Source organism: Aotus nancymaae, unplaced genomic scaffold (genome assembly GCF_030222135.1).
Source record: "Aotus nancymaae isolate 86718 unplaced genomic scaffold, 86718_ANA_hifiasm-v0.15.2.pri h1tg000036l, whole genome shotgun sequence".
In the NCBI taxonomy this organism is placed as follows: Eukaryota; Metazoa; Chordata; class Mammalia; order Primates; family Aotidae; genus Aotus; species Aotus nancymaae.
Window position 1 is genome coordinate 31,203,744 of NW_026988450.1, and position 72,017 is coordinate 31,275,760.

General features: G+C 41.3%; 3 pseudogenes; 2 read left to right on the plus strand and 1 right to left on the minus strand.

Moving 5' to 3' along the window:
- The first annotated feature begins 7,350 nt into the window (after positions 1-7,350).
- LOC135277924 (mitochondrial mRNA pseudouridine synthase RPUSD3-like) lies at positions 7,351-26,523 on the plus strand (annotated as a pseudogene).
- Positions 26,524-27,968: 1,445 nt separating this feature from the next.
- On the minus strand, positions 27,969-47,315 carry LOC105732637 (inositol monophosphatase 1-like; annotated as a pseudogene).
- On the plus strand, positions 31,401-32,316 carry LOC105732639 (calponin-2-like; annotated as a pseudogene).
- Positions 47,316-72,017: the final 24,702 nt, after the last annotated feature.

The window sequence follows — 72,017 nt, forward strand, 5'->3', positions numbered from 1 at the left end:
TTGAAACAATACAGTATATGGACAAAAAATTCTCCAGAGAATTAGATATCATAAGGAAAAAATAATTACAACTTCTGGAAATGAAAAACACATTTAGAGATATATGAAATGCACTGAAAGTTTCAACAATAGGCTAGAACAAATGGAAGAAAGAATTTCAGAGCTTGAAGACAAAGCTTTCAAACTAACCTAATCCAACAAAGACAAAGAAAAAAAAGAATTAAAAAAAAATGAACAAAGCTTCCAAGAAATTTGAGATTACATTAAATGATTAATCCTAAAGACATTTGGTGTTCCTGAGGAAAAAGAGAAATCTAAAAATTTGGAAAATTTATTTGAGGATATAATTGAGGAAAACTTCCTGGCCTTGTTAGAGATCTAGACATCCAAATAAAAGAAGCTCAAAAACAACTGGGAAATTCATCACAAAAAGACTGTCACCTAGCCACAGTCATCAGGTTAACTAAAGTCAAGTCAAATGAAAAAATATTAAAAGCTATGAGGCAAAAGCATTCAGGCAACCTATAAAGGAAAACCTATCAGATTAGCAGCAGACTTCTCAGTAGAAACCATATAAGCCAGAAGGGATTGGGGTTCTATCTTTAGCCTACTCAAACAAGACAATTGTCAGCCAAGAATTTTGCATCCAGCAAAACTAAGCTTCATAAATGAAGGAGAAAAAAGTCTTTTTCAGACAAACAAATGCTGAGCGAATTCACCACTACCAAGCCATGCTAAAAGGAGTTCTAAATCTTGAGGGAAAAAAAAAAACCTTGAAACACACCAAAATAGGTTTGTTTGTTTTTTTTCTTTGAGAGTCTCACTCTGTCACCTAGGCTGGAGTGCAGTGGTGTGATCTCGGCTCACTGCAACCTCCACCTCCTGGGATCAAGCACTTCTCATGCCTCAGCCTCCTGAGTAGCTGGAACTACAGGCGCTTGCCACCGCACCCAGCTGATTTTTTGTGTGTTTTTAGTAGAGATGGGGTTTCACCATGTTGGCCAGGCTGGTCTCAAACTCCTGACCTCAGTTGATCTGCCTGCCCTGGCCTCCCAGAGTGCTGAGATTTCAGGCATGAGCCACTGCACCTGGCCTAGAGTCTTCTTAAAGCATAAATATCACAGAGTCTATAAAACAATAACACTATGAAGAAAGGCATTCAGGCAATCAGGCAACAACTAGCATGATAAATAGAATAGTACCTCACATCTCAATACTAACATTAAATATAAATGGCCTAAATCCTCCACTTAAAAGATACATAATGGATTAAAATCCACAAACCAAGTATCTGCTATCTTTAAGAGACTCAAGTAACACAAAAGGGCTCACATAAACTTAAGGTGAGGAGGTGGAAAAAGATATTCCATACAAATGGATACCAAAAGCCAGCAAGAGTAGCTATTCTTATATCAAACAAAATAGATTTTAAAGCAACAGCAGTTTAAAATGGAAAAGAGGGACATTATATAATAATAAAAGGACTAGTCTAACAGGAAAATATCACAATCTTAAATATATATGCACCTAAAACTGGAGCTTCCAAATTTATAAAAAAATTACTACTGGAGCTAAGAAATGACATAGATGTCAACATAATAATAGTGGGGACATCAATAGTCCACAGACAGCACTGAACAGATCATAAAGACAGAAAGTCAACAAAGAAACAGTGGAGTTAACTATACCCTACAACAAATGGACTTAACAGATATTTACAGAATATTCTACTCAAGAACTATAGAATACATGTATTTTTCATCAGCACATGAAACATTCTTCAAGATAGACCATATGATAGGCCACAAAACAAGTCTCAATAAGTTTCAGAAAATCAAAATATATCAAGTACCCTCTCTGACCACAGTGGATTAAAACCGAAAATTAACTCCAAAAAGAACCTTCAAAACTATACAAATACATGGAAATTAAATAGTCTTCTCTTGAAATATCTTCAGGTCAAAAATGAAATCAAGATGAAAATTTAAAAATTCTTTGAACTGAATGATAGTAGTAACATAACTTATCAAAACCTCTGGGATATGGCAAAAGTGATGTTAAGAGGAAAGTTCATTACATTAAATGAATACATCAAAAAATCTAATAAAGCACAAATAGACAATCTAAGGTCACACCTTAGTCCTCAATACTCAGGAGGCTGAGGACAGAGGATCACTTTAGCCTGGAAGGCCGAGGCTGCAATGAGCTGAGATTGTGCCACTGCACTCCAGCCTGGGTGACACAGTGAAACCGGTCTCCAAATAAAAAAAAAAAAAAAAAAAAAAAAAAAAGCAGGTACTCATATTCAAGAATATTGAAAATGACAGCTTCATTCCATGGTCTAGAGAAAAAGCAAAAGTAAATAGTCCATTGCAGTGCAATTCCATCTAAGGGGATGGAAGCCACATATAAGCACACACCAGCACACATGCGGCCATGAGCAAAGTCTGGCACCACCTCCACACCCGTATTCCCCCAAGTAAGTCACCCTTTGTGACTATGTCCATAATATGTTTAGTTCCATACTTTCCACTCGTCACTATCACCCAATGATCTATTTCAGAATAAAATCAATACCAGCCATCCTGCCTAAAGTTAATAGCTGTAGTTCACGACAGTTCTATTAGGTTGGTGTGAAAGTAGCAGCGAGGGACAAAGATGAGAGAAGCCAAACCGGTGTATTTGAATCCAGAAGGTACATTTTGAAACCCAGTGCATTGCTACAGTTCCCTCAGGTATGTCTTCCTTTACAACAAAAAGACGCAGCTCATCCTTGAGTGGTGCCGCAGAACTATGCACTGGCCAATAGCACTTTTACAAATAGTAAACTGTGATACAACAATGGTCTGTGAACTTGCTATTTGAAACATGGTTCCTCTCTCCAAACAGCTTCAGCATCACCTGAGGGCTCGTTAGAAATGAAGAATCAATCTCAGGCCCACTGCAGAATGACTGAATTGAAATTCCAGTTTTAACAGGCTCTCCGGGTGATTTTTAAGTTCATCAAATCTGGGAAGCACTGTTCTATAGGGTTCTGGGTCTTCGATGTTACCGTCTCATTTCCTATTGATTTCTTAACACAATCATCATGTGATTCTCAATTGGATTTTGTTGCTATCTCTTTATTAGTCTGTCTATGAGGAAGAAGTCAGCCATCATGAAATCCAATTTAATTAAATGGGCCTGTTAATTAGGACACAAATGCTTCATCTTGGATTAATCCAGTTGATTACTTGGGTGGAGAAAATTTACTGAGTTTACAAAGGATAATACGATGAAGTGGAGGAACAGAGCCACTAATCCTGATTTTCTTCAAAATCTACTTATACTAAATGCATACAAGTTTCTCTGTTAATTTCAATAAATAAATTTGAAAAAATCTATTTATAAATCTTTTCAAATCTTTTACAATAATCATAGAAAATGAAATTGTATCTTGTTGCTCAAAATTCACACTCAGTTATTAAAGTTATGAAAGCAAAATTATAAACAATTACAGCATGTGCATTTATTTATTGAATTGCCAAATCCTACAGCATGCATAGGAAATATCATTTTCAAAAGGAATTAATAGAAACTCTACCAAGTCTGTATGCAATTATTCAAGCCCATTTATTAATGTCAAAGATTATCAAAATACATTTGCAATGGTTTTATTTTTTATTGTGCCATTTTATAGAGAGCATTATTCAAAAATTATTGACATACTTTAACTGGCAAAGGGTACAAGTGAAACTCTTATCTTGAGAGTTCTTTTATACTCTAGAAATACAAGCCTAAGGCAATACTACAATTAGTATAAGTGGACTGTACTCTTTAAAAAATGTGAGACCAATTATTCTCATGACTGATGAAATCCCATATGACCTTAAGTATTCCCACAATATATCAAGGACATTTTTTCTGTGCAAAGTGCCGAGAACTTATTCGAGAATGCCTTATGAAAAAGAGAATTTTCCCACAGTGGAACAGAGGAAATGCATGTTGAAAGGCAAACACTAATATGTAATAGGAAGCATGTGACATATTTAATTATGTGCCCTTGGGACATGCAATGTGTTTGCAAAGTAACGAAGGCCTTAAAGGTCATATTTGAGGAGCACAAATCAGATGTAAGAAGGAAGACGAAGGAATCCCGGCTGCATGGCATCTTAATGAGATGAAGCATCCTGTCACATCTTCACAGTTTACGGCTATTGACAGCGATCACGAACCCCCAAGAGAAGCAGCAGCAGAAATGCTTATTAAAATGGTGGGAAGCACACTGCATTTACACATGAAATATGATGCAATTGAAGGATATTAACAAAGAATTGGATTGGTCTTTTTTTCCTATAGATTATAAAATTTGTAAGTAAAATAAAATTCTGTTTTTCAAATCTAATGGTTTTCCTATTACAGTCTTCAGGCCTCTTTATAGAATCAGAGACAACGATGATAGTTCCTTGCCAAATTATATCCTCAAAAGAGCTGTCCGCAAAGTGAAATTCTCAAAAATCTCTCTCATGTAAATAATTCATAGAGAGTTGCTGAGACCCTATTTTGAAACAGAAGACATCGTGCCAAGAGCTCCAGTTGGGACTGGCCCTCTCTATGCCCTCAGATGGCACTGAGTAATTTAGGCAAAGTAGCTGCCTTCTCACAACTTCAATGCCCCTATCTCTGAAAGGGCATTTCCCAAAATGAGTGTGTGCTTTTAATAAATTACAAATGCACATATGAAAGATGCACTTTATGGAAGCCATCCCAGCATATTATAAATGGAACAACTATAATGACTGTCAAAGTAAGCCCCAAGCTCATGAAATAATAATAATACCCTGTACTTAGCATTTTTCTCTGAGGAGCTTAGAGCACTTTAGAGGCTTGAAAATGTTTCTCTTTCTAGTAAAAAAAGTCCTTTAAAAGTCTATTCCTGAATGTTGAGTGAGATAAATTATACTCATTTCAGCACACTATTGTGTAATTCTCAATATAGTATTCACTGTGCATCAAACTGTTTATCCGAGTGCTTTTTTTCCAAGAGGATGATGTGAGAACATTTCCTGCTTTTCTTTCAGGTTATCTTATTTCATCTCTGGGTTCTTATATTTAATTAAAATATCCTTTTTTAACTTTTACATTTACTCCACAGACCAGACAAGAAAATGTACACTACAGCTGAATTTTAATGCATGAGCAGTAATTGTAAAGCTTTGAATGTGTATGAGTTTTCTGCTCTTATGTATTTAAGAAGCCGCAGTTTCTTGAGAGGGATTATATTTGGGAAGTTGGTCAATTCTTTGTTTAAACCATGTGCTCTATTTTCTTTTCTTTTCTTTTTCTTTTTTCTTTTCTTTTCTTTTTTTTTTTTTTGCTTGTTTTGTTTGAGATGGAGTTTCACTCTTGTCACCCAAGCTGGAGTGTAATGGTGCAATCTCGGCGCACTGCAACCTCCACCTCCCAGGTTCAAGAGATTCTCCTGCCTCAGCCTCCTGAATAGCTGGGATTACAAGAGTGTGCCACCATGCCCAGCTGATTTTTGTATTTTTAGTAGAGATGGGGTTTCACCACGCTGGCCAGGCTGGTTTCAAACTCCTGACCTCAGGTGATCCACCTGCCTCAGCCTCCCGAAGAGCTGGAATTACAGGTATGAGCCACTGTGCCCAGCCCACATGGGGAGGAAGGAGTTTAAATCAAGTTTACTGAAGTGTAATTTACATACAAAAAAATTCTTCCTTTAAGTATACCGATGAATGAATATGTATAAATATATATAGTTATGTAACCACCACCACAAACAAGATATGTAATATTTTTATCATCCCCCAAAGTTCCCTCAAGCCCCCATCCCCAGCCCCTGTAAACCACTGATCTATGTTCCATCACTACAGTTTGCCTTTCCTAGGATGCCTTATGGACTCATACAATAGGTGGTCATTTGTATTTAGGTTCTTTCACTTAGCAGAGTGTTTGTAAGACTCATTCATATTGTTGTGTGTGCTCATAGCTTCTTTCTTTTTATTCGTGAGTGATATTCCACTCTGTGTGTACCACAGCTTGTTATCCACTTATCAGTTGATGGGTTGTTTCCAGTTTGGTTGATTATGAATAAAATTGCAGTAAACATTCACATCTGGATCTCAGTTTGGACGTGTATATTTATATCTCTTGAATAAATACTAGGAGGTGGGTTTCTGGGCCTGTGGTAAGTGTGTCTTTAACTTAACACTAAACCATCAGCTCTGGGATTCCAGCCAAATGCAGCTCTTAGGACTTTCACCTGAGGTGAAAGTGAATCCAGGTAAGCAGCTCCATAGCCTAATTTATAATCACCCGATGGGTTCTTCCTGCCCACTGCACAAAACCAATCCACTAAGACCATGGCATTGCAGTAAATAAACAATTTAATTGACACGAGGCTAGCCTTACCACTGTGCCACCGGGAGATGGAGTTATTACTCAAATCAGTTTCCTCGAAAATTCCCAGGCTAGGATTTCTCAAGGGTAGTGTGGCGGGCAGGGGCTAGGGGAATGGGTGCTGCTGACCGGTCGGGATGCAGCTACAGGGGTGTGGGAAATGGTCCTCGAGCACTGAGTCTGCTTCTGGGTGGGGACCACAGGGCTAGTAGAGTCAAGAGTTGAGGGTCCGGGTGGGGTGATCTGGCCATCAGAAATGCAAAAGCCTGAAAAGACATCTCCAGAGGCCAATCTTAGCTTGGACAATCATGAACTGGGGAAGCTGCAAACACTGTGGCCTCAGGAATAACCGCTGGTAATCAGTTACATGTACCCCTTAGCAGAATTCAGGCCCCTCTCCTCCTCCTAACCTGGTGGCCTTTCATTAACTCTATAAAGCCGATTTACTTTTGGGGGGAAGGGCTATTATCATTTAGACTACGAACTACCATTTCTCCCAAAGTTAGCTTGACCCAAGCCCAGGAGTGACCAAGGACGGTTTGGAGATTAAAGACAAGCTGCGGGTTGGTTAGATCAGATTTCTTTCGCTGTCATAATTTTCTATTATAACTTTTGCAAAGGCGGTTTCAGGTTTTGTACTAAGACAGGTCTTCTAAACAGATCAAATACGTGTGCCCCCGCGCGTTCCCCAAAAGCACAGGGACTCATTTCTGCATTTCCTCCCTGGGCGGAGGCAAGGCCCCGCCTCCTCTGGCTCACCATTCCCATTGACATTCAAGCTGACCAGTCAACTGGTAATCATTCCGATTGATACTCACGCTGAGCAATCAGCACGCTATCGGGAGCGTAGGGCTGCCTCTCTGGACGCACATACGCGTTGTCCTTGCTCTGGAGATGGGCGGCCGCCGTGTTAGGGGCAGTGTTTTGGGCTGGGTCTGGCGGCGGCGGCGCATGGCTGTCCGCGCAGCGCTGGAGGACGCAGGCTTTGGCACCGAAGCCCGGTGATTAAGGACCCCCTCCCCCTTGCGGGACGAAGGCTGCGGCAGGGGGAGGGCACGTGTTGGATCTGGATCAGTTAGATATTACCTGAAAACAGCCCCCTTGGCCTCTCTGAGCCTCAGTGCCCTTGGCTATAGTGTGGGACCGGTCGTACCTGAATTTTCGAGGTGGTCAGCCCAGACATCTGAGGCATTTGTCAGAGGCCGCAGGATTTGGGAAGAGGCGTGCGGACACAGGAATGGGCGGCACCTCGGGACCGAAAGATTCCCGTTGCTTCTCCCGCCTTTTCCAGAAATCAGAACCAACCCAAAGACTCCCGCCAACGGTCGGGGCCCCTCGGGGACCAGCCCTTCTCGGGGCTGCTGTCAAAGAACCTCAGTCGGGAGGCGTTGGTTGATGGGCTGTGGGCAGCCGTGGTGGACCGGAAAGGTGAGGGGTGAGAGGGACTCCCGCGGGTGCGATCGAGCTCTCCAAGGAAGCCACGGGATCAGCCCTGCTTCTGCCTCCCGCTAGCAGCATGAGCTGGGACGAGCCACCTAATTTGCACCCTCTCCCCGCTTCTAACCCAATTGCCCTGACGAAGTGGGGTTAAGAGCAGGGAGAGGATGCTGATTACTAAGGAGCCTTGCACCTAGCAGGCGCTCAGTAATGGGAGTTGCTATACTAGATTATTGTTTATCGGCCGCTGTGGCTCACACCTGTAATCCCAGCACTTTGGGAGGCCGACGCGGGCGGATCACCTGAGGTCAGGAGTTCGAGATCAGCCTGGCCAACATGGTGAAACCCCACCTCTACTAAAAATATAAAAAATTAGCCGGGTGTGGCGGCGTCCTCTTATACTCCCAGCTACTCGGGAGGCTGAGTCAGGACAATCACTTCAACCTGGATGGCAGAGGTTGCAGTGAGCCGAGATCATGCCACTGCACTCCAGCTTGGGTAACAAGAGCAAAACTCCATCTAAAAAAACTATTGTTTATTGATAAACAAAACACAGGCTTTGGAGTCAGACATATCTAGGCTCTGTGATCAGCTTGCTGTGTGGCTTTAGGAAAAGAACTGAATTTCTCCGAACCTCAGTCTCCGTTCAGTGATTTATTTCTTTTCTCCCCTATTTCTTGAACATCTGCTGTGTTCCAGGCACTGTTCTAGGCAGGCTATACAGTGCTGAAAAAGATAGATGTGGTTCCTGCTCCCAGGGGAGAAATGTCAGAAAATAAATGAACAAGTTACTAGTGATCAGTGCTATGCATAAACTAAAACACGGTTTTATGATTATGAGGAACAGTAGGAGGAGGGCAGACATTAGATTGGAGATTCGGATTTCTCCATGATGTGACTTTTGAGCCAGGATGATGGGGAGCCAGACCTGGGAAATTTGGGGGTGGGAAAAGTGAAGGGGTGAAGCTTTGGCCTCCTGTATTTTTTCTTTCCTATTTCCCAGGAAAACCAGGAGAGCTGACATTGCTCTCAGTGCTACCAGAGCTGAGCCAGTCCCTGAGACTTGGGGAGCAGGAGCTCCAGGTTGTCCTAGCATCTGGGAAGTAAGTGGTGGGGGTGACAGGAAGCTGGGAGTACAGGCATCCGTCTGTGTTGGGGAAACAGTTGCTTGGGGATAAGCTGAGACATTTTCCTTGGGAAGGTTTGAGATCATAGAGGTGGATACAAGTACAGTGAAGAGGAGGAAGCTGATGGCTCTGGGTTCAAATCCTCAAGTGCAAATGGTGTGATACCAGGCCAAGCATGACACCTCCCTGAAGCTGGGCACAGTGACTTATGCCTGTAATCCCAGCACTCTAGGAGGCCAAGGCATGAGGATCACTTGAGCCCAGGAGTTCAAGACCAGCCTGGGCAAAATAGACCCCATCTCTGGAAAAGCAATAGCAAGAACAAAACCTTCCCTGAGGCCAGGCACAGTGGTTCATGCCTGTAATCGCTGGGAATTTGGGAGGCCGAGGTGAGAGGATCGTTTGAGTCCAGGAGTTCAAGACCAGCCTGGGCAATGTGTGAAAACCCTGTCTGCTAAAAAACAAAAACAAAAACAAAAAACTAGCTGGGCATAGTGGCACATGCCTGTAGTCCCAGCTACTCATACAGCTGAGGTGGGAGAATCACCTGAGCTTAGAAGATGATGGCTGCAGTGAGCTGAGATCCCGCCACTGTACTCCAGCCTGAGCAACCGGAGTGAGACCCTGTCTCAAAAAACAAAAAAACACCCTCCCTGAGCCTCAGTTTTCCTAATCATGAAATCAAGAAAATAATACCCACGCTCAATGTGCAGCCACTTCTCCATGACTGTACTTGTGGCAGGCATTGCTAGTGGATCCATGATATCCTTTCCTCTAACTGCCATCAATTAAAGATGGTACTTGAGGTGAAACATTTCTGTAGTTCCACAAACTCCTGAGCTTTTTTTGTGGGGAACTTAAGAGCTAATATATGCAGAATTTCTAGAAGTTCTGGCACATGGTGGACAATCGTTATGATATTGGCTCTGAGCTCCCTGGGGCCTGGGGCAAAATGAGAACCACATTAAGCTACATAGTCTTGTTATCATATCAAACAAGGGGAAACCTTCCTTGTTTCTCAGGAGGTGGTCTAGGTGATAGTCCTGGTGTTAGTGTTTGGCCTGAAGCAGGTCAGTGTTGCTTCCTAAGAGCCTCCTTTTTAGTGGGTGAGTCTAAGGGACTTTACTTGTGTGATTTGTCTCCTTACTCCAGGGAGACCTCTGGGCTTGTACTCCTCTCCAGCTGTCCCCAGGTGACTAGTCGCCTCCGGAAGTTCTTCATTCATGCACGGAGAGCCCAGAGGCCCACAGCCACCTACTGGTGAGAGGTGCTGGGAGGTTCCTAGGGTGGTGGGGAGGTCCCAGCAAACCATGATGTGATCTCTTCCTGCCCCTTTCTCAGTGCTGTCACTAATGGGATCCCAGCTACTTGTGAGGGCAAGATCCAGACCGCCCTGAAACTGGAACACATCGATGGGGTCAATCTTGTGAGTCCGGGTCTGGGCAGGGAAGAGGAGGGATGCTTCTAGATAGAGTACTCCTACGGAGAGGAGTCAGGGGTATGGATTTGGGATGGCTGGCTCTCCTGTCCCCTAAAACAGGCAAGTGACCGCTGCCTATACTGTGGCCCTGCCCAGAGTCTGTTGGGAGCAGGGAGGGTCTGGGTATAGCTGCCAGGCCTCTGTAATGCTTGTTCCCTCTTGGCTGGCACCACAGTCAGTTCCGGTGAAGGCCCCATCCTGAAAGGACATCATAGAAGGCGTCAAGAAGACTCTCAGCCACTTTCCTGTGTTGGCCACAGGCTCTGGCCGTGCCCTGGTCCAGCTGCAGCCGCTGACAGGTAAGTCTGTCACCTCGGCCTAAGTGGGTGGATTACAATGTCAGGAGTTCAAGACTAACCTGGCCAAGATGGTGAAACCCCATCTCTACTAAAAGCTACAAAAACTAGCTGGGCATGGTGGTAGGCCCCTGTAATCCCAGCTCCTTAGGAGGCTGAGGCAGGAGAATCGCTTGAACCTTGTAAGTGGAGGTTGCAGTGAGCCAAGATCATGCCATAATACTCCAGACTGGGCAACAGAGTGAGACTCTATGTCAAGAAAAAAAAAAAAAAAAGGCCAGGTGTGGTGGCTCACGCCTGTAATCCCAGCACTTTGGGAGGCTAAGGCAGGCAGATCACCTGAGGTCAGGAGTTTGAGACCAGCCTGGCTAACATAATGAAACCTCATCTCTGCTAAAAATACAAAAATTAGCTGGGGGTGGTGGCACACACCTGTAATCCCAGCTACTCAGGAGGCTGAGACAGGAGGATTCATTGAACCCAGGAGGTGGAGTTTGTGGAGAGCTGAGATTACACCATTGCACTCCAGCCTGGGCAACAAGAGTGAAACTCCGTCTCAAAAAAAAAAAAAAAGTGTAGCGATAGGGGCTAGGCTTAGTGGGTCATGCCAGTAATCCCAGCACTTTGGGAGGCTGAGGTGGGTGGGTCACGTGAACCCAGGATTTTAAGACCAGCCTGGGTAAAATGGCAAAACTCTGTCTCTACAAAATATGCACACACAAAAAAATGAGTTATGTGTGGTGGCACGTGCCTGTAGTCCCAGCTACTTGGGAGGCTGAGGTAGGAGGATCATCAGCTCAGGAGGCAGATGTTGTAATGAGCCAAGATCTTGCCACTGCACTCCAGCCTGGGTGACAGAGTGACACACTGTCTCAAAAAAGGAAAAATTGAGATGGGGTCTTGCTATGTTGCCTAGGCTGGTCTTGAACTCCTAGCCTCTCCCCCAACATGCTGGGATTACAGGCATGAGCCACTGTGCCCAGCCTTCTTACTCTTTTATTTTTTAAAGCGGGGTCTCAGTATGTTGCCCAGGCAGACTAGTCTCCAACTCCTGGCCTCAAGCAACTCTCCCACCTCAGCCTCCTTATCCGTGTGTGTGTGTGTGTGTGTGTGTGTGTGTGTGTGTGTGTGAGAGTGTGTGTGTGAGAGAGAGAGAGAGAGACAGAGTCTCTCTTGTCTCTGTTATGAAGGCTGGAGTGCAGTTTTATGATCTCCAGTCACTGCAACCTCTGCCTCCTGGGTTCAAGCAGTTCTTCTGCTACGATTACAGGCACGTGCCACAACACCCAGCTAATTATTATTATTATTATTTTTGAGTCTCACTCTGTCGCTGAGGCTCTAGTGAAGTGACGAGATCTCAGCTCACTGCAACCTCCACCCCACTGGGTTCTAGCAGTTCTGCCTCAGCCAAGGAGGCAGAGGTTGCAGTGACTGGAGACCCTATCACTGCACTCCAGCCTTGGTAACAGAGACAAGAGAGACTCTGTCTCACACACACACACGCACACACACACACACACACGGATAAGGAGGCTGAGGTGGGAGAGTTGCTTGAGGCCAGGAGTTGGAGACTAGTCTGCCTGGGCAACATACTGAGACCCCGCTTTAAAAAATAAAAGAGCAAGAAGGCTGGGCACAGTGGCTCATGCCTGTAATCCCAGCATGTTGGGGGAGAGGCTAGGAGTTCAAGACCAGCCTAGGCAACATAGCAAGACCCCATCTCAATTTTTTTTTTGAGACGGGGTGTCACTCTGTCACCCAGGTTGGAGTGCAGTGGCAAGATCTTGGCTCATTACATCTGCCTCCTGAGCTGATGATCCTCCCACCTCAGCCTCCCAAGTAGCTGGGACTACAGGCGCGTGCCACCACACATGGCTCATTTTTTTTTTTGCATATTTTCTAGAGACAGGGTTTTGCCATTTTACCCAGGCTGGTCTTAAAATCCTGAGTTCATGTGACCCACCCACCTCAGCCTCCCAAGGTACTGGGATTACTGGCATGACCCACTAAGCCCGGCCCCCATCTCTACACTTTTTTTTTTTTTGAGACGGAGTTTCACTCTTGTTGCCCAGGCTGGAGTGCAATGGCGCAATCTCAGCTCTCCACAAACTCCGCCTCCTGGGTTCAAGGAATCCTCCTGCCTCAGCCTCCTGAGTAGCTCTGGATTACAGGTATATGCCACCATGTGCAGCTAATTTTTGTATTTTCAGTAAAGACAGGGTTTCTCCAGGTTGGTCAGGCTGGTCTCGAACTCCCTACCTCAGGTGATCCACCTGCCTCAGCCTCCCAAAGTGCTGGGATTACAGGCGTGAGCTACCACGCCTGGCCTTTTTTTTTCTTGAGACAGAATCTCACTCTCTTGCCCAGGCTGGAGTTCTATGGCGTGATCTTGGCTCACTGCAACCTCCACCTCCCGGGTTCAAGCAATTCTCCTGCCTCAGCCTCCTGAGTAGATGGGACTACAGGTGTGCACCACCATGCCTGGCTAATTTTTGTACTTGTAGTAGAGAAGGGGTTTCATCATGTTGGCCAGGCTGGTCTTGAACTCCTGACCTCAAGATCCACCCTCCTTGGCCTCCCAAAGTGTTGGGATTACAGGTGTGAGCCACCATGCCCGGCCTACAATTTTTAAAAGGATTAGCTGGGTGTGGTGTGTGTGCTTGTAGTCCCAGCTACTCAGGTGAGGCAGGAGTTCAAGGCTGCAGTGAGGTATGCTTGTACCACTACATTCCAGCCTGGGTGACAGAGTGAGACTCTATCTCAAAAAAAAAAAAAAAAAAAAAAGAAGAGCAGACAGACATGAGGAGAAAGCCATGTGCAGATGGAAGCAGGTAGGGCACAGTGGTTTAGGTCTCTAATCCTAGTATTTTGGGAGGTGAAAGTACGTGGATCTCTTGGGGTCGGGAGTTCAAGACCAGCCTGGCCAACATGGTGAAAACCCATCTCTACTAAAAATACAAAAATTAACCAGAGCTGGTGGTGCACACCTGTAATCCCAGCTACTTGGGAGGCTGAGGCAGGAGAATCACTTGAACCTGGGAGGCGGAGGTTGCAATGAGCTGAGATTGTGCCACTGTACTCCAACCTGAGCAACAAGAGATTTTTGTCTCAAAACAAACAAACAAACAAACAAAAAACTTAAAAAAGAAAAAATGGAAGCAGAGATTGGTGTGATTCAGCCATAAGCCAAGGGACACCTGGAGCCATCTGAGAATCTGGAAAGGATTCTCACCTTCAAGCCTTCAGAGTGATGTTGTGCTGGGACTTCTGGCCTTTGGAACCAAGAGACTATTAACACGTTTGTTGTTTTAAGCCACTCAGGCTGTGTTAATGTGTTAATGGCAGCTCTAGCAAACGAACACACCAGGCCAGACACTCTAATCTGGAAATCCTTGTGTAACCGCACCAGGAGCAGCATTGTGGTAACAGCCAAATGACCTAACTGGTCTATGCCAACTCTGGAATTCAAACCACATGCCATGCAACACAGATGCCCTTTACAATTAGGAGCAAGAGCAAATCATGAAAGAATATATACAGTGTGGTTTCAGAAACTTCAAAACCAGGCAAAATGAAATACATTGGTTAGGGATGCATGTATAACACTGGTTGTTATATACAAATGTATACAATGTATACAAATGCATTGTGATATACAATGCATTTGTATACATTATTATATACAACGTAATACAATAATATACAACGTAATATAATAATTACATTATTATATACAATGTATACAAATGCATTGCTTAGGGATGCAAGGTAAACTTGAAAAGCAAGTAATTCTCCCAAACCAGGGCAGTCATTGCCAACCTCAACTGAGCAGAAGAACCCCTTCAGGTAGTGTTTTTTTTTTTTTTTTTTTTTTTTTTTTTTTTTTGAGACAGAGTCTCACTCTGTCACTCAGGCTGGAGTGCAGTAGTGCGATCTTGGCTCACTGCAACCTCCATCTTCCAGATTTAAGCAATTCTCCTGCCTCAGCCTCCTTAGTAGCTGGGACTACAGGTGCGTGCCACCACACCCAGCTAATTTTTTGTATTTTTAGTAGAGACGGGTTTTCACCGTGTTAGCCAGGATGGTCTCAATCTCCTGACCTTGTGATCCACCCACCTCAGCCTCACAAAGTGCTGGGATTATAGGTGCGAGCCACCGTACCTGGCCCTATTTCACAATTTTTTAAAGAAAAAGATGTGACATCTCCACTTATGAGGTTCCTAGAATAGTCAGTTTCATAGAGACAGAAGCAGAATGGTGGTTAACAGGGGCTGGGGGCAGGGGGAATTAGTGTTTAATGGGGACAAAGTTTTATTTTTTGAGGCGGAGTCTCATTCTTTCGCCCAGGCTGGAGTGCAGCGGCACTATCTGGGTTCACTGTAACCTCTGCCTCCTGGATTCTTGCAATTCCCCTGCCTCAGCCTCCCAAGTACCTGGGACTACAGGTGCACATTGCCATACCCAGCTAATTTTTTGTATTTTACGAGAGACGAGGTTTCACCATGTTGCCCAGGCTGGTCTTGAACTCCTGTGCTCAGGCAATCCACCCACCTCAGCCTCCCAAAGTGCTGGGATTACAGACATGAGCCACAGCACCCGGCCAAAGTTTCAGTTTTATAAGATTAAAAAGTTCTGGGCCAGGCATGGTGGCTCGCGCCTGTAATCCCAGTATTTGGGAAGCCAAGGCAGGTGTTGCCAGAGCGTAGGAGTTCGAGACCAGCCTGAGCAATATGGTGAAACCCTATCTCTACTAAAATACAAAAAAAAATTAGCGGGGTGTGACAGTGTGCACCTGTAGTCTCAGCTACTCGGGAGGCTGAGGCTGGAGAATTGCAAGAACCCAGGAGGTGGAGGTTGCAGTGAGCTGAGATTGTGCCACTGCACTGCAGGCTGGGCAACAGAGCAAGACTCCATCTCAAAAAAGAAAAATGTTCTGGAGATGGATGGTGGTACTGGTTGCACAACAATGTGAGTACACTAATGCCACAGAACTGTATGCTTAAAATGGCTAAAATGGTAAATTTTATTTTGAGACAGGGTCTTCCTCTGTGGCCCAGGTTGGAGTGAGGTGGCATGGTGTGATCGCAGCTCACTGCAACTTCCGCATCCCTGGCTCAGGTGATCCTCCCAAGTAGCTGGAACTACAGGCATGCGCCACCATGCCCAGCTCATTTTTCTATTTTTAGTAGAGAGAGGGTTTCTCCACATTGCCCAAGCTGGTCTCAAACTCCTGGGCTCAAGTGATCTGCCCTCCCTGGCCTTCCAAAGTGCTGGGATTACAGGTGTGAGCCACTGCCCCTGGCCAAGATGGTAAGTTTTAGATGTATTTTAACACACACACACACACACACACACACACACACACACACACACACACACAATCTAACATCTCCCAGCCACAATCAGGATGGAAACCACCAAATAAAAAGACTATGTAGTCAACTCAGCAGAAAGCAAGGTCCGTAATAAACATTTACTTTCTTAGCAAATCCTCAGAATCATAACACGAGGTAGGAACTTTTATTATCACAAGTCCAAAGAGGTCAAGTTACTTTCCCAATGCCACACAGCAAGCAAGTGGCCTGTCCAGGATGAGCCCAGGATTAAACCTGACTGCATGTTGAGCACTGACCTCATTCTCCTTGGGCCTGGCCGGAGGACCCACCCTTACTTTGTATGTGTGTGAGGGGTCAGGGACAGAGGAGGACTATTGTAAGTGGAGCCCTAAGCACTGTAGGGTCCTGGAGAAATAAGGGGGCAGGGGCGCCAGAAGCTCGATGGGGGTGTCCCTGGCCCTGGTGCCTGGGAGGAGGAGCCGATGTAGGTGGAGGTGCAAGGGCAGCTGGGCAGTCTGGAGGGGGTCAGCTGGAGGCATCTGAGGAGGGCTTCATCCAGGACCTGGAATGGGAGAGGCATGTTGTGTTCAGCCCCACATGTTCCAAGCAGCTGAGTACCCAGCTCTAAGGGAAATGGGAGTAAGGCGAGCGCTTCCTCCATTCCTCCCTGCTCTGCAGCTGTTAATCATTTCCTCTTTGCACACAGGTCTGCACATTCACAAGGCACTCACACTGCAGCAGAGACTGGCTAAGAGGTCACCCGATCAGTTTCTTCCTAGGCACAGCTCAACTGCGTTTCCCAGCCCTCTCACAGCTTGGTGAGACATGAGTGAGCTCTAGACAATGGCAGTATGTATGCCATGAATCTGGAAACCATCATTCTCAGCAAACTGACACAAGAACAGAAAACCAAACGTCGCATGTTCTCACTCATAAGTGGGTGTTGAACAATGAGAACACATGGACACAGGAACATCACACACTGGGGTCTGTTGGGGGGTGGGGGGCTAGGGGAGGGACAGCAGGGGGTGGGGAAATAGGGGAGCTATAACATTAGGAGACATATCTAATGTAGGTGACAGGGGGATGGAGGCAGCAAAGCACCATGGCATGTGTATACCTATGTAAGAATCCTGTAAGATCTGCACATGTACCCCAGAATTTAAAGTAAAAGCAACCCACCATTACAGAGCAAGTCTGTCATTACAGAGATGGGCGACCATTCCTGAGGCAGTTCTAACTACACCCATATAAACAGGACTGCAGGGAAGTTCACATGGCAGCTGGGCAGAGCCCACAGCAGCTCAGCGAAGCCTCTGCAGGCTGAGAGTGACTAGGCTGCCTCCTTGTGGGCAGGGCAGCACTGAAGAAAAAAAAAAACAGGCAGCAGCACAGCGGAAACTCATAAAGCCCTAACTCCCCAGGACAGAACACCTGGGAAAAAAAAAGGGGTTTATGAGTTCTGCTGCTACAGACTTAAACTTACCTGCTGAGCAGCTCTGAATGAACAACAGGGCTCACAGCTCAGCACTTGAGCTACTATAAAGAACAGACTGTTTCCTCAAGCAGCTCCCTGACCCCTGTATATACAGAGTCACCTCATAAAGGAGAGCTCAGACTGACATTTGGCAGGTATCCTTCAGGGACAAAGCAGAAGAAACTGGTAGCAACCTTTACTGTTCAGCAGCTGCTGCAAGTGATCCCCAGGCAAGCAGAGCCTGGAGTGGACCTCAGCAGTCCTACAGCAGAGAGGCCAGACAGTTAAAAGGAAAGCTAAGAAACAGAAATAACTTCATCATCAACAAACAAGATGGCCACTCAGAGACCCAATCAGAAAGTCAACAACTACAAAGTCAATAGGCAGATAAATCCACAAAGATGGGAAGAAACCAGCGCAAAAAGGATGAAAACACCCAAAAACAGAACACCTCTCCCCCTACAAGGCAGCATAACTCCTCACCAGCACGGGAACAAGACTGGACGGAGAATGAGTGTGATGAAATGACAGAATCAGCTTTCAGAAAATGGATAATAAGAAACTTCTGTGAGCTAAAAGAACATGTTCTAACCCGATGCAAAGAAACTAAGAACCTTGAAAAAAGATTTGATGAAATGCTAATGAGACTAGGCAACTTAGAGAGGAATATAAGTGAATTGATGGAGCTGAAAAACACAACACGAGAACTTCACAAAGCATGCACAAGTTTCAACAGCCGAATTGACCAAGCAGAAGAAAGGATATCAGAGGTCGAAGATCAACTCAATGAAATAAAACAAGAAGGCAAGATTAGAGAAAACAGGGTAAAAAGGAATGAACAAAGTCTCCAAGAAATATGGGACTATGTGAAAAGACCTAATCTACGTTTGATAGGTGTACCTGAATGTGACGAAGAGAATGAATCCAAGCTGGAAAATACTTTTCAGGATATTATCCAGGAAAACTTCCCCAACATAGCAAGGCAGGCCAATATTCAAGTCCAGGAAATACAGAGAACACCACAAAGATATTCCTCAAGAAGAGCAACCCCAAGGCACATAATCATCAGATTCACCAGGGTTGAAATGAAGGAGAAAATGCTAAGAGCAGCCAGAGAGAAAGGTCAGGTTACCCACAAAGAGAAGCCCATCAGACTCACAGCAGATCTCTCAGCAGAAACCCTACAAGCCAGAAGAGAGTGGGGGCCGATATTCAACATCCTTAAAGAAAAGAACTTTCAACCGAGAATTTCATATCCAGCCAAACTAAGCTTCATAAGTGAAGGAAAAATAAAACCCTTTGTGAACAAGCAAGTATTCAGAGATTTCATCACCACCAGACCTGCTTTACAAGAGCTCCTGAAAGAGGCACTACACATAGAAAAGAACAACCAGTACCAGCCACTCCAAAAACATACCAAATGGTAAAGAGCATCAACACAATGAAGAATCTGCATCAACCAATGGGCAAAACAGCCAGCTAGCATCAAAATGGCAGCATCAAATTCACACATAACAATATTAACCCAAAACATAAATGGACTAAATGCCCCAATCAAAAGACACAGACTAGCAAATTGGATAAAAATCCAAAACCCATCAGTGTGCTGTATCCAGGAAACCCATCTCGCATGCAAGGATACACAAAGGCTCAAAATAAAGGGATGGAGGAAGATTTACCAAGCAAATGGAGAGCAAAAAAAAGCAGGAGTTGCAATTCTCATCTCTGATAAAATAGACTTTAAAGCAACAAAGATCAAAAGAGACAAAGAAGGATATTACATAATGGTAAAAGGATCAATGCAACAAGAAGAGCTAACGATCCTAAATATATATGCACCTAATACAGGAGCACCCAGATACATAAGGCAAGTTCTTAATGACTTACAAAGAGACTTAGACTCCCACACAATAATAGTGGGAGACTTTAACACACCATTGTCAATATTAGACAGATCAACAAGACAGAAAATTAACAAGGATATTCAGGACTTGAACTCAGACCTGGAACAAGCAAACCTAATAGACATTTGCAGAACTCTCCAGCCCAAATCCACAGAATATACATTCTTCTCAGCACCACATCACACCTACTATAAAATTGACCACATAATTGGAAGTAAATCACTCCTCAGCAAATGCAAAAGAATGGAAACCATAACAAACAGTCTCTCAGACCACAGTGCAATCAAGTTAGAACTCAGAATTCAGAAACCAACCCAGAACCACACAGCTTCATGGAAACTGAACAACTTTCTCTTGAATGTTGACTGGATAAACAATGAAATGAAGGCAGAAATAAAGATGTTCTTCGAAACCAATGAGAACGAAGACACCATATACCAGAATCTCTGGGACACATTTAAAGCAGTCTCTAGAGGAAAATATTAGCAATAAGTGCCCACATGAGAAGCAAGGAGAAATCTAAAATTGACACCCTATCGTCAAAATTGAAAGAGCTAGAGGAGCAAGATCAAGAAAACTCAAAACCTAGCAGAAGACAAGAAATAACTAAGATCAGAGCAGAACTGAAGGAGATAGAGACACGAAAAACCCTTCAAAAAATCAATAAATCCAGCAGCTGTTTTTTTGAAAAGATCAACAAAATAGACCACTAGCCAGATGAATAAAAAAGAAAAGAGAGAATAACCAAATAGATGCAATAAAAAATGATAAAGGGGATATCACCACAGATTCCACAGAAATTCAAACCATCATCAGAGATTATTACAAACAACTCTATGCACATAAACTAGAAAACCTGGAAGAAATGGATAAATTCCTGGACAGTTGCCTCCTCCCAAGCCTAAATCAAGAAGTAGTCGAAACCCTGAATAGACCAATAACAAGGTCTGAAGTTAAGGCAGCAATTAAGAGCCTACCACCCAAAAACAGCCCAGGTCCACATGGGTTCACAGCTGAATTCTACCAGACATACAAAGAAGAACTGGTACCATTCCTTCTGAAACTATTCCAAATAATCCAAAAAGAGAGAATCCTTCCCAAATCATTTTATGAGACCAACATCATCCTGATACCAAAACTCGGCAGAGACTCAACAAGAAAAGAAAATTACAGGCCAATATCCATGATGAACATAGATGCAAATATCTTCAATAAAATACTGGCAAGCTGACTGCAACAGCACATCAAAAAGCTTATCCACCATGATCAGGTAGGATTCATCCCGGGGATGCAAGGCTGGTTCAGCATACACAAGTCTATAAATGTAATTTACCACATAAACAGAACCAAAGACAAAAACCACATGATTATCTCAATTGATATAGAGAAGGCCTTCAACAAAATTCAACAGCCCTTTATGCTAAAAAACCTCAATAAACTAGGTATCGATGGAACGTATCTCAAAATAATAAAAGCTATTTACGACAAACCAACAGCCAATATCATACTAAATGGGCAAAAACTGGAAGCATTCCCTTTGAAATCTGGCACTAGACAAGGATGCCCTCTCTCACCATTCCTATTCAATATAGTACTGGAAGTTCTAGCCAGAGCAATCGGGCAAGAAAAAGAAATAAAGGGTATTCAATTAGGAGAAGAGGAAGTCAAATTGTCTCTATTTGCAGACGACATGATTGTATATCTAGAAGACCCCATCATCTCAGCCCAAAATCTCCTGAAACTAATAAGCAACTTCAGCAAAGTCTCATGATACAAAATCAGTGTGCAAAAATCACAAGCATTCCTATACACAAATAACAGACTTAAAGAGAGCCAAATCAAGAATGAACTGCCATTCACAATTTCTACAAAGAGAATAAAATACCTAGGAATACAACTAACAAGGAATGTAAAGGATCTCTTCAAGGAGAACTACAAACCACTGCTCAACAAAATAAGAGAGGACACAAACAGATGGAGAAACATTCCATGTTCATGGTTAGGAAGAATCAATATCATGAAAATGGCCATACTGCCCAAAGTAATTTACAGGTTCAACGCTATCCCCATCAAGCTACCAATGACCTTCTTCACAGAACTAGAAAAAAACACCTTAAACTTCATATGGAACCAAAAGAGAGCCTGCATAGCCAAGTCAATTCTAAGCAAAAAGAACAAGGCGGGAGGTATCACACTACCAGACATCAAACTCTACTACAAGGCTACAGTAATCAAAACAGCATGGTACTGGTACCAAAACAGAGATATAGACCAATGGAACAGAACAGAGCCCTCGGAGGCAACACAACATATCTACAACCATCCAATCTTTGACAAACCTGAAAAAAACAAGCAATGGGGAAAGGATTCCCTGTTTAATAAGTGGTGTTGGGAAAACTGGCTAGCCATATGCAGAAAGCAGAAACTGGACCCCTTCCTGACACCTTACACTAAAATTAACTCCAGATGGATTAAAGACTTAAACATAAGACCTAACACCATAAAAACCCTAGAAGAAAACCTAGGCAAAACCATTCAGGACATAGGTGTAGGCAAGGACTTCATGACCAAAATACCAAAAGCATTGGCAACAAAAGCCAAACTAGACAAATGGGACCTAATCAAACTCCACAGCTTCTGCATGGCAAAAGAAACAGTCATTAGAGTGAATCGGCAACCAACAGAATGGGAAAAAATTTTTGCAGCTTACCCATCTGACAAAGGGCTGATATCCAGAATTTACAACGAACTAAAACAGATTTACAAGAAAAAAACAAACAAGCCCATTCAAAAGTGGGCGAAGGATATGAACAGATACTTTACAAAAGTACATGAGGCCAACAAACATATGAAACAATGCTCATCATCACTGGTCATTAGAGAAATGCAAATCAAAACTACATTGAGATACCATCTCACACCAGTTAGAACGGCGATCATTAAAAAATCTGGAGACAACAGATGCTGGAGAAGATGTGGAGAAATAGGAACACTTTTACACTGTTGGTGGGAGTGTAAATTAGTTCAACCATTGTGGAAGACAGTGTGGCGATTCCTCAAGGATCTAGAAATAGAAATTCCATTTGACCCAGCAATCCCATTACTGGGTATATATCCAAAGGATTATAAATCGTTCTACTATAAGGACACATGCACATGAATGTTCATTGCAGCACAGTTTACAATAGCAAAGACCTGGAACCAACCCAAATGCCTATCAATGATAGACTGGACAGGGAAAATGTGGCACATATACACCATGGAATATTATGCAGCCATCAAAAACGATGAGTTCGTGTCCTTTGTAGGGACATGGATGAACCTGAAAACCATCATTCTCAGCAAACTGACACAAGAACACAAAATCAAACACCGCATGTTCTCACTCATAGGCGGGTGTTGAACAATGAGAACACATGGACACAGGGAGGGGAGCACTATACACTAGGGTCTGTTGGGTTCAAATAGGGGAGGAACAGCGGGGGGTGGGGAGTTGGGGAGAGGTAGCATGGGGAGAAATGCCACATATAGGTGAAGGGGAGGAAGGAAGCAAATCATACTGCCACGTATGCACCTATGCAACAATCTTGCATGGTCTTCACATGTACCCCAAAACCTAAAATGCAATAAAGAAAAATAAATAAGTTAAATAAAATAAAAAGTAAACATAGAAGTAAAGATAAATATTTGCTTTTAATTTCTTCATTTATGAAACTATGATTACAGAAGGACTCTGAGGTATGGAGAGTAATAGTGGCATGCTGATTTTGAAACTCCCCATTATGCACATGAAAAATAAAATCATAAGGAGGACAAATGAAACCCACAAGACCTATTCTTTCAGCGTTTCTAGGAATCAGAAAATGCAAATCTCAAAGTACCTGTAAGTACAAGAGCAAACAAATTAATTCTAAAGAATAGAGGAGAAGAGGGAGAAAAGACTGTGAGGGAGAGCAGGGAGGAGCTGAGGACCCAAAGGGAACATAGGAAAAACCACCCTCAGAAAAGAGTAAGTGAGACAATAAAGACAAAAACACTGAGCACAGATCAGCACTTGGTAATGCACAGTCCAGCTGCCTCAGAGAAACTGTGATTCTGGAGGAGAATCAGGTAAGACAGAAGAGGTGGTACCTCTTGGAGACCAAGAAGTGAAGGAAAAGTTGAAACTAAGAGTGAAAAATTAAGGATCCCGCAGAAATCGTAATAAACAAAACAAGCCAACCCTGCCTACCACCGCCACTCAACAGATACTATAAAGGAAACTGCACAGAAGGGCAGGACTGACAAAATACAGAGCTGAACCGAGGAGCCCTGATAATCAAATGAATCAAAACAGGAAAAAGTAGAATCATCCACACAAACCTACTGCAAAGCATCAGACATTGCTAATAAAAATGAGTTTCTTTTTGTTCTGAAGTCTCTCAAAAAAACCAACAATGTGAACCATGAGAATACATGGATGCAGGGAGGGGAATATCACACACCGCGGCCTATGAGAGGATGGAGGGCAAGGGGAGGGAAATCATTAGGACAAACACCTAATACATGCAGGGCTTAAAACCTAGATGATGGGTTGATAGGTGCAGCAAACCACCATGGCACATATATACCTATGTGACAAAACTGCACGTTCAGCACGTGTCACCCAGAACTTAAAGTAAAATAAAAATGTTTACAAACTGCTGCTATAACACATCAATAGGAAATAAAAAACAGCATTCTATCTTTTACAACAACAACACAAAAACAATGAAGCAGAAGAAATCTGAAACATCAATTCAGTCTGAGTTAAATATCCTCAAACAAATACTTGTGGTTGTGAATATGAAAAAAAATTGTTAAATCAGAAATAGAGACTAAAAGCAGAAATGAACCTAAAAATTAAATTAAAAAAAAAAGATAAGTGAACTCAGGAAAGAAATGGGAAGAAAATGAAGAATAAATTACAAGGTTCCCAAAGGGGAACAGATGCAAAAAAAAACTTAAAGGAAATCAGGAAGACACAAGGAGATGGAATATTTTTACTGGTGTCTCTGAAGAAGAAAATGATAACTGAAGTACAGTAATGTTTAAAACTATATCTCAATAAAATTTTCCATAAGTAAAGAAGATATGTATCTACACGTTAAATAGAAAATTGATACAGAATAAGCAATTCTAAGATATCCTTGTAAAACTATTAGTTAAGACTTTATGATGATGGTAATGGAATGAATGAATTTGTATGTGAGAAAACATGAGTTCTGGGGTCAGGGGTGAATGCTATGGTTTGAGTGTTTATATCCTCCAAAGTTTATGTTGAAACTTAATCTCCAGTAGCAGTATTGAGAGGTGGGGCCTTTAAGAGAAGATTGGGTTACATGGGCTCTGCCTTTGTGAATGGATTAAACCATTCATGAATTAGTAGTTCATTGAGTTATCACAGGAATATGACGTATGATGTTATCATGGGAATACAGCTTTATAAGAACAGGAAGAGAGACCTGAGCACCCACACTCTGCCCTCCTGCCATGTGATGCCCGGTGCTACCTCGGAACTCTACAAAGAGTCCTCACCAGCAAGAAGGTCCTTACCTAATGCAGCCCCTTGACCTTCAACTTCTCAGAAATAAATTATTTTTCTTTACACATTACCCAGTTTCAGGTATTCTGTTATAAGAATCAGAAAACAGACTAAGACCACCTCTTTTTGTGAAAATTTAAGAATTCAACTCTTGGGTGATAGAGGAACTACAACAAATTATAGAAGTCATGAAATATACTTATTATAATGAAAACAATAAATATCTGAATGTATGGAAGACATTAAAAGCAGTGATCAGATAAAATTTCATAGCCTAAAACCTAAAATTTTCTACAAAAGGGAAAAAAGAAAACAAAATGAACAAAAAGAAAGCACAAGGATGAAAATAATAAGGCAGAAAAGAGAAAAACAGTACATTAATCAAAATCCCGGATCTTTGAAAAAATAAAACCGATGAATTACTAGATAACAAGACTAAAAACATGAACAAAGAAAAAAAGCACAAATACACTAAATAAGAAGTGGCAAGGGGGAAATAATTATTGATAGGGAGAAGCCAGAAATTGTTTATAAAATTCTACCTTGCAGACCTCTATGCAAACAATTTGAAAACTTAAAGAAAATGAGTAATTTCTTAGGCTATGGAAATGTTCCAGATTAAAGGAGACTAAAGAGACATGACATCTAAATGTAATGTTGACCCTAAACTGAATCCTGCACCGGTGGAAGGCAAATGTTATAAAAGACATTATTAGATCTACTGACAAAACTGACAAGACTGAATATGGATGGCAGATTAGACAAAAGGTTAGTTTGTGAAGTCAATTGTACTGTTGTTATAGAAAAAAAAAATATCTTGAACCGAAGAGGCAGGGGTTGCAGTGAGCCAAGATCACGTAATTGCACTCCAGCCTGGGCAACAAGAGCAAAACTCCGTCTCACAAATAAATAAATAAATAAATAAATTCCTATTCTTAAAAAGCCATGGTATGTATACCATACTCTAAAAATGATTAGGAGAAAAAATGTCTGTGTACACTCACTCACACACTTATAAAGAGAGGACAAGAAAGAATAAATGATAAAGCAAATGGAGTAAAATATTCACAATAGGCAAATCAAGAAAAAAAGGCAATTATTCTTTGTACTATTTTATTTCTACAACTTTTTTTTATGTTTGAAATTATTTTCAAAGAAAACATTTCAAAACTACATTACGAAATTAGAATTATGGTACTAATCTCATTTCTATTAATAAATATTTCATTTCTAAAAGAATATGTATTACTGAGAGAAGGAGAAATGAAAGCTTTGTTCCTCTGTAAAACAGGGCAGCAACTGTGCAAGAAAGGCTTCTTCCCTCCCTCCAGTCCACTGTGTGTCTCCATCATGTGTGCAAAGGACAGATCAGTACCAGCAAAATGAAGCAGAAAATGAGACAATTCCCTGGACACCAACAGACCGTCACCTGACTAGGATTGCTGAAGATGGCCGCTTAGGAGGAAGTCGGAATTGCAGCTCCGAGAGACGGCGCAGACGGTGAGTGGACACCGCATTTCCAGACGGATTTTTACTGCCCACAGACCAGGAGATTCACAGGAGGACAAGCCCCACGGGTCGCCAGCACCGCTGGTTTGAAGCAATGGGGAAAGGATTCCCTGTTCAATAAGTGGTGTTGGGAAAACTGGCTAGCCATATGCAGAAAGCAGAAACTGGACCCCTTCCTGACACCTTACACTAAAATTGACTCCAGATGGATTAAAGACTTAAACATAAGACGTAACACCATAAAAACCCTAGAAGGAAACCTAGGCAAAACCATTCAGGACATAGGCGTAGGCAAGGACTTTATGACCAAAACACCAAAAGCATTGGCAACAAAAGCCAAAATAGACAAATGGGACCTAATCAAACTCCACAGCTTTTGCACGGCAAAAGAAACAGTCAATAGAGTGAATCGGCAACCAACAGAATGGGAAAAAATTTTTGCAGCCTACCTGTCTGACAAAGGGCTGATATCCAGAATTTACAATGAACTAAAAAAGATTTACAAGAAAAAAACAAACAAGCCCATTCAAAAATGGGCGAAGGATATGAACAGATACTTTACAAAAGAAGACATACATCAGGCCAACAAACATATGAAAAAATGCTCATTATCACTGGTCATTAGAGAAATGCAAATCAAAACTACATTGAGATACCATCTCACGCCAGTTAGAATGGCGATCATTAAAAAATCTGGAGAAAACAGATGCTGGAGAGGATGTGGAGAAATAGGAACACTTTTACACTGTTGGTGGGAGTGTAAATTAGTTCAACCATTGTGGAAGACAGTGTGGCGATTCCTCAAGGATCTAGAAATAGAAATCCCATTTGATCCAGCAATCCCATTACTGGGCATATATCCAAAGGATTATAAATCGTTCTACTATAAGGACACATGCACACGAATGTTCATTGCAGCACAGTTTACAATAGCAAAGACCTGGAACCAGCCCAAATGCCCATCGATGATAGACTGGACAGGAAAAATGTGGCACATATACACCATGGAATATTATGCAGCCATTAAAAACGAGGAGTTCACATCCTTCGTAGGGACATGGATGAACCTGGAAAACATCATTCTCAGCAAACTGACACAAGAACACAAAATCAAACACCACATGTTCTCACTCATAGGCGGGTGTTGAACAAGGAGAACACATGGACACAGGGAGGGGAGCACTATACACGGGGGTCTGTTGGGGGGAGGGGGGATAGCGGGGGGGTGGGGAGTTGGGGAGGGATAGCATGGGGAGAAATGCCAGATATAGGTGAAGGGGAGGGAGGCAGCAAATCATACTGCCACGTATGCACCTATGCAACAACCTTGCATGTTTTTCACATGTACCCCAAAACCTAAAATGCAATAAAAAAAAAAAGAATATGTATTATTTTAAAATGTTAAATGATCTAGAACTTTAGGTGAAAAATGAAAAGAGCTTACCCATGGATGGAAATGCAAGAAAGTTTTTCCATAATGGAAAGAATAGTTCTTATAATTTCTGGGGTTCTGCAGTAGTCCATCTTGGTCACCAAGAGCAATTTGGTAATATCTAAAAAGGAAATATTTTAAATAATCACTAGATTTTAATAATTAGAATTCTAAAAAAAAATGACACTTTTATTCAGAAGAAAATATAACATTTTTATCCCTCTTCCTACTTTTATCAAATTCATTTCTAAGTTTTTAAATATTAAAACTGATATACTTTTTATTTCCAAGTCAGAGCTTTATAAGCATCAAAAAGAGTTCAGTTCCTTAGACCATTCCCCCAAAGGTACAGAATATAACCAATTTACCTGCAGGCATGATACATATAGTGAGAAACAGGCAAATATCTTAAACACAAAAAAAGTAGAAGTTAGAAACTAAATTCAATAGGAAATTTATATGTAGATTTGAAAGAAAACAAAAGTCGAAATTACATGGTAGCTCTCCTCTGATATCCGTTTACAAGGCAGACATATTATCCAGGGCTTTTCGATTTTCCTCTGAAACATCCTGGCTGAAGCTCAGGACACACTCAACACCCCACGCTTCACCTTCTCCCATCAGACAAGATGTATGTTCACCAGGTGTGTTTGTCCTGAGCATCTTGTAACTGTTATACTACTTTTTAAAATTAAACTTAATTTTAAGCTCCAGAGTACATGTGCAGGATGTGAAGGTTTGTTACGTAGGTAAATGTGAGCCATGGTGGTTTGCTGCACCTATCAACCCATCATCTAGGTTATTAAGCCCAGCATGCATTAACTATTTTTCCTGATGCTCTTCCTCCCCCAACCTCACCCCCCGACAGTGTGTGTTGTTCCCCTCCCTATGTCCTTGTGTTCTCATTGTTCAGCTCCCATTTACAAGTGAGAACATGCCATGTCTGGTTTTCTGTTCCTGCACAAGTTTGCTGAGGATAATGGCTTCCAGCTCTATCCATGTCCCTACAAAGGACATGATCTCATTCATTTTTATGCCTGCATAGTATTCCATAGTGTATATGTACCACATTTTCTTTAGTCAGTCTATCATTGAAGGGCATTTGAGTTGATTCCATGTCTTGGCTATGGTGAATAGTGCTGCAGTGAACATAGATGTGCATGCATCTTTGTAATAGAATAATTTATATTCCTTTGAGTATATACTCAGTAATGAGATTGTAGGGTCAAATGGTATTTCTGGTTCTAGATCACTGAGGAATCATCACACTGTCTTCCACAATGGTTGAACTAATTTACATTCCCACCAACAATGTAAAAGCGTTCCTATTTCTTCACAACCTTGCCAGCATCTGTTCTTTCTTGACTTTTTAATAATTGCCATTCTGACTAATATGAATGGTATCTCATTGTGGTTTTGATTTGCATTTCTTTAATAGTGATGTTGTGATTTTTTCACGTTTATAGGCCTCATGAATGTCTTTTTTTTGAGAAGTGTCTATGTCCTTTTCCCACTTTTTCATGGAGTTGTTTTTTTCTTGTAAATTTGTTTAAGTTCCTTGTAGATGCTGAATATTAGACCTTTTTCAGATGGATAGATTGCAAAAATTTTCTCCTACTCTGTAGGTTGCCTGTTCACTTTGATGATAGTTTCTTTTGCTGTGCAGAAGCTCTTTAGTTTAATTAGATCCCATTTTGCTTCTGCTGCAATTGGTTTTGACGATTTTGTCAAGAAATCTTTGCTTGTGCCTTGTCCTGACTGGTATTGCCTAGATTTTCTTCTAGGATTTTTACAGTTTTGGGTTTTACATTTGTCTTTAATCCATCTGGAGTTAATTTTTGTATAAGGTGTAAGGGGTCTAGCTTCAATTTTCTACATATGGCTAGCCAGTTTGCCCAGCTTTTATTAAATAGGGAATCCTTTCCCCGTTGCTTGTTTTTGTCAGGGTTGTTGAAGATCGGCTGGTTGTAGATGTGCAGTCTTAGTTCTGAGTTCTCTATTCTGTTCCATTGGTCTATGTGTCTGTTTTTGTACCAGTACCAAATCGTTTTGGTTATTGTAGACTTGTAGTATATAATTTGAAGTCCAGCAGCATGATGCCTCTAGCTTTATTCTTTTTGCTTAGGATTGTCTTGGCTATATGAGCCCTTTTGTGGTTCCATGTGAATTCTAAAATAGTTTCTTCCAAATCTGTGAAGAATGTCAATGGTAGTTTAGTGGGAATAGCATTGAATCTATAAATTACTTTGGGCAGTATGGTCATTTTAATGATATTGATTCTTCCTATCCATGAGCATATAATGTTTTTCCATTTGTTTGTGTCCTCTCTGATTTCCTTGAGCAGTGGTTTGTAGTTCTCCCTGAAGAGGTCCTTCACTTCCCTTGACAGCTGTATTCCTATGTATTTTATTCTTTTTGTTGTACTACTTTTAATAGTTATACAATTTAATACTTTGTAAAGTGAAGAATGATTATGCAAAGGAAAAGAGTTGTTTCTATGAAAACTATCAGATTCCTTTGGTTCATATATATTTCTATTATCTTGTGATTTACCTTACCTATTTTATATAGATTATATTTATATATGAATATATATTCTATTATAATTTTTATATAAAATATAATGCATATTATATTTTATTATAATAAAATATAAGGTAAATAATATTAAATATATTAAAATATAAGGTAAATATATAAAAATATAAGGTAAGGTAAATCACAGGATAATTTTGTTTTTCTTTTTTTAATTCAAAAAGCCTGATATGGTCAGGGATTAATGGAGTGGGGATGACAAATAAATGTACATTTCAGATTTTCATCACCAATGAAAAAATAAAGCATTTCCATAGACTTAAAACTGTCATTTTAGTCAGTTTTAGATTTTGGAGAAGGATTCAAAATGTAAAATACCTCTACAATAATACAATGTTAATAGAAATTAGTCATGCACTGAGGTCAGTTTAGTGAGCTACCATCGTTTAAATTTTTAAAAAGTAATTTCTTAGTTCAAATTAGTGAAACCTTTAAGAAGATTGTCTTTAAAGATGATTATTTGAGAACAGTGCTTTTTCAGACACATTCTGATATTCAAATTCACTGTATAACAGAATTATAGGTTAACCTTTTAATTACATCTTTTTTAAAAAGCTGTCAGAATTCCATTTCTTCAGGAGATATTTTCACTAGTGTGTTGTTTGACTCCACAGGTTAAGATTGTTTCATTATTAAGAACTTCTTACATATTAGAGAGATTGCCATTCATTGCTTTTTTGTCTTTCAAAGAGACACAGGCAGACTTGTTAGACTAAAGCTAACACCTTTAAAAGCATGCAACAATATCTCCACAATTATTGTAAAGCCACTCAAAAGTACCAGTGACATCATCAATGGGCATATCTTGGCACTCCGTGAAAACAATAGCTAACCATCCAGTCCCGATGAGCTCCAGGCAGTTCAACAAGAGCCCCTCGGCTGAGGTCAATAACCAGCTCCTGTCCAAATATGACCCCCAGAAGGAGGCAGAGCTCTGCAGTTGGATCGAGGGACTCGCCAGCCTCTCCACAGGTCCTGACTTCCAGAAGGGCCTGAAGGACAGGATTATCTTATACACTCATGAACAAGCTACATCTGGGCTCAGTCCCCAAGATCAATCGCTCCATGCAGAACTGGCACCAGCTAGAAAACCTCTCCAACATCATCAAGGCCATGGTCAGCTATGGCATGAACCCCATTGACCTGTTTGAGGTCAACAATCTGTTTGAAGGTGGGAACATGATGCAGGTGAGAGGGCTCTTCTTGCCCTGTCAGGGAAGGCCAAGACTAAGGGGCTGCAGAGCGCAGTGGACATCACCATCAAGTACTTGGAAAAGCAGAAGCAGAACTTCAATGATGCCACCATGAAGGCCCGCCAGTGTGTTATTGGGCTGCAGATCGGAACCAACAAATGTGCCAGCCAGTCCGGCATGACTGCATAAGGCACGAGGAGGCAGCTCTACAACCCCAAGAACCATATCCATGTCCCCCATGGACCACTCCACCATCAGCCTCCAGATAGGTACAAACAAGTATGCCAGCCAGGTGGGCATGATGGCTCCTGGGATGCGGTGGCACATCTATGACACCAAGCTGGGAACTGACAAGTGTGACAACTCCTCCATGTCCCTGCAGATGGGCTACATGCAAAGCGCCAACCAGAGTGGCCAGGTCTTCAGCCTGGGCCAGCAGATACAGGACCTCAAGTACTGCCCACAAAGCACAGAGGCCAATGGGGCTCCCTTGGGCCACAGCGACTGTCCAGGCCCAAGGGAAGTCCCTGAATATCCCTCTTACTACCAGGAGGAGGCTGGCTACTGAGGCTCCCAGCATGCTCTCTCCCCACATGGTATCCCCGTCTGGGTTTTGGGATTTTTCTGTGTTTTCACCTTTTTTTCCCCTTAACTTGTACAGTGCTGCCAATCAACTGAGGGTCTGTGAGTGGCATTGTGGGATCAGGCAGCAGGGCTTTTTCCTCCTGCCATGGTCCTTCACAGGACTGAGCCACCGGGCTGTGGGGGAAGGGGTCAAGGTCATATCCCGATACATGTAGGGTGAGGGTTCCTACTGGCACGTCCAGGCTGTGGGCTGAGCTGAGCTGGAGAGAAAAGACCTGGGCTTGGAGGGAACTGGTCCCCAAAGGTTTTTGGTTGCCTCGCCTCTTCCCCCTTTTGTTACCAGATCAGTTTGTGGTTTCCGTCCCCCTTTTGTTACCAGATCAGTTTGTGGTTTCTGTACCTGCATAAGTTTCAGGAAGTATTAACAAAAGAAATATACATTTTTTTTTCCCCGAGTAATGGGGTGGGGACAGTGGAGAGGGTGCTGGGAAATGAGTCTCCTGGGACGGGGGCCTGGCCACGATGCTAGATATCTCAGGCTCCCAGGTGGCTGGATTTCCCTAGGACCCTTAGACCAACAGATCTCAGACCCTCAGACCTGCCCTGGGGCCCGGTGGGGAAAGCGAGGCCTGTACAAGGAAGTGGAATACCAAGTTGTTGGGGCTAAGCCTGACCTTGTCTCCATGCTAAGCACCCCCCGCAGTGGCCTCAGCAGGTTTTTTCAGTTGTTGCTGTTGCCCAGGCTGGAGTGCCATCTTGGCTCACTGCACCTTCACCTCCTGGGTTCAAGGGATTCTCCTGCCTCAGCCTCCAAGCATCTGGGACTGCAGGTGCTTCACCACGCCTGGCTAACTTTTGTATTTTTAGTAGAGATGGGTTTCACCATGGTGGCCAGGCTGGTCTCGAATTCCTGGCCTCAGGTGATCCACCAGCCTTGGCCTCCCCAAGTGCTGAGATTTCAGGTATGAGCCACCATACCCGGCCCGTCAGTAGGTTTTAAGGAGCCCCCAGCCCTCTTTCTCTCCTTCTGGGCCTGACCAGCTATACTGCTCCATCTCCGCCTGCTACACACCCCGCCAAGTACTTTACAGGGACCCCCCACCCAGGTGCCCTGCTCCATGAAATAATGTGAAATACAACTGTGGACCAAATGCAATAAAACCTCTGTAAGAAAAAAAAAATAGCTGAACAACTTTAAAAACAGATATTGCAAAGAATATGTAATATATTGGAGTCATGATGGAAGTGTCTAATATATCCAGGGCCCAATTTAGGTAACTAATCTATGTGTTTGCACAAATAATGAGGCTTAGCAGCAGAATACAGGCCAGGGGATGCGGCAGTGCAGGCTTTCCAGAAAACAGCTCTCTGATAGCACTGCCTCAGCTCTAACCCAGGAGACTGAAAATGTGCCGATGACAGAGCAGACTGTTACATACACAGGATTGTTGTCCATGGTGGGGACCCAACAGGAAGATTAATATCATGGCCATAATGATCACAAGTGTTGCAAAGTCCACAAAACTGGATCACCTAGCTGGTGAGATATTTTATTTAGTTTCAATATCTTCTTTGTTTGGAGGATGAGTGATCATAACTGTAGATCCTCAAATACTTACCAAACACCCAATTTTCCCATCAAGATTCTATCTTTTTTTAGAAAGTATGAAGAAAGAATGGCACTTACTAGGACGCTGAGAGCTCTTGGTGAAGTCACCAGCATGGCGGGTGAAAACCCACATGCAGGTAAGTTGGCCACCTCGCCAGCTCTCATTGACAGCAGTCCAACCTACTACAATCATTCTTTAGGATTTGTGTGGCCACCTTCACCTGCTCTCCTAGAACCTTCTATGGCAAATCGCAGAATCCTTTCTTCCTGCCCCAAATCAAACTTCCTCCAAGGAAAATGCTGGCGCTCATAGCCAATCCCAGACCAATATAAAAGTCGTATTTCCACACCCCTGGCTCATTTTGTTACCTAAAAAGTTCCTGTGAATCACATCGATCACAGAACAGAGAAACTGCCAGTACTGGAGGCAGAATGATGCAATTTTCAAATAGTTTGAAAATAGGACATCAGTGTGAATGTCCTTAAAGGAATGAGTTGCTTCGCTATGTCAGACATGGTCTCGCTCTGCTCTTACTCTCTGTAACTGAAGGACAGTCACAGCTGGGAGAGTGCATAAGTTTAATTTGGTCTCTTATGAAAAAAAAAAAAGGCTGGAGGAGGCTAGGTATGATTTACTCTCTCTTTTCTCATAAATACTAATCCTTTCTTCCCATTTAAAGTTTTAAGCCCTGGCAGAGTAGCTCCAGCCTGAAAGGAAGGAGCAGTGACCTCACCCCAGTCCACAGGCCAGGCTCCCAGCTTCCTTTCCGTGATCTGGCACTGGGTACCATGGCTCACACCCGCACACAGACTGCCCGGTCCAGCGCTGGCCATCTGGTGGGAGGTGCGAGCATTCCCTGCGACAGCCTTGTGCCGCTTCCTCCTCCGAGCAGGAGCGCCAAAGAGAATCTGCCTCAGGACCTCTGGCCCTGCCTCCTTCAGTTCTAAGATGCATATTTTTTCACATGTTAACATCTCAAAAACTAGGATGCCTCATCCAATCTTTGGGGCCTTAGGATTCAATAAAAAGAAAACGACCTAAAAATCTGCTCTCAAATGAAGTGATTGAGGAGAAAAATTAAATAAAAATCTAGGAAGATTCTAAACTCAGATTGCTTTGCAAGTATCTTTAAGTTCTTGCTGCACTTAAAAGAATCTCAAGTGCAAACGGTGAAAAATGTTGGATGTAGCTTATGGAAGAAAGGTAACTTGAAACTTCAATCAGCTGTGAGAAAGAAGGAAAAAAAACACTTTTTATCTGTGGAATACCAGCCCCTTTAAATTACCAGGCTCAGAGAGGCATTTAAATTATACCAGCAGTCAGTCTCACTCCCCTTGAGCTAAATAATTGCCTCTTGAAGCTACTTACTATGCAGGCTCTAGATTAACTGATGCCAAGTAACCATAAAATGTCATATGATCTATAGTTCAACAATGTATAGCCAATCACTAATTAATGTGATATCAGTAAACCAAAGAGAACTCCTGAAAAACATTAGAAATCACTTCTTCTTCTGATTTATCCTTTTTTCTTTAAAAACTTGAGCCTCTCTTTAGTTCTCCGTGGCACTCTCTGAGGCAACCTCGAGGTGCGTCCTGGGCTGCAGACCTCAACCTTGGCCCGAATAAACTCTCCACACTAATTTTGCCTGTGCTTTCTCCTAAAGGTCAACAGCTGTTACAGAGGAAGAAGACTTCAAATGCCAATCATCCAGCTCATATAAAATGTATGTGTATCATTTTAAGTGATTCCAGTTTTAATTGACTTTTTTCCCCAAATTACTTTTTTAAAATTTATTTATTTATTTATTTAGAGATGGAATTTTGCTCTTGTTGTCCAGGCTAGAGTGCAATGGCATGATCTCGGCTCACCGCAACCTCCACCTCCTGGGTTCAAGCGATTCTCCTGCCTCAGCCTCCCAAGTAGCTGGGATTATAGACATGCACCACCACACCCAGCTAATTTTGTATTTTTAGTAGGGATGGGTTTCTCCATGTTGGTCAGTCTGGTCTGAAACTCCTGACCTCATGATCGGCCTGCCTCAGCCCCCCAAAGTGTTGGGATTACAGGCATGAGCCACTGCACCTGGCCCCAAATTACTTTTCAGTAATTTGTTGCAATGGCATCATATCAGAGGAATTTTACAATGAATTTTAGCTATGATTGCTAATCCATAAACCATGAACACCACAAGGGTAGGAAGCCAGTCTTAATCATCTTCCTATCTCTATCACCAAATCCGATGCTGAGCCTCAAGGGTTTGCTCAGTTATATTTGCTTTCCCTATTTCCACTCCACATTCAAAGCTGAAGTTGAAATGACAGAACAAAGAGAAAATAAACACAGTTTATGAATCACTTAACAAATAGGGAATTCCATAGGTAAACATTAAAAGAACAATAAGAGTATACAGTATCAATTGCACTAAAAATTGGGGAATAAACCTACCTTCTTGTTGTGAAACCTGTAGTTTTTGACTATTACAAAAGGCACCTTTTCCTCTCCTGACAGTGTACATCTTATCTTCCACACAACTGTATACAATTTCAAATTCTATCTGCAGAAGAAAAACAAGTTTCCTTTACCAAATCTGAGTATTTTTTACTGTTACATCAGTGAATTGTTCTAAGACAGTGACAAGCAACACTGGGAATAATAGATTGAATGGCTATACTGCAGGACGCTTTCCAACCTAATCAGAGAAAGAGGTCATCGGATGTGGAACCCTTCACTCTCACCTCATTTATGTCCAGACTTAATAGCATTCAAGTTACCTCTCTCCCTCTGCTCCAGAAGAAGACAGAGCTTTTCTATTTTCTAAGGTGAACACATGTCCTGTGTGAGGATTTCTACCCTCTCTTATATTCTCTGAAAAACTGCTCCATCAACTAATCGCTCTTCTCTTGGATTTTTCTTCTCATACCTTCTCACCAAGTTTCTGCCTCCCTTACAAAACCTTCAAAATGTTATTCCCTCCTTTTACCTTTACTGCCAATGAATAGTCTACATTTTGCATCTCCTATGCTCCTCTTAATACATTACAATTTGGCTTCTGCCCTGATCACTTATTCTTCTGAAAGTCCCACAGAGAATATTAATGAACTTTCCTGACCAAATGTATTGTGTGAAGAATTGGAGACTGCTGGCCATCATCAACACTTATTTAGTATTTAATTCAGCACCTGCATGTTTCCAGAATTACTCTTTTTGTTCTACCTCACTCACCAGATCATCTCAGAGTCACTATTTTAGAACCTCCTTCTCTGCCTCACCCTTTAAAGCCAGGTAGCTCAGGATTTTCTTCCTTCTCCCACTGCTTCCATTTCCCTTGTAGGTCTCCATATTCATACAAGTTGGCCTTTCCAGTCCACAAATGCAACTCACAATAATTTTGGCTCCCATCAACCCCATAATCATAGATAAAAACATATACTTTAGAACCTAGCCTTGCAGAATTTCTATCAAGGAGGTCAAAATCACTCATTGCCTGATCACCTCCCATTGTTTCCCCACAAATCTCCTTCAAATTTAATCGTAAAAACACATCCCAGGCTGGACATAGTGGCAGTGGCTCACACCTGTAATCCCAGCACTTTGGGAGGCTGAGGCGGGCAGATCACCTGAGGTCAGGAGTTCGAGACCAACCTAACCAACATGGTGAAACCCTGTCTCTACTAAAAATACAAAAATTAGCCGGACATGGTGGCAGGTGCCTGTAATCCCAGCTATTCAGGAGGCTGAGGCAAAAGAATCACTTGAACCCAGGAGGTGGAGGTTGCAGTGAGCCAAGATCACACCATCGCACTCCAGCCTGGCAGAGAACAGCGAGACTGACTCCAAAAAAAAAAAAAAAAAAAAAAACCTTCCCAATTTTGGCATTTCCTTGACTCTTCTCACTGCCTCTGCTTAGTTCAGAATCACCCAGTATAATCTCTACATTGCTAGAATTATCTCTCATTTTCAAATTCAAAACCTCTACTGGTTCTCAATGACCTAGAAACCAAAACTAAATTTTCTCACATAGACTGGCCGCCGTGCCTCACAGTAAGGCCAAAGTAACCTCTGCCCCGGCCACTTGCAGTGCTTCCCTCTCCACGAACATCTCACCGTTCCCCACACACATCACGGTCTTCAACTTCTCCAAGCTGCTCTTCAGATTAAAACGCTTTCCTCTTTTCTTTTCCTTTTTATTTTCCCCCATTTGGCAAAGCCCTAATTTTCTAAGGGCCAAGTCACATGACCAACTTCTAAGACCCCTTCTGTTATCAAGATTTTCCCAATCCACTCTCTATAGAATTAGTGACATCCTGTGTTCCCACAATATTTTTTGTCATGGTTCCACCACATATCATCTTTACCTGTTCACACATCCAACTTTGTGCTGAGCTGTGACTTCAATGGCAGGGCCAGCACACAGCCCAGGGCTGATTATATACTGAATACTCACTTAGCTCCTTTTGGACATTCTCACAATTAATACAACCCTCAGGCTAAGCCTCCATTTCTACTAATTTGTGTTTTATTTTCAGAAATTTATTTAGCGTTTTGTGTATAGGTTGATCAAACCTATCAAAAATTCCCTGAAGACAGGGATGTAAGATAATAGCAAACATCTTTATTGTTTAACCAAACAGTCAAACAGCAAGGAACTGCAATAGCTATGGATTTTACTCCACTGGGCTTTTGACACAAGTATTCAATAATGTGTCAATTTCATAATACACTTTCTATTTTCAAACCATGCATTCGCCCTTGCTAATTCTTGGTCTTTAAAGGGCTCTTTTCGCTGATACCTGTTATAGCCTTCCCAACTTAAATCTCACCTTTTCCATGAAGCATTTTAGATCACATATAAACTCCTATCCCATCTGACTCTATAGTACATATAATGGTGGCAAAATACTAAACTGTCTTTCAGTTACTTGTGTGCATTTTCTCCTTACAACCCCTGCTTCTCAGAAAACATTAAGTTTTCTTCAATGGAAATGCATCATGAACATTTTAACAGTCCTGTAGCTTCTATTCCAAATAATGCAGTTATATGAATTGAAAGTAAAGACAAATCTGAATGTATTATGGAGATACATTTACTCTTTCTCAGAAAATGAAAGTGAGGCATTTAATCAACTATGTATTTAAAACAACATACCCTCTTATTTACAACAAAGCCAATCGAAACAGCTACAAAAGGAAATCTTAAAAAAGACAAAATGCAAATTAACCAAGATAGAAGTCATCGTTAATGTAATCACTAAAATGCATCTTTTCATAATGTAAGTACTCATAAACTTTCTATAAACAGTCTTATCCCTCCTCCCCACAATATCTAAGATTCAGAACAGTGTATATTGTATACGACTCTTTGTGTAAATAGGAAGGAAGGGGACATATTATACATATGTACATGCATTCACACAAGATACTCCTACAGACATGAAACATCTCTGAAAGGATTCATAAGAAACAGATAGCAATGGCCACCTGAGAGATGGATCCTGAGAAACTGGGGACAGAAGTGGCAAGGGTACCTTCTACTGTATGCCATTTCCTATCTTTCGAATATCAAATGCCATAAGCTAATGACTATGTGAAAATATCTTTTCAAAAAGTAAAAGTAAATTAAAAAAAAAATTAAAGTGAATTGTTAAGACGAGTCCATTTTTATCATTTTTCCTGCAGCCTGGAGCCTTGGTAGACACAGGTTCTGCATTGTACAGAATTGCTGTTACTTGTCTCTACTCCGATACCACACCTGGAACTTCACATCTGAAAAGTAAACTGTTCACCATTATTTTCATGGTTGCATGACAGTTTGAATACATAGGTTGAAATTTCTGACTCACTAGAGAGTCAAGATCAAGGCAAAATAGGGTCAACATAACAACTAAAAATAAAAACCTCTATGTGAGAGTTTTTATTTTAACAAAAATAGGATCAAACTATACACACTGTATCATACAGTCTTCTCCTCTTACATTACAATATGTCCTAAGCATCCTTCCACATTTAAAAGATACAACACTATCATATACATGTTCTAAAGTCTATAAAACTTTATAGATTTTAATGATTCTGTACATAGTACAGATGTGTACAACTTCATGGCAACTTCAAAAGTAACACTAATAGGCTGGGTATAGTGGCCCAAGCCTGTAATCCCAGCATTTTGGGAAGCCAAGATGGGATAATTGCTTGAGGCCAGGGGTTTGAGACTAGCCTGGGCAACATAGCGAGACTCCATCTCTACAAAAATAAGTTAATAAACTAGCTTGGTGTGGTTGCTTGTGCCTGTAGTTCCAGCTACTTGGGAGGCTGGAGCATCCTTTCAGCCCAGGAGTTTGAGGCTGCAGTGAGCCATGATCTTGCCACTGCACTCCAGCCTGGATGACAGAGTGTGACCCTGTCTTAAACAAAAAAAAAAAAAAGAAAAAGAAAAAGAAAATTGAAAAGTAACATCTATATGGAATCCCACCATAGTTGGCTACTCATTTTAACTCACATGGGCAATTCCATCAGGCTTTCTTCTAGTGATATCATATACTTACTCTGTGCCAGGCCTGTACTTACTCTGTGCCAAGAACTTACTAAGTTCTTACATGAATGGACCACTCAGAGTCCCATCAATAAACAGTTCTATTAGATAGGTAACATCAATATGGCTATTTTATAATTTTTTTAAAAACTGAGGCTTAAAAAGATTAACTAACTTGACCAAAGTCAAAGTCATAAAGTCAATTAAAAAACACAAAATGCAAGTCCGAGTCTGTTGATCCTAACACCCCTCCAATTTTTAACCCTGTTTTCTCTCCTGGACTGAACTCATTCTATATTGACAGCAATACTGACTCCAATAGTGACCTCATTAGTTTCTTCATCGATCTCAAAGAAGCAAGGTTGTTTGCTTCCATTTCTACATGGCTTCAAGAGTAAGAAAAGAAGGTGAACAGGGTACTCTACTCCTCAAGAAAAGGTCACACCATCATTATTTCTTCACCTCCACATCCGATGAGAAATCTGCATAATACATTTTGCTCTATTCACTTTAGATACCCTTTGTTAGAATAAAGATGCATAAACAAAGTACATAATTCTCTAAAATGTGTATGTTCCTGCACAGAGTACTCTGAAGGGCTATCCAGGTAATATACAAACAGCAATTATATTAAAATGTTTAAAACATACCTATGTACAAAGTTAGTTGTTTCATTAATAGGGTCAATGATCCATGTGGGGTTGTCAGTTAAGACACTTTTCTCCCTGGCTGCCACAGATTCCTCACCAATGAAACTAAAAGCAAGAAGGACACACTCCTATTCTATTAACAACAATTTCCAAACCATGACATTTCCTTAGCTACACAGTTTTGTATAAAATATAATAAAATCTGCACCCTACTTTTCTATTGTTGCTTCTTTGTCCCTATAAAGCCTGATAACAAGATAACAGTGAGGGGGAAGCTTTATTTTATTTCACTGAGAGCAAAGTCATGTGAAAAATTACAGAATTCAAAATTTTAAAATGTGGCCATGCACGGTGGCTCATGCCTATAATCCCAGCACTTTGGGAGGCTGAGGTGAAGGGGAATCACCTGAGGTCAGGAGTTCAAGACCAGCCTGATCAATATGGTGAAACCCTGTCTCTACTAAAAATACAAAAATTAGCTGGGTGTGGTGGTGGGCACCAGTGGTCCCAGCTACTCGGGAGGCTAAGACGGGAAAATTGCTTGAACCCGAGAGGTGGAGGTTGCAGTGAGCTGAGATCATGCCACTGCACTCCAGCCTGGGTGACAGAGCAAGACTCTGTCTCTAAACAAACAAACAAACAAATTCTAAAATGCAATACCAGAGTACGTAATGGCACACACTTGTGCGCATGCACACACTCACACACACACACACACACACACACACCCTAGACAAGAGGATTTGCAGCAGATGAGAAATCATTTAGGAAATGCCATGATTTTAAAAATAGGTCCAGACACTCTCTAATACTACTCCCATCCAAAGGCAGACCTAATACCCCTTGCCTTGAGTGTGAACTACACTTGGTAACGCGTTTCTAATTAAATCTTAGGGAAATCCCATAAATGGTGCTAGAGTTCACTGGTTTTCTTCTTTCCTATTTTATTTTGTATTATTTTTCTTCATTTAAAACTGAACTGTCTTAATAAGAACTATCATCATCTTCATTTATCTCTTTTTCTCTTAGCTATAAATCTTTTTAATTTGGAAGAAAAATACTTAGCCACGACTTTAAACACTTTTTCTTCTCAACAGCTAAAAACACCAGGAATGGCCAATAACATGACTAGGAAGAAGTCCAGAATTACAGTGCTAACAGTTTAGAATGATAATAATGTTTCTGTTAAATTTCTATGCCTGTAAAAGAGCCCTAATTTCAGGATTTTCTCTCAGACTTTCTAGAGCTACTGCCACTCTACCGTATAAAGAAGTTTACGATTCAGAGAATGAATTTGAACTTTTAAATCATGCCAACAGCAGACGTTTGTCACGTTAGCTTCCCAGCACCCAACCATTCCTTTTACTAAGAAGGAATCCAAATACTCCTCTTTCCTACTTCCTGTCAGCTGGAGCATGCGCGAAGCACCTAAGCTTAGAAACCGCAAAATCCTGCCTAGGATTTGTAATCCTTTTTTTTTTATTATTATACTTTAAGTTCTGGGGTACATGTTCAGATAGTGCAGGATTGTTACATCGGTATACACATGCCATGGTTGTCCATTTGCAGACGACATGTTTGTATATTTAGAAGACCCCATTGTCTCGGCCCAAAATCTCCTTAAGATGATAAGCAACTACAGCAAAGTCTCAGGATACAAAATCAATGTGCGAAAATCACAAGCATTCCTATATACCTATAACAGGATTTGTAATCTTAAACTAATGAGGCAAAGATATAAGGTAAGTTAGAAAGTATTCAAACCATCAGAGTCAGAGGCTACCAGTGGCCTCCTAAGCCATGGCTCCTGTGTCTTCTCCAGATACTCCTCCTCCCACCCATGGTTCTGGCCCAAGGAGCCCACGCCCTCAACATAAATCCCTCATAAATCCCTTTTCAGCTTAAACTAACTAAAGTCAATTTCTGTGTCTAAAATCAAAATGTTTGCCTAGTAGAGGTGACTCCAACTTAGATTTCATTGTATCATTTGAAATGAAAATAAGAAATACCTGTGAGATGGCTACTTTTCCTTTATGGAAGAGAGAAACATTTTTTCAACTTTTTGGTCAGTAGCAGTTACCAGATCAACTAGAGAACTTTTCAGCAAAACATTCATTTCAGTTTTAAGAGCATCACGAACCATCTAAAAAGGATTTTTAGTAGGCAAATAGAAAAGCATAAGTAATTTAAAATAGAACAAAGGGTAAAACACAAAATTGGTTTAAAACATTCAATTTGACTTTAAATCACATTCCTTAAATATATTCTTAAAGAATTTCTTATAAAAATGTCTATAACATAAGCCTTCAATAATTGTGACCTTTTAGGTACAGAATTATATAATCTAACATCCTATTTTAGCTGCATAACTGTCATCACAAGACATTTAATGATATAAAATTCAAGTACTCACTGTAAAGTGTTTGGTAAAAGGAAAACAAATGCAGACTGATCAAAATACATGTTTTATTTAATAAGGCAACCACACACTGTTCACACACATCGCATTATGGCTGACAAAGTTTAATTCATACCTCTCCATCTTGTCTTGCTAGGGTTACTGCATAATCCATGCATTTCCGCCAAGGATCAGCCATCTTCTGAAAATATTTAACATATGTCAGCACAAAGTAGTTAGAATTCTCTAAAAGTCTTAATTATAGAATAGTTTTTTCACCAAAAAAATCTTAATTAGCAACAGACTTTCATTTCAAATTTATCCCTCTGCCCTATTCCAGAGTTCAATATTTTCCCCCAAGATTTACTCCTCGACCAATTAAAGAACATTTTTTGCCTGATTATTTCACTGCTAATGCAGAAATATACAAAAAAAATTCTATTAAATTGTCTCCAAATGTGTTTATATCATAACACATTAAAAAACAAAACACACTCTCCGGTCCATGCCTCCAGGATGACAAAGAAAAGAGGAAACAAGGTCAGGCCAAAAAAGGGCCGAGGCCTCGTGCAGTCTATTCGCTGCATGAACTGTGCCTGATGCGTACCCAAGGACAAGGCCATTAAGAAATTCATCATTGGTAGTATCACATGACACTGGAAAAAAAGAAAGAAAAAGAAATTCGTCATTGGAAACATGGTGGAGTCCGCTGCATTCAGGGACATTTCTGAAGCGCGCGTCTTCGATGCCTACGTGCTTACAGAACTGTATGTGAAGCTACATTACTGTGAGTTGTGCATTTCACAGCAAAGCAGTCAGGAATGGAACTCATGAAGCTTGCAAGGACCCAACACCCCACCCAATTCAGACCTGCGGTGCTGCCCCACGACCCTCACCAAAGCCCATGTAAGGAGCTGAGTCCTTAAAGACTAAAGACGGACTATTCTCTGGAGAAAAATAAAATGGAAATTGTAGTTAATGTTGCATGTTGAGTGTATCTGTGCCAGATAGGGTGGGAATTTTGTGTGTGTTAGACCAAGTGAGAAATGACACATACTGTTTTCATGGGGAAAAAGCTTATTCATGTAAATTAAACCTTAATTGTTTGCAATCATATCCCTGGACCTCACAATTTGCATAGCTGTGTGAAATAAAGGGCAAAAACAACAACAAAACAGTGGTTTAGGAAACTGAGAAAAAGGACATAAGAAACATTTTTAAAGATAGGTAAATGTCTGGGCGAAAGATAAAGGGAAGATAAAAAGAAAGAACACTGGGAATACTGAAATAAAAGAAGCTTTGAAAGGACGGAGCAAGAGGCACATGTTCTAACTAAATGCCAGGCAGGCAGGTGTTCTACACAGGAGATTTATTTTACAATTAAGACTGTAAAGATCAAGAACTTAAGGCTTAGAGATGAGAACTTTTTTTTACCCAAGATGATAGAGAGAAATAACACGGTAAGCATTTGAACTGATTTTAACTTTCACTGTTCTTTCTATTATGGGATTCTGAGAAAAGAAAATTCCAGGACCACAAGAATAATAAAAAAGGAAAAATGAAATGTATTTCTCTGAGATTAGAGAGGAGGAAAAACAACAACATATATTTGTGTTCTGAAGTGTCCAGCTTTCCACTGACTTCTGAAGACTAGAACAATTCATCAGTAGCTTGATCACACTTTAAAGACTATACCTGGCACAGTGAAGCTTTTTAAGCTGTCAAATTCCAAAAATGTAGCCTCAGTATAAAGAACCCTAGTTTTGTCTCCTTTACAACTGAGAATAGCTAATACAGAGATCCATCTTGAAGATACTTAGAAATCCCTGTCTTGGGGCTCACATTATAGGAAAAGGGACAGGAGAGGAAAGGAGGGCAAAGGACAGATAAGTGAGTTTCTGCTTGCTGCTTTTTCTTCTTGATAAAAACATCAAAAAAATTTTTTTAAAGGAGGTCACTCTCTGAGTCATATAAGTAACTTCTGAGAGATATTCAAGAATTGTTATCAAACTTGTCTTTTCATTCTGACATCCATTTTGCTCCGCTAGTCTTAACAGAACTAGATGTTCTCAAGCTGCACCTGCTTTCCTGCCAGAAATGGCTTAAGCCACTCACACCCCGACCTTCTAACAGCATTAATGTCACTCTGACCAATTCTTCAGGGCCTATTTCAAAAGCTACCCTCTCTTCTAGGGATTCTGCACTCAGAAGTCACTATGTGTTTCACCCTTCAATCGCTGTTTGCTGAGTACCTATTATATGCTATACACTGCACCACAGGGAGGAAAACCAGGTCCCATTCACACTTAGTATCCAGAAGGGGACTCAGATACTAATCAAAAATGCACAGACCACATGCAAGACATAACTGTAATAATAAAGGCTAAGGAGAAGAAGTGCAATAAGAAGCATCTAACAGAGGCGTTTTCACCTAGACTTCGGCATCAGATCGGGTTTCCCTGAAGATAGAATTAAACCAAGATGAAAAGAACAAGTGAAAAGGCATGAACTCACTCAATTGCCAGATGCCTGGTACGTGAAGACTAACTGAAGGGCCTAAGTGTGACAGCTCAGAGAGCAAGGGAATCAGGAGGGATAAAGCTGGGGAGGTAGTGGGGATCATCCCTTACAGGACCTCCGGGATAACGCTTTGATGGAAGACACTTGAGGTGTCACTGCATTGTGGCTACTGAACAGACAGGCAGAAAGTGGGTGTGAGTAAACGGTTAGCAGATTTATATTCAGGATGCAGTAGTGTGGAGGAGACCTGATGACTGGCTGAAACCTAAAGAGGGAAGTTTTGCTGGTGGAGAAGTTAAGAGAGTCAAGGCTCTGTTCTGGGAGATAAAATTGGGGGAGATTCAGTAACAGATTGACTATGGAGTATGAGGGAGAGGAAGAGTTCAAGGATGCCCACACTTTCCAGTCTGGCAACTGAATGCTCAACAGTCACATCTAACGAACAGGGAGTAACAAAAAAAGAGTCAAGTATGGGATGTGGGTAAGAGGTTGGGAAATTAAGAGTTCAATTAGCAGAGATATGAGGCCTTTTGTAAAATCAAAAGAGGTCAATTATTCAGCTGAATAAATGGAACCTGAGCTCAGAGGCGAGGTTTGGCCTGCAGATAGAAACATGTAAGTTACTTGAGTAGACAGTAACTGAGGTCCTGAGTCTGGACTTCATCAGATAGGCACGATTGACAATTGTGTGGGAATGTTATCCCGCAGAATCGGTATGATCTCATAGTAACAGACTGGGGGAACCCAGTGAGGCCTGCCTGTTCAAATTCTTCTTGGTTCCCCTCTGCAGCATTCCCTCCTCCTGGATGATTTGTCCTGCAGGACCCTTCTGAAACGGGAGTCTTATGACCTACAATCACACAAGACGGGCCAGAGAATTTATTTATAGCCAGCTACAAGACAGAAATATAGGGGAAGATCCCTACCTTGGCGAGAAAAACAGCAGATGAAAGGAGGGCAGAAGAAGGTCAAAGAGAGAAATTCCATTTTCTGGAGGGTGGCAGTGCCCCAACATTATAACAAAACACTGTAACAAGAGCTATGGGAGATATGAGCCAGGAATACATATATTTTGATATACGCGTATGTATCATATCACAAGTACATTTTGTTGGAAAGGGGCCGTAGTTTACTCACTTTCATTTTCTCAAATCCATAAACACCTGAACTGCTTCCTGCTGTTTCTGTCCTGGTCACAGCCTCCCAGCGTGGGAGCCAGGTTATCTTCCTCTCAGCCACCTGTCCCCAGTAGCGCGACTGGCGCTGCCCCATCTCTTACGGGGACTACCTGTAAGTGATCTTTCTGCCATCTGTCTGCCACCTGTCCCTAGCAGCGCGACTAGCGCTGCCAGTCACCCGGGCGCTGCTCCATCAACGGTGACTACCTGAGCCTGGGAACGCGCCAAGTTTCTCTGAGCTTTTCCGAGTAGGGAAAATGAAAAGAGGCAATTATTCTACAGAAGCTACCATAAGGGTTAAGCGCGGTGGCGTCCGCGAACCGCTACTCCAACGTCGGGACTGTTCTTGGTCAGCCCAGGACAGCTTCAGATAACGTGGCAGCAGGAGTCACCCAGGTGCGGTCTCCGCCCCTGGCGCTGACCGCGCACCGCAGACCGCGCCCGCGCTCGCCCCTGCGGAGGGAAGGAAGCGCCCACCGAACCCGGAGAGGGCGGCGAGGGGGGCGGGGAAAATAGAGATCTCCCCTCGAGTCGGAGGGCGTCCTGCCAGCTGGGTGCTTGTGCCATCCAGGCTCAGTGCTTTGGGAGGCAGAGGGGCTGCCCGAGACAGAAAGATCCCGGCTTCGTAAGCCCTTCAGTGAGGGGGCGTGGTTGCATTGCCGGGCTCCGCCCCGAGCTGTGCCCCGCGAGGCTCTGCCAGGCCCGGGTCCCCACCGCAGGAGCCTCAGATCTAGCCTCTTCTTTCTCAGTTCTGGTTCTTCTAACTTCTTTCTCCTGCTTACCCTTTCTTCTCTAAATCTTTTTAAAATTCAATTCCTCTTTTTCTCTTTTCTTCTTTGCACTTTCATTCACTCACATTTTCCCATTTCGCTTTCTTTTATCCTTTCTCTCATTTTTCCGTAGTACCATTTGACAGAACACAAATTGGAGCTATGACTTCGGTTGATCAGCTTTTATTTGCCGGTGCTATTCCTGGTAAACTTATAGAAAATTTTTTTAAATAACCAGTAGCCAGGACTAACTGCTCTTTTTCTCAGCAATGTATTTAGATACCATTTATCGAGAACTTACTATGCTTTCAGCAATTGTGTTTTTATATGCATTATTTTAGTTAAATGTTGCTTGAGGTACGTATAATTAGCTTCATCGTACAGATGAAGAAACTGAGTCTCAGAGAAGGTAAGTGATTTGTCCTCAGGTCACACAGCAAGAGCAGAGAGTGAAACACACTGAACCCAAAGTGTTGGGGCTTAAAAAACGACACCCCAAAATTAAAGCCTCAGAAGCAGCCTCACACACACACAAAAGTTATTTGACCTCTCTTGCCTTCCTGTCTCTGGCCCCACATTCTCCCTCAAGACTTGCCTTAGAAACTGGAATTCCTCTTCCCCACAGCAGGTCCTAGAAACCTAAAAATATTATTCTAATCCCCGCAACTTTTTGTGTAAAAAACACCCTGTGACTGAGCGCGGTGGCTCACGTCTGCAATCCCAGCACTTTGGGAGGCCGAGGCGGGTGGATCACGAGGTCAGTAGCACGAGACCAGTCTGGCCAACATAGGGAAACCCGTTTCTACTTAAAAAAAAAAAAAAAAAAAAAAATACAAAAAAAAAATTAGCCAGGTCTGGTGGTGTGCACCTGTAATTTCAGCTACTCTGGAGGCTGAGGCAGGAGAATCACATGAACCCAGGAGGTGGAGGTTGCAGTGAACTGAGATCGCGCCATTGCACTCCAGCTCGGGCAACAGTGAGAGACTCCATCTCAAAAACAAACAAAAAAACATATAAAGAAATTATCGGCTGGTCACGGTGGCTCACGCCTGTTATCCCAGCACTTTGGGAGGCCGAGGCGGGCAGATTACAAGGTAAGGAGTTGGACCATCCTGGCCAACACAGTAAAACCCCGTCTCTACTAAAAATACAAAAAAAAAAAAAAAAAAAAAAATTAGCTGGGCATCATGGCACACACCTGTGGTCCCAGCTACTTGGGAGGCTGAGGCAGGAGAATGACTTGAACTGGGGAGGCAGAGGTTGTGGTGAGCCGAGATGGCGGCATTGCACTCCAGCCTGGGCGACAGAGCCAGATTCCATCAAAGAAAAGAAAAGAAAAAAAAAGAAGAGAAAGAAAGGAAGGAAAAAGAAAGAAAGAGAGAGAGAAAGAAAGAAAGAAGAAAAGAAAGAAAAGACATTATTCTACCCACTTTTTCTGATTGTAGGTCACAAGACCCCCATTCCAGAGACAGTCTTGCCCAATGCCCAGAAGGAAGGAATGCAGCACAGAGAAGCCAAATAAAATATAAACAGACAGGCTTTGCTGGGTTTCCCCACTCAGTCTATCAGCATTACATTATACACTTTTGGTTCAATCCTATTTCTACACAGCCAGCTCTACTTTGAATTTAAACATAAAAATGGACTGTTCTCCTGTATTTTGGGTCTCCATGTCACTTAAAACTATGATCAAATGAATTTTATTCTTCTCTCCTATTAATCTGTCCTTTGTTAGTTGATTTTCAGCAAACATTCAAAGAACAAAGCAGAAATTTTCCCTTTGGTTCTACAAAAGTCTGCATGCAGAGAATGTGTGGTACAAGGAGGTTACATTATACAAGGTACAAGGACTGGTTTATGGTCCTTAAAATGTTTCCTCTTCTTGAAGGTGGCATCATGGTATATACATCATCATAATGCAAAAAGTGTTGCACAGATATAAGCTGTCCTAGGACCAGAAAAGTGAACTATTTGGTTCCTTGCTTAGGAAGCGATTGTTTCTCTTCATTTAATTAAAGGACAAGATGTTGTCACAATCATGTTGCCAATGAAACACTTCCAAGAGATGAATGATGTGAACTGTGGACCCAATTCTCACACCCCACAAAGAGCAAGAAACTTGTCTCTTGGATAAAGAATGATGCCTTGGGTATCTGGTTTGGATATCTCTATTTTCCTATTAGACGATATTTTTGTTTTGTTGAATTTTAAAGACAAGCCTTCAGAAACTAGCTATTTGGTTCTTCATTGTCAATCATCTTAAAACAAAAATCTTGCCAACTGCAGGATGACAAGTGTTAATTCATAACTAAATAAAATTTTCCAGACTTTTGCAGAAATGCCATCCATCATCTTTTAACCTTTTTAAATGAATGTGATCCCACTGATTTGGCAAAGCTGCTAAATCAGTGTAACCAATTTGAAGCAAGAGAGATTAAATATCACCTATCTTATTCCCTCAAATTATGACATTTCAAGCTACCTGTGTCAGATGAACAGGAAGCCTGGTTTTTTTCTAGAGGCCTTAGCATCTACCTCACAGTTGTTCTGAGGTAACTTAGATTTTTTCAGTCCAAAGAGGCTGTTCTGCTTCAAAGTGCTTTACTGAAAGCGAAATGCAAAATCTACCAGTGCACAGGAAGTCTTAGTGTTTAGACTCGATTGTGGCAAAGCTGCAAACTGGTCTCACAAATCCAAAAAAATCTTTTGTCCAATGTTGTGAAAGTGGTTCAGAAAGCTGCAGAGGCCTCAGTATAGGATGCACTACCCTTGAGTTCCCAAACGGGCAGTTTTTAATACCATGGTCCCATCTGCAGCCACTGTTCCCAATCCTAAGGACATCTTATAAACAAGAAGATGCAGCATATAAACTTTAGCAAAAAATGCCCCAGTGAGAAATGGGAAGCAGGAACTAAGAGACCCAACAAAAGCACCTCTAGGTTATCCATTTTTAGAAACATTAATCCCATTCTTAAAGTCAAATAAATTCTTGTGAACATTAAAATAAAACTCAGAGTTCTAATTGTTCTAAGAAGTTTGCTTTTTCAGGTTTCTACGCTTGATGACTATCCCAATTGATACTGGTACAAGTATGAAAAGGAGTGTTGACACAATTTTAGAAACAGGAATATGAAATGTACCTGACAACCCTAATATCTTACTGTATATATAAGAATTGACAGGCATCATGATCAGAGTTAATAATGTCGATGTGCAAGTCATCAAATGGCCAACATGAAATCTCCGACTAGAAGCAGAGCAAAGAGATAGCCCCCACCCCCTCCTGGGCACGTGCAGGTCATTACAAATCCAAAAGCTTGTGCTTCATGCAATGCCACAATCTGAGACAAAAGAAATCCACGAAATGGCATCAGAAAAAACTGTGCATACTTATGGACAGAGGGAGACTGCAAATGATAAAGCAAACAGGGCAAAGGTAGATAATTGGTACACTTGGGTAGTCTATGGAAAAGTTCTATGTACTCCTGACCTCAGCTGATCCACCCACCTCAGCCTTCCAAAGTGTTGGGATTACAGGTGTGAACCACCGCACACAGGTGAGAGCCAATATCTGCTCTCGTATTATCTCCTTCTCTCTGCTCTTTAAGAGGATTTTCTCTAATGTTCTCTTTCCAGCTTCTCACATAGGATGGCAAACTTACTGTTTTAATTTAGTTGTTTAGATGTGATTTTTTTTTTTTTTTTTTTGAGATGGAGTTTCGCTCGTTACCCAGGCTGGAGTGCAATGCCGCAATCTCGGCTCAACGCAAACTCCGCCTCCTGGGTTCAGGCAATTCTCCTGCCTCAGCCTCCTGAGTAGCTGGGATTACAGACACGCGCCACCATGCCCAGCTAATTCTTTGTATTTTTAGTAGAGACGGGGTTTCACCGTGTTGACCAGGATGGTCTCGATCTCTTGACCTCGTGATCCACCTGCCTTGGCCTCCCAAAGTGCTGGGATTACAGGCTTGAGCCACTGCGCCCGGCCTAGATGTGATTTTTTAATGATCTTTATTTTGACACAATTTCAAACACAGGCAAGTGACAAACTAAAGAATGCATTAGAGTCAACAGCAAAATGAATGAAGTAGAAGGAAGAATTAGTGAGCTTGAAGACAGGCTATTTGAAAATACACAGGCAGAGGAGAAAGAAAAAGGAATAAAAAAGAAGCATGACTGCAAGATCTAGAAAATACCTTCAAAAGTGCAAAACTAAGAGTTATTAGCCTTAAAGAGGAGGTAGAGAGATCAGGGTAGAAAGTTTACTCAAAGAGTTAATAACAGAAAATGTTTTAAACCTAGAGAGAAGTATCAATATTCAAGTACAATAAAGTTATAGAACACCAAGCAGATTTAAGCTAAGTAAGACTACCTGAAGGCATTTAATAATCAGATTCCCAGTGGCGAACGGTAAGTAAAGGATCCTAAAAGCAGTAAGAGAAAAGAAACAAATAACATACAATGGAGCTCCAATACATCTGGTAATAGACTTCTCAGTTAAAACTTTGCAGTCCAGGCGAGAGTACCATGACATATGTAAAGTGCTGAAGGAAAAAACTTTTATCCTAGAAAATTATATCCAATAAAAATATCCTTCAAACATAAAAAAGAAATAAAATCTTTTTCAGACAAATGAAAGCTGAGTGATTTCACCAATACCAAGCATGTCCTACAAGAAATGCTAAAGGGAGTTCTTCAATATGAAAGAAAAGGATATTAACAAGAAATAAATCATTGAAGGTACCTAATTAAATGGTAAAAGGAAATACACAGACAACTAGAAAATATCGTAACACTAATTGTTGTGTGTAAACTACTCATATGATGAGTGGGAAGACAAAAACATTAACCCATCAAAAGTAATAGGTACAGAAACTTCTCAAGACATATACAGTATAATAGAATAGAATAGAAAATAAAAAGTTAAAAAAGTGAGGAGATAAAGTGTAGAGTTTTTATTAGTTTTCTCTTTGCTTGTTTGTTAGTTTGGCTGTTTTTGCAATTAGAGTTATGTTGTCATCAGCTTAAAATAATGGATTATAAGGTGTTATCTGTGGCTGGGTGCAGTGGCTCACACCTGTAATCCCAGCACTTTGGGAGGCCAAGGTGGGTGGATTCCCTGAGATCAGGAGTTAGAGACCAGCCTGGCCAACCTAGTGAAACCCTGTCTCTACTAAAAATACAAAAAATTAGCCATGCATGATGGCAGGCGCCTGAGTAATCTCAGCTACTCGAGAGGCTGAGACAGGAGAATCACTTGAATCCAGGAGGTGGAGGTTGCAGTGAACTGAAATTGAGCCATTGCACTCCAACCTAGGACACCATCTTACCCCAATTATATAATGGCTTGTATCCAAAAGACAGGCAATAACAAATGCTAGCTAGAATGTGAAGAAAAGGCAGCCCTTGTACAGTGTTGGTGGGAATGTACATTATTAATATAGCCATTATGGAGAACGGTGCGGAGCTTCCTCAAAACACTAAAATAGAGCTACCAAATGATCCAGCAATCTGACTGCTAGGCATATACCCAAAAGAGGAAATCAGTATATTGAAGCAATATCTTCACTCTTACGTTTATTGCAGCATAATTTAAGCCAAGATTTGGAAGCAAACTATATGTCCATCAACAGACAAATGGATAAAGAAAATGCAGTACATATACACAATGGAGTACGATTCTCACATAAAAAAGAATGAGATCCTGTCATTTGCAAGAACTGGAGGACATGGATGGAACTGGAGGACATTATGTTAGGTGAAATAAGCCAGGCACAGAAAGACAAACTTCATATGTTCTTACTCATTTGTGGGCACTAATAATTATAATAATTGAACTCATGGAGATAGCAGAATGATGGCCGGGAAAGGTAGAGGAGAGGCAGGGGGAGTGGGGGTGGTTAATGGTACAAAAATATACTTCGATAGAATAAATAAGATCTCATATTTGATAGCACAACAGGGTTACTGCAGTCAACAATAATTTATAGGACATTTTCAAATAACTAAAAGTGTATCACTGGAATGTTCTTAACACAAAGAAATAATAAATGAGGTAAAAAATGTCCCACTTACACTGATGTGATTATTATGCATTATATGCATACATTAAAACATTTCATGTACCCTATACATGTATATATATATACACTATATACCCATAAAAATTTAAAAAAATTTAAATGAGAAATATAAATCCAGAAAAAATACATTTTATTATAACATATGATTTATTTTCACACTATTACACTAGCAGCAGATATCACTTTTCTGGATGGCCTTTCTTTGTTTCTCTGCCATACTCTCTTGTTTGTGCAAAGACCAATCTAGCACCCAACAAGACCCTACACTGTCAAGGCAAAACAAATGTTTGTTGAATGAAGAAAAAATACACCAGGTAGTTCTTCAAATTTATTTGACCATGGAACTAATGTTTTATGAGCCTTTGTCTAGAAAGTCTAATTCTCAACAGAACATATTTGGGAAAATATTGGCTTACAGTATTAAAAACATAATTCAACAAGTAATTATTGAACATAAATTATATTGTAGCCCTACAGTAATCATTCCATGCTTATAGAAAAGTAGGCTAAAGTCCTAATTTCAAGTAGTTTGTAGGCTTTTGGGAGATAAACAACAGAAAATACACAGCAAGTCACAGCGGTTTACACAGAATATAAATGAGCATTTGCCTGAGACAAAATAATTATTTAATATTCAATATAGAGTCTGACACATTTATTCAATTCAAGTTTCTCTTTTGGTGACCAGTCACCATTTCATTTTTAAGGATGTGAAATATTTAGCAGGAGAAGAACCCTTGCTTTCAGGCTACAGTATTCCCCAGTGAAAGGCAAAAGAAAGAAATGTTATCTCAGTCGACTCATACCTTTAATTTTACTCTTTCCTTCTCTTACAGCAGTGAATAAAACAACTGCCTGACTAAAGAGGGAGTATCTTATGGTTTAAATGATTAAAGATCCACCCTATAATCCCAGCACTTTGGGAGGCCGAGGCAGGCAGATCATGAGGTCAAGAGATCGAGACTATCCTGGCCAACATGGTGAAACCCTGTCTCTACTGAAAATACAAAAAAATTAGCTGGGTGTGGTGGTGGATGCCTGTAGTCCCAGCTACTTGGGAGGCTGAGGCAGGAGAATTGCTTGAACTCAGGAGGCGGAGGTTGCAGTGAGCTGAGCTCCCACCACTGCACTACAGCCTGGGCAACAGTCCATCTCAAAAAAAAAAAAAAAAAAAAAAGATCCACTAACCAAATTAGCGAAAAAGAATCTCTAGAAACAAGTTTCAAACTAAAAATATGTAAGTGTTTTGGACTTTTTTATTTCTCAATTTTTTTCAGCCGCATCATAAATGTTTAGATTGACAAATATGTTCCAAATAAAATCATCACATAATGACATAATGATCCCCTTAAAACAAATGTCATTTTGATGCAATTAATTTTTTATTCTTCTTTGGCACCTGCTAAGCGTCTTTCAAATGAAAAAATATACTCTTGCTGGCATGTTACTGGTGTAATGTCCTCAAATATGTTAATATTACTCATGATTTTGTTCCTAAGTACATTTTAACTGAGTTATCTTGAGCTGGGATATAAACAAAATTGACTTCAACAAATAAATGTTTGAAAGGAAAATTTCTTGAGATGCTTCTTTGATGATGTAAAGTCAAAGCTTTAATCATATTTCCTTCAGCAGTGACCTGAAGATGGGTTTCCATTCTTAAAGAAAAATACAGAAATGCCTATTTCATTGCCATTTATTCTTTTTCTGACCCAATTAAAAAAAAAAAAACAAAGTAACAGTGGGTTCATAAAAGTTATTTTACAAAGGAAAATTGACTGTCCTTCTGAGGGAAGACAGATATAAATATACTGGTTTAAACATTTTTTAAAATAATGTGCAGAGCATACTTTCTACCTAGTACTTGCTAGAAAGAGAAAAGTCTGACAATTGACCCGATATTGGTGCATTTTGACCTTACTGGTCAACAGCTGTCAGCTCCTGCAGAGTTCTATCAGGCGCCTAAACAAATATACCCCTGCTAAGCCACCTTCGAAACATACCTCCCCAAGTCCCTAGTTACACTAAAGTTAGAAGGAGACATTTAACATGTTTGCAAAGTTTCAGGTTTTAATTACAAATATATTTACACAAAGTTCTGTAAACTCCTTTCAGCTGCACCCTGGGCACATATCTGGCTTATGTCCACTTTGCCCAGTTGTCTCCTTGAAAATATTAGGTCTTTCTGCCTGTATTTCTCAGTTTTTCCAGAAAGGAAGCTGTGGTGAGGCAAGAGACTTCAGTAGAATAATTTGTAAAGATATCAAAATTTTATCTTATTCTTCCTTTTGTGTAAGGCTCAGGATAGAGTGAGAACTTTTCCCCCACTTCTTTAACATTTTTTATGCAAGCTGTTTTACCCCAGAGGTTTCTCTTACAGAGGAGAAATAAGAGTTTGTTTTGTTCTGCAGGGCCTGAAAGACATCCCAGAGGAAGCCTCTAAGATGGGGAAGAGGAAGGCCACAGGAGCGCGGCAGGATTGAGAAGAGGGTGATGTTTAAGAGTGGTACAGCTGGCTGGGCGCGGTGGCGCATGCCTGTAATCCAGCTACTCGGGAGGCTGAGGCAGGAGAACCTCTTGAACCCGGGAGGCAGAGGCTGTGGTGAGCCAAGATCACGCCTGTAAGGCCGGTTGCCTCGCCAGGGGCTCGGACACACCCCCTCCCTCGCCGGGAGTTCGGACACACCCCCTTCCCTTGCCGGGAGCTCGGGAACGCCCCCCTCCCTTGCCGGGAGCTCAGACACGCCTCCTTCCCTCCCGGGAGCCCGGGAAAAAAGCCCCATCAGGACCTACCTGATACTATTTTGTCCTATCTGGGCCCCCACTCCCTTCCATCCGGGTCCCACTCCCCTCCATTTTGTTTCATCCGGGTCCCACTCCCCTCCATTTTGTCCCACTCACCTTGAGCACAGCCAATCGGACGCCTCCACTCCCTATAAAACCCCGTGCCTGAGAGGAGTCCGTGCGACTTCTCCGGCCCCTCCTGTCCGGACCGCAGAACCTCACCCGGGAGCCTGAATAAATTCCCTTACATTGGATTATTTTCCTGCTGGCCTCAGTTTCTTCATTTTAAACGCAGCAACAACCCAAGGACAAGCCTTACAACGCCATTGCACCATTACACTCCAGCCTGGGTAACAAGAGGGAAACTCCATCTCAAAAGAAAAAAAAAATGGGCCGTGCCAGGCTCGGTGGGTCATGCCTGTAATCCCAGCACTTTGGGAGGCCAAGGCGGGTGGATCAGGAGGTCAAGAGATGGAGACCAGCCTGGCCAACATGATGAAACCCTGTCTGTACTAAAAATACAATAATAGCTGGGCGTGGTTGTGGCGCCTGTAATCCCAGCTACTCTGGAGGCTGAGGCAGGAGAATCGTTTGAACTCGGGAGGCGGAGGTTGCAGTGAGCCGGGATTGTGCCACTGCACTCCAGCCTGACGACAGAGAGAGATGCTGTCTCAAAAAAAAAATAATAATAAAATAAATAAATAAATAAAACTAAAAAAAGAAGTGATGCAGTCTCCTGCTCCGTAGAAATGCTGAACTCTAATGGGGGCACCAAAACTCTAAAAGGGTCTTTTTGCTATTAATGAAATAAAATTGATGTAATTTCTTTAATGTTTATTCTTCTATTCAAAGCTTGAGGAACTAAAAGAATAACATTTTGATAATTTCTTTTAGATACTATTTATTTTTTCATCTCAGACCATTTAGTTTAATCATCTGCCTAAATAAAAATGTACAGGGTAGGTCATTAGGTCTACTCATTGATCTATTAACATCATTTTAAAGCAGCTTCAGCTGGGCTTGGGAAAGGCCGGCTTGTATTAAGTAATATACTCCCTCTAGTGGATGAAATGGAGAAGAAAGTATTTGAGTCTTTCACTCAGGGCTGAGTTCAATCTCTGAGCACTAATTCTGTTTTCTAGCTTAAGTTTCCCCGAAAAATGTAACACTTTGAGGCAAAGCATAGTGGCTCATGCCTGTAATCTCAGTACTTTGGAATGCTAAGGCAGAAGAATCACTTGAGGTTAGGAGTTCCAGATCAGCCTGGGCAACAGACTGAGACCCCACCTATACCAAAAATTTAAAAATTAGCTATGCTCTTGGGATGTAGCAGTGAGTGAACAAAACAGTTCAAAATCCTGTGATTGTGAAATTTAAAGCAATATCAGATGATGATCATTGTGTGGTTCCTACATGCCAAACCACGTACTTAGTTATTTGCAATTTTTATTGAACTGAATGCCCAATAACCCTGTTTGAAAACTGAGGATCTTAGGCCGGGCACGGTGGCTCATGCTTGTAATCCCAGCACTTTGGGAGGCCGAGGCAGGTGGATCATCTGAGGTCAAGAGATCAAGACCAGCCTGACTAACGTGGCAAAACCCATCTCTACTAAAAATACAAAAATTAGACAGATGTGGTGGGCACCTATAATCCCAGCTACTTGGGAGGCTGAGGCAGTCGAATCACTTGAACCTGGGAGGCAGAGTTGCAGTGAGCCAAGATCATGCCACTGCACTCCAGCCTAGGCAACAGGAGCAAATGCCGGGTGCAGTGGCTCACGCCTGTAATCCCAGCACTTTGGGAGGCTGAGGCAGGCAGATCATGAGGTCAGGAAATTGATACCATACTGGCTAACACAGTGAAACCCTGTCTCTACTAAAAATACAAAAGCTGGGCGTGGAAGCATGCACCTTTAATCATAGCTACTCAGGAGGCTGAGGCAGGAGAATCACTTGAACCCAGGATGTGGAGATTGCGTTGAGCCGAGATCACGCCACTGCACTCCAGCCTGGGTGACACAGTAAGACTCCATCTCAAAAAAAAATAAAAGAAAGCAAACTGAGGCGCTAAGACACTTGCCAAAGATCACACAGAAAATTTAAGGCTGGTGGCCTTGTTTTGATTATTATTATTATTATTATTTGTTTTTTTGAGAGGGAGTCTTGCTCTGTCACCCAAGCTGGAGTACAATGGCACCCTGATCTCGGCTCACCACAACTTCCACCTCCCGGTTCAAGTGATTCTCCTACCTCAGTCTCCCGAGCAGCTGGGATTACAGGTTAGTGCCACCATGCCTGGCTAATTTTGTATTTTTAGTAGAAACGGGGTTTCTCCCTGTTGGTCAGGCTGGTCTCAAACTCTCAACCTCAGGTGACCAGCCCTCCTCAGCCTCCCAAAGTGCTGGGATTACAGGCTCAAGCCACTATGCCAAGCCTATTATGGTATTTTTTTAATTGTCTGTCCTTTCCAACTAAAATGTATGCTCCATGAGAGCAGGGACTGTGTCTAGTTGTTCATCACCATAACCCTGGGTCCTGAAACCTGCCACTGGATTCTCCAGAAACCCCTGGTTAAACGACTTAAGCATAATGAAATAAATGAGCAGAGAGTTGAACTCTGGACTAATTGACACCAAAGCGCTTCTCACCAATGTCTCTACTGCCTGCATAAGTGTCCAGAAAACAGGAAGCAACCCCTTCCTGGATGGCTCAATTGAATTATTTCAGAGCTATGTTGTTTTTTAAAGAGTAGGCAAAGAAAATGAGTTTAAAATGAACAAGATCTGATTCTGTAGAAGATTTAAAAATCTTTAAACAGATTCTCCTTTGCCAATTCTCCTGAGTTTTACTAGAGAAAACAGGGAGATGCCAGAGTGCCTTTACCCATGGAGGAATGTATTCCCCTGAAAGGGCCATTCATTCTCTCAGGCTGGAGAGTGGAGCTGGACAGAATGGAGCTGCCCTTTCACTTGCTGAGAAACCTGCTGTGAGTAGACTCTCATGCCAGTATAAATGGGTTCATTTCCATGGTAATATTTTGTTATTTATTTTATAGTAGTTACTTCCTCGATCACATGCTCTATACCATTATTTGCCACTAACCTAGTAACTTAAGAGTATGATAGTCGTCATTCAGATTTATTAACCTTTCTTTATATGTTTGAAAGTCATTAGAAGTATACTGGCTTAAGCTAATAGCAGATTAGTAAATATTGAAACTTGCCATTTGAAGTGTTTTCTGGCTATAATAAATGTTTGTTCAGGTTGTAAGCCCTGCCCCGGTAATCACTAGGTAAAATGTACGATCAACTTCAAGTGCTGAAACAAGCAGGAAAAATTACCAGGTGCAGGAACCTGTTTTACGGTGGATCTCTCTCAACCTGTTATTTAGGTTTATACTTTAAAGGGAAATTGTCTATGCCTGCTCCTGTTAAAACAGACACAGTAAAACAAACCAAAAGGAGGAAACAGAACAGAGATTATTTCAGGACAACAGTTATGAAAATAAAGCCAAATAGGGTGATCCCAAATATCATAAATCAGGAGGCCTAGCCTGTCATCCAAACTTTATTAAAATCAGAGGGGTGGTTCTCCTCTCCTTGTTAAGTCTTTTCTGTACAAGGAATTTTGAAAGATAAATTTGGCAATTGATTCTTTGCAGCTCTTCCTTCATGTCATCTGATGATCTGATGGTTTTCTCCATAGTCAAATTGTGCTCTTAATTGATAACCAACATCTTAGGTCAAGATATCAGTTCCTAGTGGGTTTAAATGCTTTTAGTCACTTTTTTATTTTTTTTTTGGAGGCGGAGTCTCACTCTGTTGCCCAGGCTGGAGTGCAGTGGCAGGATCTCAGCTCACTGTACTTCCATCTCCCGGTTCAAGAAATTCTCCTGTCTCAGCCTCCTAAGTAGCTGGGATTACAGATGCCTGTCACCACGCTCGGCTAATTTTTTGTGTTTTTAGTAGAGACGAGGTTTCACCATTTGGCCAGGTTGGTCTTGAACTCCTGATCTCAAGTGATCTGCCCACTTTGGCCTCCCAAAGTGCTGGGATGACAGGCATGAGCCACTGTGCCTGGCCTCAGTCACTATTGTTATTTTATACATAACAACTTCCTTGACAAGCCTTTCCTCAAGAGGATGGATCCACACTAAGAAGATCCCCTAAAGAGGATCTTTTACCTCTGATCTTATCCTTTTGCATTTCTGCAATCACCTCTTTTCCCATAGTGTCACCTTTCACCTCAGCAGAAAATCTCAATCTTCCTAATTCTCCCCTCCAAAACTCAGGTGGTGATTCCAATTATCCTCTAGACATCTCTACTTGGACTTCCTATTCTTGCTTGAAGCTCAACATGCCCCAAAAAGAACTCATCCCCAAACCTGCTCCTGTGTCACTGTCTCCCTAATCTTTGCCAAAATCCCGTGGATGATATCTCCACCAAGAGTTTTGGATCTGTCCTTATCCTGTGAGTTTCTGCTGCCTACAGCCAGGTTTCTCTCACTCATTCTTTCTTGGACTACCATTAAGTCTTTTAACTGGCTTTAGTCATTTCCAAATACACTCCTGTCTGCATGCTGCTATTCAACAATCTAAATCCTGTGGGCTAGCTGCTATCAATCTCTCCACTGCTCAACAGCCTTGACCTTTGGCAAATTAGAGAGAAACTCCTCAGCCCAGCCTGGCATCCAAGACCCTGCACAACAGGGTCCCTCCCAAGGACTTACACTGCATGCTCCTTAAATCAGAGTTCTCACCTTTCCCTAAACTAACCAGTCCTTCCCTGTCTCCCAGGGTTTTCTCCTGGTGTTTCCTCTTCATGGTATGCCAGTCCCACCTCCAGCTTTCCAGATTTCATCCATTCTTTATGGCCTTAGATTCAAAAGCCAACTTTTCCATGGAGCATTTCCAATTCCTCCCGAGAGTTTTCCTTACAAATCTTTGTTTTATTTTGTTTTGAGACAGGGTCTCACGCTGTTGCCCAGTTTGGAGTGCAGTGGTAAGATCATAGCTCACTGCAGCCTCCACTTCCCAAGCTCAGGCAATTCTCCTGCTTAGCGCGTCCTGAATGGCTGGGACCACAGGCACATGCCACCACATCTGGCTTATTTTTAAAATTATTTGTAGAGTTACGTGTCTCCCTAGGTTGCCCAGGCTAGTCTCAAACACCTAGTTCCATGTGTTCTGGAACACTGTCAGCTGGGCTTCACCATACCAAGAGCAGCTTTATAATAATTGGGTAAGAATTGGGCTATTTTGGTCCAGTTGAAACCTTAGAGCCTGATTAATATAATCAGGGAGTATCCTTTAGTGCTCTGTCAGTCAGCACAGTGCTTGTCAAACTGCTTCTAAATTCTGAGATAAGTATTAAGCAAAGGGACCTATCTAAAGACAAGATCCTTCAGTTCAACCAAGGTTCTGAGCACCTGTTTTCTGGAGGTATGAGCAGGGCACTGCAGGAGTCTGGAGATGGGAAGGCTGAGTGCTCTTCCTCTGGATAATTATAGTTAATAAGAGCAGCATTTAATGAGCACCTGGCAGTTAATATACATGTTTTAATTGAACCTGGGCTCAATCAATCCTCCTACTTCCACCTCCCAAAGTGCTGGGATTACAGGTATGAGTCACCACACTGGCACCTCCAAATCTTTATAGCACATTATTGGTCTTATTCCATCAAACTTTCCTTATATTCTTCTTCTTGGTATTATAGCTAATTAAATTAAATCATGTATATTAACTGCCAGGTTCTCACTAAATGCTGCTCTTATTAAATATTATTATCCAGAGAGAGAGAGAGCACTCAGCCTCCCCATCTCCAGACCCCTGCAGTGCCCTGGTTGAACTGAAGGACCTTGTCTTTAGGTGGTTCCTTTTGTTTAATACTTATCTCAGAATTTAGAAGCAGTTTGACAAGCACTGCGATAACTAAAGGATATTTCCCCATTAAATTAATCAGGCTCTAGGGTTTCAGCTGGACCACAATAGCCCAATTCTTACCCAATTATTCTAAAGCTGTTCTTGGTATGAAGCCCAGCCAACAGTGTTGTGGAAAACATCAAACCATGTTACAACCAGGTATCCAGAAAAGTGCAAACCCAGCAAATGCAGTGACATCCAGCCTCTTCAATCCTGAATTCCTAAGGCAGAAAGTGGCATCTGGCTACATCCCCTAATGTCTCCCTGAGGTTAGCTGAGAGGTCTTGAATTTTGATCTCACTGGAGCTTCTTCATGGGAATGACTGGAGAGAGTAATACAAGACAAGATTTTCTGGTTTACCTGGCCTGCCATAACACATGACCACTTCTCAGATAAATCAGACAGTCTCTCTATGTGGTATTGAGGCAGGAATATAGGGTCTGGAGGGAGGGAATATAAGGCCAATTCACACTTCAGCTGTAATAGGAAATATCCTGTCTATAGGGCATACACCATAAATGACTTTGTACCTTTACTTCATCCTGTCCATTTACATAGGGTGCACCCCAAGTAACGAAGGGAATCCTCTTGGGGATATTTAAGCTCCCCATTTTAACAAGCCTTTAAGCCCCTATGCTCAGGCCCGATCCCACACTGTAGAGTGTACAACACTGCACCAGTTGCCAAGAATACCTTGTTCTCTACAGAAGTTTAGCGTAATAACTATTTTTCTATTTGCCTGGCTATCTACCTGCCTGTTTCTTGCCATGTTCCAAACGGGACTTAAGATGGCTTACGTGGATATGTCATATGACAAGAACTTAAATTAGAAGTGAAATGGAAATAGAAATAAAAACAAACCAAAGGCAAACCCACAACAGACAGGGAAATAGCTAAAAATCATAATGCTCCACACATCTGCTACCAGTGAACCACAAATTCGCCTCTAAGCTTTCCAGTGGCCAAATTTGAAGAGAAGCCTAGTCAATTACATAATTCCTCTCTATACGAGGGATTTCCAAACTTTGTGTACATCAAAATCACCTGAAGAATTTATAAAACTAGAATCACTGAGGCCCCCACTTAAAGAATCTCAAATTCTATAGATCTGAAATGAGATGCTGGAACTTATAATTTCAAGTTCCCACTGATCTCTCAGATGATGACAAAGGAATCACTCAAGACAACAACAGTTATTTTTGATATTAAAATCATATAGGATTTTCTTCAGGAAGTGACAAAGAGAATCTTGTAAGATATAATGAACAAACAGAGATGAGTTTCAGAGGTCATGGGCTGTTGCTTACAATAAACAATAACCTTCAAGATAGACTTTTACATTAAGCCTTTTTTTGCTATTGTTTTTAAGCTCATCAGCTATCATTAATATATGTTAGTGTATGTTACATGTGGCCCAAGACAATTCTTCTTCCAATGTGGCCCAATGAAGCCAAAAGATTAGACACCCCTGATAATCCAACTTATTCTCAATATGTTGGCTTAGACACCCAACATATTGAGAATAAGTTCTCAATATGGTGAAGTTCTCAATATACTTGAATTCATGATCAAGTGAAGTTACATTCATTTTGATTTTGTAGAACAGACAGAAATTTTATTACATTTTTCCTATCTCATATCTGTCACTTTGAATCTGAAGTGAATCTGCAAGACTTTGGGGTTCTTCATAGTTTGGCTTTAAAAAAAAAAAATCAAGTACTAGATGGTCTGGTCTTTAGCTTTTCTGGGAAAATTGGGGTAGTTCTAGACAATCTATTATTTGTAGGCATGCATAAATAATGGCTCTCAAACCTGGGTACAAGATGGCATAAGAGAGGCATCATTAGATATTGATACCTCAAGTACTTAACAAATACTGATAGAGGGCTTGTTGTTAACCAGGCACTGCACCAGATGTCAAGAATAAAGAATGAGCAAAGGACTGCCTCCATCCTCCATGGTGTTCACAGGACCGTCTTTACCTGCAGGAGGCAGTTATAACACAGCAGTTAAGCTGTCTGAATGAAGAAATGCAGAGCACTCAGGAGAGGAAATATAGCCACACTTCAGTGGTCATAGGATTCTTGGAGGAAGTTAAAAGTAAGCTAAAACCAAACGTGGGTAATATGTAGATAGATACTAAACATGTAAAGGTAGGTTAAGCCTGAGTTAAGATGGGGTTCAAAGGGGAAGGTAGGAGAGAGTCTTACTAAAAATAGAGCAAACTGAGCCAGCTTGTTGTGGAGGTTCATAAGCTAGAGGAAAGCATGCTGCAGAAGCTGTAAAAAATCCATTCCGACCTCTACATGAGTATGTGAGGCTGGAGGTGAAAAGTCTGAGAGATAAGGAGTGGGGACCAGATCATGAATGGCCTTCTAATCCAAATTAAGGAATTCAGACTTTATCCCAAGAAAACTGAGAAACCATTATGTTGGTGATCATATATTTGCATTTAGAAGGATTACTTGAAACTCTACATCCCTCACACCTGGCCAGGCACGGTGGCTCGTGCCTGTAACCCCAGGACTTTTCAAGCTGAGGCAGGAGGATCATTTAAGACTAGGAGCTTGAGATCAGCCTGGGGAGCACAGCAAAACCCAGTCTCTACAAAAATAAAAGTAAAAATTAGCCCAGTGCTGTGGCACGTGTCTGAGGTCCCAACTATTTGGGAGGCTGAGCGGAGAAGGTCAATAGGCCAACTGAGTCTATGAATTCGAGATTAGTGAGCTATGATGGCACCACTGCATCTAGCCTGAGCTACAGAGCAAAACACTCATTCATTCATTCATACACACATATATAAAGTATTTAAAAATAAAATAAAACAAATCCCCCACACCTCACTTGTATGTGTAAGGCAGATGAGTGATGTTGCCAACTCTGAGGTAGCTGGATAAGCTGCTGCCACTTTGAGGTCAGGGATATGAAGGCTTTTTACCGGTTATGAGAGACTAAATCAATGACAATGTTATTACGTTGTTCCTCAACTAGTAATGTATACTTCTCTCATACTGTTCCGCACATACTCCACCTCCATTACTTCATCATCCAAGCCGTTTCTGAGGAAAAAGAACAGGGAAGTGGGCATATAGTAGTATGTAAGCGCCCCCTGCCTCGTATCCCTGGGGATACGACAAACTCCCCAAAAAAGATAAGCAGGTAAACGTTTTTATTAGTGAGTCAATTGTTTAACAGGGAATATTGACATATATTGGTGGAAAAGTATTCGCAGGTGTGATAAAAAAGAAGTATTTTATTTTCTATATTTATGATTAATAAACATTTTTTAACAGCTGAACCTTTAAGACAACTGGAATCCAGGCCATAGTGTATAGAGGGTGCCTATGGCTCTGCTGAAGGGAATGTGAGTTAACCCACAACCTGGAGTAATTCAATTTATGAAGAATTCCCTTGGTTTTAATACTATATTATTAAACTCACATATTGGCTAATGAGGTTATTTGAAGGAAAAATAGTGTTTCAGAAATGGAAATGCTTAATATGATTCCCCGTGTGTAGTTTGCCATCTAGTGTTAATTTATGGAAATAAAAATGGCAGGTACAATAATTTCCAAGCAGGCCCATCAGGTGGCAAAGGCATGACTCACAGCAACATTTCAATTTAAAGGTATCAAATCATACCCTAAGACCCTCTGGGGTTTGTTGAGATGGGTGAATGGGTGAGTTGGCTACTTCTAAGAAATCGATTACTCCTGGAAAACAAAATAACTCTCAATCCTGGCTGCCTGATATTGTTACCTGAAAACTTTAAAAATATATACAGATGGGGCTGGGCTCAGTGGGTGGCTCACGCCTGTAATCCCAGCACTTTGGGAGGCCGGGGCGGGCAGATCACCTGATCACAGGTCAGGAGATCAAGACCATCCTGGCCAACATGGTTAACGCCCCCGTCTCTACTAAAAATACAAAAATTAGCTGGGTGTGGTGGTGCACACCTGTAATCCTAGCTACTTGGAAGGCTGAGGCAGGAGAATTGCTTGAACCCAGGAGGTGGAAGTTGCAGTGAGCCAAGATCGCACCACTGCACTTCAGCCTGGTGACAGAGTAAGACTCCGTCCCCAAAAAAGAAATATATATATGTATATACAGATGGCCAGGAAACCCTCCAAACCTGGTCAGTCAGATCCACTCAGGAGGGACCCCAGACGTGGACGGTTCTGCACACCCCGGGGTGGTTACCATGTGCACCTGGAGGGGGAGGATCCCCGAGCAGCAGGGTTAAGACTGCAGACCCTAGCAGTATCACTGCAGGAGTGTCACCACTTACCTGTATCACCTTAGCAGGGAAAGTGGGCCAATTAAATATGTGCTTTGGTACAATGAAGAAAACTTCTCCTGGGGTTATTGTGAGATTTAAATATCATCATGAATATTTAGTGTTTAACACAACGCATGGTACAGTGCACTCAAAAAATGCTAAATATCATAAATAACAACACTGATTATCAAGGAAAATATTTTAAGAGCTATTGAGAGGAAGAAACTACCAAAGGGATATGAACATATTACATATGATATGTTAGAAATTATAACATATTACTTATGTAATATTTCCATTCTTAAACAGGTAGCCTTGTGAGACTGAATGCTGATACCCAGCTCGACCTGAGGGGTGCCTCCTGAGAGGCATGTTACTTCTTATCCAGTGCTGACCTAAAGTGCTTTATAACTTGTTATGCCCAATGATTTCTAGTCTCTGTCTTTGGGTTCAAAATTCCCAATACCCTAGCAAATTTGATTTGTCTTGTTGAGTCAAATATCCTCTTCTGAATTAAACAAGAGAACAGAGTCACACTAACTACGGATGTGGTAACAGAAGGCACAGCCCTGTTCGTTGGAAGCAATTCCCAGAGAAAGGAGAATAACTGTGACTTTATCTTCACAATCATAAAAAAAGTTAACCTATTATTACTGTAAGCTGCTCTGGGTAGAAGGTACATCACCTGAAAAGGTTCAGAGGAGGCCAGTAAAAAGCTAGTGGTCCAGTCTGGCAGGAGTATTCAGTGGGAATGTTAGGTGGGGCCAAATGATAAAAATTGAATGTGAGGACTAAGAAAAGAGAAACATCAAATATAGCAAATACTAACTAGAAAGGACAGAGGAAAATGAAAACAGTGGAGTAGCAGAAAATTCTGAGCAAAAATTAATTTGTTTTATTTGAAACATATTGAGATCAAGTAGAGAGCAGTCAGAAGGGGGGCATCCAGGAAGGAGCTGGAGAGACTGTGGCAGGGAGGGGGTGAAATTCAGAAGGAAAATATGGGCTGTAGGTCAAAGATTTGGAAGTCAGTAGAATGGATGTGATGATAGAAGTCATGGGGCATGCATGAGTTTCCCTAGAGTGCCTTGATAGATAAGAAACCACCAGTCCAGACCAGTAGCGCAGGCTTGTAATCCAGCACCTTGGAGGACAAGCGGGGAGGATCTTTGAGCCCAGGAATTTGAGACCAGCCTGGGCAATAAAGAGACACCCGATCTCTACAAAAAAAAGTTTTGTTTAAATTAGCTGAGCATGGTGGTACCTGCCTGTAGATTCAGCTACTCAGGAGGCTGAGGTAGGAGGATTGCTGGAACCCAGGAATTCAAGGTTGCAGTGAGTCATGTTCAAGCCACTGCACCCCAGCCTGGGCAACAGAGTGAGACTCCATCTCAAAAAAAGAAAAAAAAATCCATTCTGTTATTGGTAGACTTTTGCATTATTTACGGTTTAGGACTAATATAACAGAATGCTACTACAAACATAGTTGTATGTGCCTTTTGGTGATGTATGTGTGCATTTATGGTGAATAGGTGCAGAGGAATGAAGTTGCTGGGTCTTATGACAAACAGAGGATTAGCTTTAGTAGGTACTACCAGAGTTTCCTAAAGTAGTTATACCAAGTACATCCCTGGCAATAGCATATGATAGTTGGGGTTTAGTTTTTATGTTCACTGGATTTCTTATTTGCTCTAGCCATTCTGATGTATGTAGTGGTATGAGATTATTTCAATTTGCATTTTTGGATGACTAATAACATTGAACACTTCTATATTTGTTTATTGTTTGAATACATCATTTTGTGGCACACGTGTTGCCTATTTTGTAATTGGATCATCTTTTTATTACTACATAGGAGTTATTTATACTCTCAATATAATTTGTCAGATAGATGTATTGCACTCTGTGGGTTGCCCTTCTGACTCTCTTAATGGTGTATTTTGATGATAGACCTATTAATGCAGCCCAATTTATCAGTCTTTCTTTAGGATTAGTGCTTTTTGTATTCTGTTTTTTGTATCCTGTCTTTGCCTACCAAGGACAGGAAGATATGTTATCTTCTGGAAGCTTTTACCTTTCATTTTTAGTTTAGGATCATCTGGAATTGATTTGTGTGCATGGCATGACAAGACCAATATTCTATGTTCTCCTTTAACATGGATATCCAACTGCTCCCATACCACTTATTGAAAAGACAATCATTTCCTTACCACATTGCCATGACATCATTTTCATCAACTAGGTAGTTCTATATTTTTGGGTTCATTTCTGGACACTCTGTCCCACTGGTCTGTCTGTCTAGTGTTGTGCTAATATCACTGTTTTAATTACAGAGCTCTACAGCAAGTCTTGCTATCTAGTGGTCTAGTCTTCTAACATTGCTTTTCTGCTTTAAAATGGTTTTAGATATTTTTGACTCTATATTTCAAATAAATTCAGTCCTCCCTGTTTACTCCCTCCCCCAAGCATTATTGGGATTTTATTAAATCTACAGATAAATTTGGGAAGGATTGCCATCTGAGCAATATCGAGTGTTTCAAACCATAAACATAGTACATTATGCCATTTGCTATGATCTTTTAAATTTTTTCAGTGATATTTTGGTTTTATAGTTTTTCCTGTGTGGAGCTTTTGCAGGTCTGTCAGAAGTAATTTCTAGGTATCTGATGGCTTTAAAAAAATATTACTGTAAATGCTATCTTCACCAAATTCTATCTTAAGTATTGCTAGCTTATACAAATGCAGTTGATTTTTGTACACTGACTTTATCTCTAGTGACATCACTCTGCTGTAGATTCTTTTGGATTTTCTAAGTGAACAATCACATAGACTATGAAATATTTTTATTTCTAACAAACAGTCAATCCCTCTATTTTGTTTCCCTAATTTCCAGCTAAGGTTATAGATTTCCCTATGGCTAGTACTTTTACCAGTCTCTCACACATTTTAGTACATTTATAAAACAAAGAACCATTAGATAGTTGAGGATGCTCAAAAATGAAAGAGAACAAATAAAAAATACAATCAAAGATACAAAAGCCACTAAAAACTGAGGAACTTGAAAGGGACAATGCAGGACCTAGAATAATGTTTAAAAATATATAAACGAGTATCATGAGAAAGATAACATAGTCAATGATATAAGAAGAGTTTTTTTTTAAAAAAAGTTAATAGGCTGGAAAATAAAGTTGTGGAAACCTCCGAGAAACGAAAACAAAGAGATGTGTTTTTTTGTTTGTTTGTTGAGACACAGTTTTGCTCCTGTCGCCCAGGCTGGAGTGTAATGGCGCGATCTTGGCTCACTGCAACCTCCACCTCTCGAGTTCAAGTGATTCTCCTGCCTCAGCCCCTCAAGTAGCTGGCATTACAGGTGCCCACCACCATGCCCAGCTAATTTTTGTATTTTTAGTAGAGACGAGGTTTTGCCATGTTAGGCTGGTCTCAATCTCCTGATCTCAGGTGATCTGCCTGGCTGGTCCTCCCAAAGTTCTGGGATTACAGGCATGAGCCACTGTACCCGGCTGCAAAGAGATGTTTAACACAGCAAATAAGTTGAGAAATGTACAGGGTTCAACAACTAAATAACAGACATTCTAGAAAGAGAAGAAAAAGACTAAGGAAGAGGGGAAGTTACCACAGAAACAAAACACTAAAGACTGGAGGAATTTCCAGCACAAAAAGACATGAACAGCACAAGGAATAAAAAAGATGTAAGTCAATGATCATCATGGGAAAATCAGAAAACTCCAGATAAGGGATAATCCTAACATCTTCCACAGAAAAGAGTACACACCAATGGAGTGACCGTCAGAACAGTGTCTCATCAGCAATGATGAAAGCTCTGAGAGTGAAGCAATGCTTTAAAAATGCTGAGGGAAACATCGCAACCTAGAGTTCTAGACCTAGGCAAACTATGAATGAAGCAAGTAGGACATGGGAGATCACAAAATTTTACCTCCCAGGTACCTTTCACAGGAAGCACTTGGAAGATGGGCTCATCAAAATGAGCTAAGAAAGACCCAGGACATGGAACATTGAGCATAGAAGAAGCAGAGGCAAGCCCTGAAGGATGGTGAGGCACATCCCACTAGCAACCAGTTCAAACAGAAGAACACAAAAAGGACCCCTAAAGGGCTAACTCTAGAGAGAAAAGAAAATAGTACTCATAGGACAGAATACTTAAGCATGGTGAACAAATGGAAAATAAAGTAGTTTCACAATCCTGGGAGAAATTTGTTAATTTCAGAAAGTATAAAAAGTTGCTCAGGAAAGAAACTGTAATCATAATATACTACTTGTTAGCTAGCCAGTTAATAAAAGTTGTAAGTTAAACAATGGACATTAATTTTAACAAAAAAAATTATGTATCACTATTGTAGAAGGATGGAAAGAAGGGAAAAGTAACTCCTGGGGTCCTCTTGCCTAATAAGTTAACTGAGATGGAGTAAAGCCAATAAATAATGATTTAGTAGAACAAATCTATCCTTTTCACAGATGGAGGTAAATACCAGGAACAACTGCTAAGAGTTTGAGGAGACAAACTCAGAAGTAGGAGAGAAAGGAACAGGAAAATGCAGGTTTTCATTCTGAGCTGTGTAGCAGTATTTGAAATTTTAAACTATGTGTGTGACTAAATAGACAGTAATAAAAACTACATATTTTTACTAAATGAGGCAGGGTAAACATAGGGAACTGCGGTAAAAGTAAATGGTTTGAAATAATTATTTTTGTTTTCTTCAAACATATTTTAGGCTCTAGACTAGATCTTAAAATTCAGGACAAACAAATGACAATAATACACATCCCAGGAAAACTACTGACTTAGACACTGTAAACCAATTCTAGGAATGGCTGGTAATTCATAATAAAGTCAAAGAATTCTTCACAAGTAAGTCTAGGACAGAATGAATGCAATTTTGTGTAAAAGGCAAGGGACAGATGTTCAAGTACATATAT